The sequence below is a fragment of the Cornus florida genome, unplaced genomic scaffold (genome assembly GCF_030987335.1).
Source record: "Cornus florida cultivar Cherokee Brave unplaced genomic scaffold, ASM3098733v1 CherokeeBrave_3.0.0_Hap2_Chr02, whole genome shotgun sequence".
Lineage (NCBI taxonomy): Eukaryota > Viridiplantae > Streptophyta > Magnoliopsida > Cornales > Cornaceae > Cornus > Cornus florida.
The window spans coordinates 107,929,807-108,001,895 of NW_026775572.1; the positions used below are offsets into that span (position 1 = coordinate 107,929,807).

At 35.1% G+C, this 72,089-nt stretch overlaps 1 protein-coding gene and 1 long non-coding RNA gene across 3 annotated transcripts; both read right to left on the reverse strand.

Moving 5' to 3' along the window:
* Window positions 1–33,803: 33,803 nt before the first annotated feature.
* On the reverse strand, window positions 33,804–38,669 carry LOC132295539 (protein indeterminate-domain 5, chloroplastic-like). 2 transcript variants are annotated; one of them, XM_059793837.1, is made up of 4 exons: window positions 38,373–38,669; window positions 37,690–37,918; window positions 36,995–37,391; window positions 33,804–35,192 (listed from the first exon to the last, which is right to left on the reverse strand). In XM_059793837.1, the coding sequence occupies exons 2-4, from the start codon at window positions 37,850–37,852 to the stop codon at window positions 33,977–33,979; spliced, it is 1,776 nt and encodes a 591-aa protein (XP_059649820.1). In that variant the 5' UTR covers window positions 37,853–37,918; window positions 38,373–38,669; the 3' UTR covers window positions 33,804–33,976. The 2 variants fall into 2 exon arrangements, with proteins under 2 accessions (XP_059649820.1, XP_059649819.1); XM_059793836.1 differs by having other exon boundaries at window positions 37,690–38,669.
* Window positions 38,670–49,187: 10,518 nt separating this feature from the next.
* On the reverse strand, window positions 49,188–52,080 carry LOC132288421 (uncharacterized). The gene is made up of 3 exons (XR_009473765.1): window positions 51,892–52,080; window positions 51,028–51,113; window positions 49,188–49,413 (listed from the first exon to the last, which is right to left on the reverse strand). It is a non-coding gene; the product is annotated as an uncharacterized LOC132288421 (long non-coding RNA).
* Window positions 52,081–72,089: the final 20,009 nt, after the last annotated feature.

Sequence of the window (72,089 nt, forward strand, 5' to 3'; positions counted from 1 at the left end):
TCCTAACCCTTTTCCCAATCCAAGTCAACTTTAAAAAAATATATATTAAAATATTAAAAAGGTAAGTAAAATATGTTACGTATATAATTTATGTATATGTTTATTAAATAAATAAATTATACACATCCTATTATTTATTAATGGATTATCCAATAATACTTAAGTTACCATAATATTATAAAGTAACTTAAAACATAACACGTATCAAATCTATGTATATTTTTATTATTTAAATATAAAACATATACATCAGATCAAATATTACTACCCAAGTTACCATAAAAGTAATTAATAAATTACTTTCCTTTTTTATATATGTATATAATATATATATCTATATATATACATACACAACTATCTATGGGTAATAATTCATACACATCCAACCTCCTATCCAAGTAGTCCATGGGACCCAATTGGTTGGCACATTACTACTAACCATAACCATAAAAGAAAAATAAAATAAAATAATAAAAGAAAAGAAAACATTTAATTTACAATTAATCAAAACACCATTTAAGCACATAATCTAATTAAACAATTAACACATAGACAAATACAAATAATACATAGACACATAATCAAATAATCAAGTAATACCTAATTCAATTAAACACATAAGCAATTAGTCAAATAATCAATTAAATAATTAACAATACAATTAAAACAAATAAATAAATACCGAAACTATTCTTTTAAAATTAGGGTTATTACATTCTTCCCCCCTAACAAAAGGAATTCCGTCCTCGGAATTCGCCCTTACTTTATTCCATTATGCTTGGAAACTGTGAGCGAAAAACATCCTCCTATTCCCAAGTAAACGCAACCTTACTATAAGGGCTCCACTTAACTCCAATATACCGAGTGGTATACAGGGTTCCTATATTTTAAGAAACACAATAATCATACGATGCGTAGGTTGTATCAAATAACAACGTAATCCTCCCATGTCGACAAAGGAATGATCTACATACCTCCAAGTGCCATAGAATATACACACAAACTCCTATGCACCCAGCGCTAATAATTTGGTAACGCTAATTCAGAGGCGACTGCCTCAATTATGAAACACAATCTTCTAAAAGTCAATGTAATAAGTAAAATTGACCTTTCTCCAAAAATCACCTTTCTTCCTACATAGAAAACAGAACGAGCAAACTACTCCCTGATAGAAAAACTCTAATATACGAGTTCAACGATTTACAACATCCTACTGTTGCCTCCCAACCGCGTGCAGTTCAATACAAAGGGAAGTATCTCTTTCCCACATATTTTTAAATGAAGTCGAGGTCTGATTGTACGACTCTTACTTCCATTTCCAACCAACAAATGAGAGGTATGCATTGTGAAAGATACAAAACCTCTAAAGTTGTCACATTAACCTCCTTGTGCCAACAATATCACAGACAAAATTCTAACAAGTGAAGTAAACACTTCCAACTATCCATGAAAATCTATGATATACGCCTCAAACATATCCTTTATGGTCTAATTTAATCTCTCGATTAATTCCTCCGTCTATAGATATGAAGTAGAGTTGCTGCTCCAAAATCTTCATAAAAATCCTTCGAAATAGCACTTTGCATCCACTAATATGGACATCCACATGCTATAACACCACTATCACTGAATTATAGAACTACTATGAAGTTATAAAATAAGCATCACTCAAATTTATGTCCTCAAGCGATCTTTCTCAATCCACCACTCGGATTCCATATGGAAAATTAAAATTCCAAATCAATGTCGATCCTTCCTACTGACCGTCACTCATGTTTAGTTCAACTTCCATATTTGTTATAGGAAGTGGCTAAAGATTCCTACGATATCCGATGATCAACTTTCCACCTTTGTACCAGGTTTTACACTTAGAGCAATTATATATGCATCCTTATCCGTATCTGTTCACCAAAATCGACATTTGATGTCATGATGTACCTTCTAACCGTCTGAGCACACCGAGAAAAATTATAAACTTTCCAGCTCAGTCGCCCGATCGTCATATCACTGTTTACAGAAATTACTAAATCCTCCTCGAGTACTTTAAACTCCATCTGAGTAAGGTAATACCGTCTCCAAGGTCAGCTCCAATATTCAAAGTTGACATTCTCAACTACCTTAGTAATAACAAGTGTTATTATTACACTTGCTATAAATGCATCTGATAACTCAACAATTAACCGAAATATTTAAATATTCTATCGTTTGTTGAGAGCATCCATTTACATCATTCCTTCCACCAGACGGAACTTGATATGAAGTGTGAATCACCACTGTAATCTATCTAAACCGTCTAGTGATACATTATATTTGTATGAACTGAAGTCCTACCAGTTCGAAATAGACAAGAATCAAGCTGATCTAATGTATCAGTCAACCAATATCCTATCCAGAATCCTGACCCTTGTGTAAAATCAGAAATCCCACAACTAAATCGGTAAAATGCTCTCTCATTTCCACTTTAGTATAGGAAATGGCTACAAAGGATCTAGTGATCTTTGATGGTCCATCTTTACTATCTAATAAATATTAGGCTTGGAGATAAATCACTATGTCCCTTCTCCTGCCTATCATGAAGCATCATGTTTCCACTAGGATGAAGAACTAAAAGTTGTGAAACTCAGTCCGTGCATCCTCCATCCAATTTGTCTATAGAAAGTACCGTTAGTCTGGTACCACTAGCTTTCGTCTGTACCCAACGTTTAAATTGGAGCATCTTTAAAAGCGAATTCTGTAACTAAATCTATCCACCACTAATCCGTGATAAACTTGCTGATATTGAAAATCAATTGGTAATTCCATTTATCAATAGTCAACTATGACTTTAACTCAACAAAAGTCAACAAACTACGACCTTTCCATACATACCATGCACCTCATCTTTATATAAGTATTTGGTCTCACCATCTTGTCTTTGACACACCCTGCTTCTTTAAGACAAGTTAATGACAATCCGACTTCTTTGTCTAACTTCAAAAGAATATGAAATCTTTCCATCCTCTACATAAGTCATCAATTTCCTTGAAACAGCTAATTGTTGCAAATTGTGACAAAAAAAAATAATAATTCCATATTATTTATGGAAATTAAAAGACTTAGTTTTCTCCTCCATGTGCAACACTGGCAAATTCCTCCTAATGACACACCCTCTTGAATAAATTTTTGATTAAGAATTTACTAATGAATATTTATTCAGTCTCCTATCCTCACTCGGTGTCATTCCAATAAGTACTTAATCCAGTACTAAATCCTCCTTCTGACTTGGTAACAACTTCTGAAATTTTCAAGGAGATGTTCAATAAATCCAGCACCTCTGATATATCATCATGACGTTACAGTGATCTTTATTTACCACTACCTCACGCATACCAAAACATTAACAATCACCAATATCATAGCGTTGTAATATGATACGAATCCATACCTAACGTAAAGTATATCAAACAAATCGTTCTAGATTGTTTGACTCGTAGTGATGGTTTAATTATCCCATTCCAAAACACACCATAATGACACATGTCCAGGTCCAATAGATTGGCTAGATTTACGTGTATCTACCAAATCTTACGACCGTATACTCACAAATCTAGCGTAAATGGCGCTATTACACTATGTTATTAAAACAATAATTGGTTGATCACGCACTTATGTCCCCAACTAAACCACATACCAAATCCCGAGTAATTAACAAAAATAAAAATAAAACACATATGATAAACATAATAAAACAAAATATACTCCTACTTAGGACATCGTTCTTTCTAGAAAAGAAAGTCTCATTTGAAATCAACCTTACTAGATTGTTTTAAAATTTCCTTTTATAGTTTCGTAAAAAATCATCCAACCTCGAAACATATCCTTTAAAACATAGTTTAAAAACACAAATGCTTGCCTAAGCAAATACCAAGGGCTTAACCCTCATCCTTCTTATATGTGGAATGTAAACTGTCTAACTTGGCTTTTTAAAGTGAATTAGAACGTCAAAACATAATACCAATGCCCTCTTGTATGTGATTTGAAAATTATGTATTTCATTCTGATAAGAACACCTCCGATCCCCAAACTCCTGAACAATACTTCCTATATACCTCTTTTAGAAATGATAAGAAAGCTTAATTATTTGTATATTGATCAACCTCAATTCTACTAATAACATTCGATATACTACTAGCAATTTAAATCACCTCGCGCGAACATCCATCTTCAAGATTTAGTACCCTCTGTATTGGATGCACATAAATCTCCTCCATTAGGATCCTCTTCGGCTTCTACTCCTCGCTTGTCTCATTTTTTATATCAACTGAATTCGTGTTGGCCCCGATATGCGATGACTTATCATGTACACCTAAATCATTCCTTGGCTTATACTTTTAAAGTAACACCAAACGAACCTAAACCATCGATCCTTAACTCTGCCTTCTGGCAACGAAATCGATAACGTACTCCTTTACTCTTTTTGGTCTTTATCGCTTTCGCCTTGAACCCATCCTTTTCCTAGTGCCAACCATTCTATGACTATAGAATATAATGGACATCAGCTCCTCCTAACAAACCGTAAATAGAGTACAACGAATCCTAATACGGGCTCTAAGTTTTAAGAGATGCAACGCGGAAGTCATATAACGAAAGACACTCCTAAGGACACTTGAACCTGGAGTGCTCTGATACCAACTGTGATACCCCCAGATTTCCGAATGCGGGTTGGCCAAGCCCACGCCCGAATACAAGAGGATATCAAAACAAATTGATAATAAACGAACACAGAGTACAAAAGAATAAAGAAGAATAAATAAAATGTTGACAAGAAACTAAAATGATAATCTAATAATAAACCTCAGAATATATTTCCATTAGTTAATAAACTCTTCTGATACAACTAATCCTCCAAAATACAACTCGAGAATCCATACTGTGTGGACCCCTAGAAAATCCAAACTAAACAAATGACAGCAATAACTGTCTAAATCAAGAAACTGAATCATAAAGGAAGTCCTATGTAGCATCAGAAGAATGAAGTGGCCTGATCCTCGCTCAGCACGAACAACCTCTACACCTAACGAACACTTGAAAAATAATGGTGGGTCAGGCCCACAAACAAGTTTTACTCTACTACAGTCCAAGTAGAGATCCGATATATGTATACATCCTAGTCAATCCAACAGTAACTAGTAATCCGTATATATATATATACACACACACACACTAAAGGAACCTCACTAGACTATAGAGTTGTCTCAACCTGAATAGTAGGCAACATGCAAAACGTACATATAGTGGGAATGAGTACCTAGACCTACCAAGGTACACAACTACACTATATCTAGCTACACATCCCTGGCGATATACGCGCCCTAACCACTGATCATGAGACTCAAGCTCATATCATAGCACCATACTTATATATATAAAATCTAGTAACCATCTTATCCAGTATAAATTAATCCTCCATAAGTCATTCAACTTGTTCAGCTTACCTGACTTGAATATAAGTAGGACTTAACATTTTAGTTAATCCATTCCCTTATATAAAATAAGTAGGACTTAACTGATAAGTTAATCCGTCCCTAGAATGCCACCGTCCGGTGCATTAAACCACACAATCCAACAATTAATGTAACGATTAATGAAATACATCAAACAATCCAGAAATAACTATGATAATATGATATCAAGTTATCACAAAATAGGAATGACTTATTATTTATTTAAGCTTCCTATATCATATGTCCTACACAAACTGAATCTCATATATGATGATATTTTATTATACCGTCAAATAAGCATTCTCCATATCCAATTCATCCTACACATTTAATCTTAATTGTTAAAACATTTTAAAAGATTAAATCCATTCGTTTGTTTAAAACATTCAAATAGCAAGTATCATTATGATTGAGTCTATTTAAATTTATTTAAACTCAAATCTAGTTCCTATTTAATGTTCAGGAATCCTAGGCATGTTTCTACGTTCCATCATTCCACAGATATGAAAAATACACAATTTAAACATATAAAAATTCACAACAGAAATCAAATCAAAATCATGCATTTATCAATTCATAACACAAGAACAGATATGAACCAATTTCATAAAACTTATGTTCTAATCTAACTAAACATGTATAATTATTTAATTTTATGTGTTTAATAAATTCTGGAATTTCCTAGGCATGTACAGAAATACAAATTAAAGAGAAAGAGATAGAAGAAGAACTTGCCTTAAACTTTCGGATCGAAAGTTAAATTTCTTCTTCCTTGATCTTCTCTCTACAGGGTTTTTTTCCTCATTCCTTCATTTTCCTCCTTCCTTCTCTAACTCTCTCTCTCTAGAATATATCATGTGAATATTTCTAGCCCCCTTTTACAACCTATAGCTATATATTTATAAGCTAAATAAAATACCCTAACTATTTTCCCAATCCAAGTCAACTTTAAAAAAATAAATATTAAAATATTAAAAAGGTAAGTAAAATATGTTACGTATATAATTTATGTATATGTTTATTAAATAAATAAATTAAACACATCCTATTATTTATTAATGGATTATCCAATAATACTTAAGTTACCATAATATTATAATGTAACTTAAAACATAACACGTATCAAATCTATGTATATTTTTATTATTTAAATATAAAACATATACATCAGATTAAATATTACTACCCAAGTTACCATAAAAATAATTAATAAATTACTTTCCTTTTTTATATATGTATATAATATATATCTATATATATACATAAACAACTATCTATAGGTAATAATCCATACACATCCAACCTCCTATCCAAGTAGTCCATGGGACCCAATTGGTTGGCACATTACTATTAACCATAACCATAAAAGAAAAATAAAATAAAATAATAAAAGAAAAGAAAACATTTAATTTACAATTAATCAAAACACCATTTAAGCACATAATCTAATTAAACAATTAACACATAGACAAATACAAATAATACATAAACACATAATCAAATAATCAAGTAATACCTAATTCAATGAAACACATAAGCAATTAGTCAAATAATCAATTAAATAGTTAACAATACAATTAAAACAAATAAATAAATACCAAAACTATCCTTTTAAAATTAGGGGTATTACAGCTTTTCACATGTTGATTAGACAATGTATGCTTAATTGGTCACTCTTACTAATTGAATCAACCGAACACACACACAAAAATATTGCAACATGCTTTACCCTCATTAGTCACTAGTTAGAAGTGTAGAAAAGCATTGCTTGGTGGTGACCTCTAAACCCTAAGATTTCTCTCTTTCTTGCTTACTCTTTGTTACACTCAATTACTTAGTTTAATTTAGTTACTCTCTAGTTTAATTAACCAACCAACCATTTGTTTGATCACTCGACTTACTAACCCTAGTTGCATTTTCACATTCAAGTACGACTCCAATCCCTTGGGATGATCCCTACTCACTCTTGCTACTTTAGTAGTAGTGTTGATAGTGGCTTTTTATAAATTTAAATTTGACCCAAAAGGCTTTTCTTGAACCGCACATTCACTACATCAATTTGGCGTGTAGGAACGGCCATAATCGTCATTGCTACGGACTTTCGTGAGCTTCCTTGAATTTCTTTTACTATAATTGTTCAATTCTTTACATGCTTGCGAGATAGTCCTTGTCGAGGCTATCACATTGTTTAAATTCTTATCCAAGCATAGAAAGCATTGGCCCGTATGGAGGCAATTTAATTTTTTGAATTGATATAACATAAGAGTATGGGAACATCGTGTGTGGAGGTGGTGAATTGTTGTTGATTGTTGTTGTGGTTTATTGTTTCTAGGAGAATTCTTCCCATTCTTGACTATCCCACACTTAATGGGAAACCATTTCTAGGATATAGGGCATATGGATAATCTAGGTATGTATCATCCTCTTAGTGGGTATCCACCTCAAGGTGTGCATCTACCCTTGGGAATTCCTCATCATAATGTGTTTCCACAACCTAATCAAGTGCAACAACCTCTAATAATATAAATCCATCCACAAGATCATGTAGTGAATCCCCCAAATCCTCAATTATCTCTTCGGGATCACTACACTCCCAATGGATACAATGCATCAACATGCATCCAGTTACTAAACTTCCGGGCACAACAATATGAAATCAAGCCCGCAACCATCCAAATGTGCCCCCTTTTCTATGGGTTGAGCAATGAAGAGCCACATAAACATGTGGATGAGTTTTTGAAAGTTTGTTCAACCGTGAAAATCACGGATCTTCTGGAAGAAGTCTTAAAAATGAAGTTTTTCCCTTTCAGTCTTTGGGAAAAAGGCTAAATATTGGTTCAATAACTTGAGGGCAAATTCAATCACATCTTGGGCTCAACTATAATATGTATTCCTAAAAAAATTTTACCCCGCAAGTAGAACTAATGCTATGAGGGCTTCTATCCGTGAATTCTCCCAAAATGAGGGAGAACCTTTGCATGAAGCATAGGAGCCTTTGAACAATTTGCTACGGAAGTGTCCACATCAAGATATTCTAAAGTGGCAATTAGTTCGCTGCTTCTATGAAAGCTTATCCGATACCCAAAAAGGTATGGTTGATGCTTCATATGGAGGAGCCTATTTGGACAAAAATGAAGATGATGTGTGGCATCTTTTTTATCGCATGAGCGAAAATTCAATGCATCGTTCTTCATCGTCCCGATTTGGCTAAAATTTGAATGAAGGAGGGAAGAAAACCTCCAGTCTTTCTCAAGTGGAGAGTTCCATGGAAATTGCCGCCGAAGTCAAAATCTTACTCAAAGGTTTGATAAATTCCTTTTGAGTCAAAACCCGATAACTCAAACATCCAACTCTTTCCATTCTCAAAGTGTGATGTGCATGACTTGCTCTAGTTATACTCACAATACTTTCAATTGTCCTCTTGGACAAAGTTTTCTGAGTGAGTATCAAGAACAAATCAATGCCGTTTTCATTCATCCAGGAAGTAATCCAAATTCCGACTCCTATAATTCCGGATGGAGCGATCTTAACTTTTCTTGGAGAAATCAAGGAGGAGGTATCATTCCTCCTCTTCTTCAAAATTCCCAAGAAAAGTATGTGTCTCTCTACCTTCAAATTGCAAAGTTTCAATAATACCACTCTCCATCTTATCCTCCTCCAAATGTGAATTAACTCTCCAATTCTCAATCTTCAAATCATCAATCTTACTCTCATCCACCTCAAAAGCCTCCAAGAAATCCCACTTTTGAGGATAAGGTTTTAGAAGCTTTGGGTGATCTTCGAAAGGAAAATTCAGTGTTTCATTCGCATTCTCAATCAATTGCAAAACTTGAAGCCCAAATTAGGCAAATGGTTCAATCAATGAAAGGGAAAGGGCTGTTGGCCTAAGGATTTTATCTAAAGGTCAATCTTATGTTTTGATGATTACAAACCATTAATGATGTTTAAGTACTAATGTTTTAATTGAGTGATATATAGTTGATCAACATTCAATCCTCAATGATGAGCTAGAAGATCCATTCCAAGCATTTCAAAGCATTCCAAACATTCAAGCAATGGATTCAAGGAAGCATCAAAGTTGCAAGAAATCAAAGAAAAACTTGGACTTCAAAGATCACACAAAACATTTCAAAGAAAGAAAGAAAGAAAGTCTCCATCAAGCCTAAATGATCATGGTCAAAGAATGAAGAAAAGGGTAGATAGGATGGTGAGAGCTTAAGATTCAATGTCAAAGTCTTTATGAATTCATTTGAAGCTCATCTCTATTGGACCATGCATATCATACATCATTCATATGCTCCTATGACCATTAGCAATAGACTAGGAACTTCATTTATATATATTGTCATATGAAATCTTTGCTAAGAAATAGTTAGTTCAAGTTTGATAAGCTTTGAAAGAACTCATTGTTTTTTAAGTTAGAAATTCTAGGACCATGCACATTAATCATTATATTTATTTTGGTCTCTAAAAAGAAAAGGAAAAGGCATTGAATTAATTTTTCATTTTTAAAGCCTTTGTTGCCAAAATTTGGTAAATGACTCTAGGACACAATGCACTTGAAATTTATCATCTTCATATGTCCCTAGACTCTTAGAAACAGGCCTTGAACTTAATTGAATCATTCATCAAAGTCCTAGATGCTAGAAAGATGGATATCTCAAAAGAAGCTATTTTCAGCCTAGAAAATTTCAGACCAGCTTGCACTAAAACTGTTATAACTATTTGTGTAGTTGGAATTTTTACACAAGGCCAGTGGCATTGGAAAGCTGACTTCAAGACCTTGAGTTTAGACTCAAATTTCACCTAAATTGGATTAAAAATGACTGAGATATGAGCTTCACAAAATACCTGATTCTGCTCTGCAAAAATTCTGACCAGGTTGCACTTAAATAGCCATAACTTTTTCTATGGTTGGAATTTTTGAGCAAGGCTGGTGGTTTTAGATAGCTGACTTCAAGACAATAAATTTAGACTCAAATTTCACCTCATTTGGAGTTTCATGGACTGAGTTATGTCCATTTGAAGTCATGCACTTTTTTCTGTCCAATTTAGCAGCAGCCTTCATGAAGCAAAAGCTGCCTCTATAAGAAATAGAGCCAGCTCTCTCAAAGACTAGAGAAGGCTCTACAAAATTAGAGATAGCTCAGGAAAGTAGAGAAGGCTCAATGAAAAACTAGAGAGGGCTCTACCAAAATTAGAGAAGGCTCAGGAAAGTAGAGAAGGCTCTACAAAACTAGAGAATGCTCCATTTTTCTATTAAGCCGTCTCCATTTCAGAAAAAGAGCTTGCTCCACTTTTTTAATGGAGCCACCTCCATTTGAAATTGAGCCGCCTCCACTTTTGCAAAGAGCCGGCTCCTTTGAGGGTTTTGAATTACAGCGGCAATTTTTCTGCATTTATTTCCTCTAACCACTTCTAACAGCTATATTGAGCTATGAATTTCTTTATATATACAGAGGGCTTGTCTGAAAAGAATACACGATTTTAAGAGACATCATATCACATTGCAAAGAGAGCTTTTGTTCTCATATATTCTCCTCATCTCTCTCATTCACTCATATACTACTTGAGAGAGCATTCAAGAACATTCATTCAAGTGCATCAAAGAAAGCTTTTGGCTCTACCATTATACAGAGCTTTTGTTCTGGTTATACTCACTCATAGAGCCTCTATTCAGACATCGATCTTTGTCTCATATACAAGCTTCCATAGTTGAATCAGAGTGAACTTCAGAGAGCATTTAGTGAGCCTTTACTGAACTTTTGTTCTAGTATTTAATCAGAGCTTTTGTTCTGTATTTTCCTCATCATCTCTTATACATTTCATACTTAGAGTTTGAGCTTCACTTGATTTCATATATACTCTATTGTGAGGTTTGATTTGTATCAGTTCTTAAGAGGATTTCTTGTACTACAAATTCTATCTACAAATCTGCTGTAAGCCTAGGAGGAAGAGTTTCTCTTAGCAAAGAAATTGTAAGGGCTGGTGTGGCCTATGTAAAACTAAGAGAGGTGGTCTCTTAGCAAGAATACTGTAAAGGGTTGGTGTGACCCAAAAGGAAGCCTAGGAGAAGGGTGTTCTCCTAGCAAGAAAGAGAAGCAAGGTCTTGCTTCAATTGAAGGTTTGCTCTCCACCATTAAAGAGAAGCTCTAATGAATTTGGGAAGTCTCAAGAGGGATCTTGAGCCGAGGAGTAGGAGTTTCCGAACCTCGCAAAAATCGCCGTGTTATTGTTTGCAATTTCTCTTCCCTTATCTCTTTTACAGTTATGCTAAATTGATTACTTTCATATCTTGTTTATTGCATAATTGGTTATACTATTGATTAGAAATTGTACTTCTATAATTTGCGAAAATTGGCCATTGACTCTATTCACCCCCCCCCCCCCCCCTCTAGAGTCAATTCTTGGGTAACAAGGGCCTATGCAACCCAAGCTTAATCAAAAGGCAAACTCTATTTCCACCTTAAGGAGTGGGAGAAAATTTGATAACAAAGTTGAGATACCTAGTGAAGTTAGTGTTCCGGTGCAACCAAGTGTTAGCCCATTTACCATTCCCAATTCCATTCCTACTTCACTAGAGTCAAATGGTCACATTAAGGAACCAATTCCATCATCATCATCTTCCTCCCATGTAGAGAAGCCTTATGAGCCAAAAGCTCCATTTCCTCAAGCTTTAAACTCCACTCCATTTTCGAGGCAAGAAGGAAAAATCCATGACATGATGGAAGTTTTTAAACAAGTTAAAATCAACCTTCCTCTTCTTGATGTTATTTGACAAATTCCACCATATGCCAAGTTCTTGAAGGACTTGTGTACTCAAAAGAGGAAGAACAAGGGTCTAAGCCCAAAGAAAGTGCTTCTCACGGAGCAAGTGAGCTCCATCATTAAGCTTAACACCCCACCTAAATTTAAAGACCCTGGTGCTCCAACCATCTCTTGTACCATAGGGAACCATAAGGTCCATAGGGCTCTTCTTGACTTAGGGGTTAGTGTTAACGTTATTCCTTACTCCATGTATCTTCAATTAGGTTTGGGAAACCTTAAGCCAACTTCGGTAGTTATTCAACTCGCCGATAGGTTTACAAAACAACCAAGGGGAATTGTCGAGGACATCCTCATCAAAGTTGACAAATTCTATTTCTTGGTTGATTTTGTTATGCTTGACACTAAGCCGGTTCCCAATCCTACCACTTACATTCCAATAATCTTAGGAAGACCATTCCTTGCCACTGCTAATGCGACAATCAATTGTAGGTCTGGCATTATGGACATATCTTTTGGCAATATAATGATTAAGCTTGATGTGTTCAACACGAGCCAACATCCTATCGATGAAGGCGAGTGTTTCATGGTGAATGTCTTGGATGAAATTGTTGAAGAAGCCATTCATTCTATTCCTTCTGAAGATCCTCTTGAGGCATGCCTCTCTCACTTCAATATGGACGCATTTGACATTGAAAGCTCCATATATGAAGTGAATTCTCTAATGGACTCTGTGGCCATCTTAGACTTCCCGCCATGGAAAAACTCAAAAGAAACTTTTCCTCCAATCGCAAGTACTCTTCATATCAAGAAGAGGAAGAAGTGGAAATTCCGCCAATGGCCAATCCAATTTATGAGGACATTCTTTGTAATATTGAGCATAAAGTCATTGAGGCGACCTTAGTAAATAAAGAGAAAATGATCAATGTGGAAGTTGACAAAAAGGATGAAGAGATTGAGTTTCCTAATAATCTAACCGAGTCTTTGAAAGACATTACCTTGTCAAGTGCAAGGCCGGTCATTATGGACTTTATTTTCAAGACCGTGGATGAAAGGAAACAAATTGCATCTTCCATCATTTCTTTCCAAATCATTCTTTTGAGAGATGTATTCATTGTTGTCATAGAAGATCCATTGGAGAAAATAGATAAACGGATCAATGAGGATGTCTTATATCCGATTTTTTATTCTTTCGACTAATGAGTCGCCCCAACGTCTTGCTAGAGACGTTAAATACTAACTTTTCGTAGAGTTTTCAAAAAAAAAAAAAAATTTATATTTTATTATTATTTTCTTTTTTTTCCTTTTGTACATTTATGTGTTTTTGAATTCAAAAAGAAAAAAAAAATAATAAATACCAAAATAAATTTTTTTGCAATAAGTAGTGTAGGTTGGTGTTTGATTTTATATCCATTTTTATTTTTATTTTTATTTTTATTATTATTGTTATTATTTTTATTATTTATATATATAAATATTTCATTTTAGGATAAATATTTCGTTTTAGTTTTGCTTTATTCAATAACATAAAAAATTAATTAAAAAACAAGTTAAAAAAAAAATAATACTAGTTCGTATAAGTTGTTTTGTGATTTTATTTCAATTTTATTTATTGTTATTATTATTATTTTATATTTTATATTTATTTTTATCTATTTTATATTTTATTTTAGTGTATATATTCATCTCAGTTTTGTTTTAAAAAAAAAATCGATCCGGGAGATCAATCCCATACTTTGGCGGAGACCAACAAAATAAAGGTCTATATGGATCAATCCGCCAACCATAGGGATCAATCCCCTTCCTTTCCTTTCTCACACTACACAGTTAAGGGGAAATTTTTTGCCCAAAATTATCGATCCCCCCACTCTAAAGATCGAGCCCATCCATTCACTGCCTACCTTCCATCCGTTCCTCACTGTCTTCTCTTCCCCCAACTCTCTCAACCTTCAACCTCCACTCCCAAGTTTCCGGCGATTTTGATTTAATTGCCGTTTCCTTCCGGCGATTTTGATTGGATCGTTCTTCTCCGGATCGCGTCTGTTGTTCTTCGGCGATTTTGGCTTCGCCGATCTCCTTTGTTTGTTCGGGTTGCAGGTATAAAAATCAAAAAAGGGGCAGCAGCAGCGTCGCGGCTGGGTCGCTGTTATCCGGCGATATCAGCTTGGTCTCGCCGGCGATTTTGGGATGGGTTTTTCTCCAGTCTCGGTTTGAGACTCGGCGTCGCTGTTTTCTTCACCGTTTACTTCGCTTCTGCAGCGGCGCCATTTAAAACGAAGCTTGCGGGTTCTTCCGGCAAGTTGTGATTCGCTGCGCCGGCTGGGTCATTCTTCTCTGATCGCGGCTGGGTCTTTCCGACGTCGCGGCTGTTCGTCTTTCCGGCGTCGCATCTGGGTTCTTCGCTTCGTGATTTCCGGCGCCATGGTTCTGGGTCGCGTTTCCTTCCGGCGAGTTTTTGGGTCGCCGAGTTTGAGGGTCGCCGAGTTTGGTTGCCGAAGTGGTGCGATTGGGGAAGTGGCGTCGTTCCGTGTCCTTCCGTCGAGTTTAGGAATCGCCGTTTTCTCCGGCGATTTTGATTTGGCCGACGGTTTCTGAATCGTCGTCTTCTCCAGCGATTTGACTGGGTTTCGCCGGCGATTTTGGCTTCGCCATTCTTCTTCCAATTGATTAAAAAAAAGAAAAAGAAAAAGAAAAAAAAAAAAAAGAAAAGAAAAAATTAACTAATAAAAAAAAACATAACAAAAAAAAAAAAAAATACATAATAAATAATAAAAAAAAACAAAATTAAATAACAGAAAAATAATAATAATAATAATAAAATTTAATAATAAAAAAAATACATAAAAAAAAAATTAATAATAAAAAAATAAATAATCAATTAAATAAAAAAAAATTTAAATAATAATAAAAATAAATAACAACGAAATAAAAAAAAAATAATTAAAAAAAATAACCAATTCAGTAGATTTTTTTGCAGTAGGGTTTTTATTTATTTATTTTTTTATTTATTTTAAATAAATAACAAAATAAATAAAAAAAAAAATTCAAAATAACATTCTATCTTACTAGAGAAGTTAAACTTTACTCATTTTTCATTTTGTAAATTGTATATACATGTTTTTTTCTTTATTTCTTTAAAAAAATAAAAAAACAAAAACACACACACACACACATATATATATATATATCACAAAAAAATAAAATAAAATAAAAAGAATTAAATAAATAGAATTAAAAAATATATATATATATATGTTACCGATATGCTCTTATGGTTGGTTATGCATGTTTTAATCTTTTATAAAGGGTTTCATCTCATATCTCTTTCCATCGTGTTATATATTGTTTTGGATTGTATGCATTGCTTATCCCATGTAATATTTGATTTGAGTTTGCTAGTATGGTTATACAGCTAGGTTTTTGCATCCAAGTTTGGGGGAGATATCTTTCCTACTGGATAATTGCTGGATTTCATAGTATTTGCCATCACGGTATACTCTTTCCATTATTTTTCATTGTTCTCATTGCACATTGAGGACAATGTACAGTTTAAGTTTGGGGGTAAAGTCATCATGATTCATTCTATTTTAAGTTGTGCTTTAAATACATGATGAGATTTGAGATGTGTTTGGCAATGATTTCAAATTTTTGAAGCATAGCACCTTTGGAAAACAAGTTGTTAGGGTCTAATACTTCTTGTTTGCTCTAGGATACCATTTAGGGGTAAATTTTTAATTTTTGATATCATGTTTGCTCTTGTGGTACACATCATCTTGTTGGTTGAAATGCTTTGAGAGTTGATTTTAGAATTCTACACTTAAACTTGCGCACACTAGCATTCAATTTGTAGGGTGCATGCTTAGTTGATTATTATCTTGGTTTATCCCAATTGAGCTAGTATGTTTTGAAAGCTTTCATTCTTGATAAAATGACGTTGTAAAGAAAAGAAATAAAAGCACTCACCAAAAAAAAAAAAAAAACTGCATTCTTTCAACATTTCAACTGATTAAAAAGGAAGGCAAGGAAAGAATGTAAGATGTATGATTAGTTTGAGTTCATAGCCTAGCCATTCCGAGTCATTACGCCCTTAGGAGTGTCTTTACACTTAACGCCCTAAGACCATCTGGTTTGGGAGTCGTTGGCTCAACGCTTATTAAATGGGGTGATTAGAGAGTTTAAGGAATTTGAACATTGCACATGGTCATACATAAAAAAAAAAAAAATGAAATCAATAAAAAAGAATGTTTGATTAAATAACAAGGTTCATTCAATGTCTTGATGTCTGGTACTATATCTGTATGCTAGTTTGAGGGTAAGGCTATGCCATTACTTTGATTTGCTATGATAGCAACACATTTTGATGCCGGTTTACTCAAAAAGGATGATAAAATTGATTCAATTTGCATGATTAACTTGCTTGATGTGTGAAGGATCATTTTTGCTTACATGATGTTGAAATGTTGAGAATAGCTTAGAAATGGCAAAAAATTGCATACTTGAAGTAGTTTACTTTCAACACTTGTTTGATATGTGTCGTTGCTTCTCAAGTAAGAAAGAGCTGTTGATGTTTGTGGGTACCATTTCTGGAAACCCTCACGAGACTTCACTTGTCCACTAGGGGTAACCTAGGGGTTTAAAAGGCTTGTTGCATATGCTAAATGTAACCGTAATCCCTACGAAAACGGTGTTATCCATTTATTGCTTTATTAGTTTGTAGTTATATAGATGTTTATTTCATTTCATAGTGTAGTTTATTGCTAGGGACTAGCAATATCTAAGTTTGGGGGTGTGATAAGTGCTTAAATGTTGCACATTTCAGCACCTAAGTTAGGGTATTTAAGTCCTTGCATCTATCTTACTTGCATATTTTAGTTCTAATTTATGTTTTTATCATTTTCAGGTCAATAAGGTTCAAACGGACTAATTTCGGTTCATTAAAGCCTTTTTGGAGTCAAGCAAAGATAATAAGAAAAAGTTTAGAAAATGGCAAAAAGAGGCCGCAACCCATTGTTCATATAGTGTGCTTATCCTTCAAAAACGGTCAATTTTACCTTTTTTCGGGCCTTTGATGATGTTCCCAACAATCAAGAAGTAGACCGATTAGCCCGGGACCAATATGGAGTTAAACAGGGTTTAAAAGAGATTTCTAACACTGGGGGATCGATCCCCCAGAATGGGGGATCAATCCCCCACTATTGGCAGAAAGGTGCAAAAAAATACCCCTTGGGGATCGATCCCCAGCCCCTGGCAGCATTACGGGATTTAGCTTCTACTTGGTTACGGGATTTTCTTGTTAGGGCTTATTTGGTGAACTATGGGCCTCTAATAATGTGGGTATTAAAGGAAAAACAAAGAACCATTGTAAGGGAGTTTTTATGATTATTTATTTAGTTTTTAGTTTTGGCTGTAAGATATATCGTTCTCTCTGGAAAAAGGAAAAGAAAAGAAAAAGTTTGGGTTTCAAGAAGTTTTACAGACTTTCTGTCTACAATGGAAAGTAGAAGAAGAAGGAGTCAAAAGATGGAGATGGAGCTTGTTGACACCATAATCATCTCCTCCATGAGCTAGTTCTTCACTCAGGGCTTGGATGAGCCCTAAGTTCATGTAACCTAAACTTTTGTATTTCTTTTCTTGGAGAATTAATATGTTGTAATTAAATATATGGCTTTTTGATTTATTTATATATACATGCTTGATTTGACAAATTAGGGCTTGTGTTGATGAATTCTTCCATTGAAATCTCCAAGTTGATTGTATGTCTATATATGATTAATTAGGGATTTTATTCTTCATTAGATGATTATACATTAATTCTTTCATTAATTCTATATGTAATTTGCATGTCTATATGTGATTACTTTAGAATTATATTCTACACTAAATACTTCTTGTAGTTGTGTTTAGTGATGGCCATAGCATGATACTTAGTTGATACAATTGTCAATTAATTTGATGGATAAAGGCTCAATCTTGATGGGTTGTTCTACAAATTAGCTTACTTGTCATTAATTAATTGTAGTAAAGTAGGCAATTTGTGCTTGAATATGTTAATCCATACTTCTAATTACAATTAGTATTATCCTCTTGATTGATGTGTACTCTTATCGGATATATTTGTGAATGTGTATGGTGGGTTATGACGTAGTCTTGAATGCGTTCTACACTTTAGTTTAATTGTCATTAGGTAGACAATTCATTCTTGATGTTGATAATCTATGCTTACAATTGTGATTTGTGATGATAATGTGACCACATCTATGATTACACTAATAAATTCCCCATTAATTGAAAGCATATGGTTAATTACATGAGCTTAGTAGTGAATCCTAACCCTAAGACTCTCTTCATATCTCTTTAATTCTTAGTTTAATTTACTTGCATTGTCATTTCTATTTCCATGCTTTTAATTGAACTCTAGTTTAATCACTTCACCAAAAACCCTTTTTTTTTTTTTTTTTTTTCTCTCTCTCTCTCGTGCAATCTTAGTACCACTAAAATCAAGTTTAATCCCAACACGCGTTCAATCCCTTAGGAACGATCCGTTCTCATTTCATACTTGACGGTATAAGTGTCAAGCGGCTTTTATATAAATTTAAAGTATGATGCCCGTTTGATACCATTTCCAAAACCAAAGTGTTGTGCATTATTTTGTGCACACGCTCGAGTCGCATCAACATTCATTTTCCCTGGATGGTACTATATAGAGAAATGATAGTTTTTCACAAACTCTAACCATCGGCGCTGTCTCATATTCAACTCCCATTGGGTAAACAAATACTGCAAACTCTTGTGATCACTAAATAATCTGAAGGATTCTCCCAATAGATAATGCCTCCAAATACGTAAGGCGAAGACCACACTGCCAACTCCAAATCGTTCATCAGATAATTAAGCTCATGAGGCTTAAGCTTACAAGATCCATACGAAATTGGTCTTTCTTCCTACATCAAAACATACCCAAGACCTTGCAAAGAAGCATATGTGTAAACAAGATACTTTATCCCGTTCTGTGGCGTAAACAGAACTGGTGCAGAATTCAACTTGTTTTTTAGCTCATCAAAAGCTTTCTGCCAGTGTTCATCCCATAAGAACCATACACCTTTCTTAATCAGATGAGTTAGTGGTCCTGCTATCTTCGAGAACCCCTGTATGAACCTACGATAGTATCCTGCTATTCCAAGCAAACTCAGAATCTTCATAGGTGAAGTAGGCTATCCCCACTCTACCACTACAGAAACCTTGGCTGGATCTACTGCTATTCCTCTTTCTGACACCACATGACCTAGAAACTTCACTTCTCGCTACCAAAATTAACATTTCTCAAACTTGACATATAACTGGTGTTCACAAAGCGTCTGTAATACTGTGCGAAGATGTCTAACATGATCATCCTCTATCTTAGAATAGATCAAAATATCATCTATAAAGACAATGACAAACTGATCTAAGTAAGCCCTGAAGACTTTGTTCATTAAATCCATGAAGACTGCTGGTGCGTTAGTCAATCCGAAAGGCATAACATGGAACTCATAAGAACCGTATCTAGTGAGAAATGCTGTCCTAGGAACATCCTACTCCTTAACCCAAAGTTGATGATATCTAGAACATAAATCAATCTTAGAGAAATAAGTAGCTCCCTTCAATTGATCAAAAAGATCATCAATTCTGACCGAAGGGTACTTATTCCGAATAGTAACCTTATTAAACTCCTTGTAATCTATACACAGGCGAAGTGAACCATCCTTCTTCTCTACAAACAAAACTGGTGCTCCCCAGGGCAAAGTACTCATAGGAATAAAACCCTGACTGAACAATTGCTGAATCTAATCCCTCAGCTCTCGCATCTCCACTGGTGTCATCCTGTATGGTTCCTTAGCAATAGGCGTAGTGCCTGGAGCTAAATTAATAACAAAGTCTATCTCTCGACTAGGTGGTAACCCTGGAATCTCTTGAAAAACATTTAGAAATTCCTGTACAATTGGTATGCTATCTAGTGATACTGTAATCTCCTCCTCGGTCGTCTCCTCCTCGGTCGTCTCCTCCACATAGAACAAATAGGTGCTAGAAGCCCCGTTAGAACGTGGCATAGCTACAACATATATATCCTGACCAGGTATAATTAAAATAATAGACCTATCATACCAATTAACTTGGGCATGGTAGTAAGATAACCAATCCATCCCAAGTATCATATCATAAGTGTGCATGTCCAAGACTAGTAGATTGGCTAGAAATCTGAGTCTACCAATATCTAGTGTCACTGGCCCATCACTGTTATGTAAAATGGCAGTATCACCTAAAGGTGTAGAAATACCATGTGGTCTATCGGATACACGCGTCATCATCCCAGATAATGCAACAAATAATTTAGACACGAATGAATGTGTAGCACCCGTATCAAATAAAACACGACCATGTGTATCATGAATAGGAAACATACCCTTAACAGCCTGTGGCACCTAAACATCCTATGGCCTAGGGTGATACACCCTGCCATAATACAACTGCTGCAGTGCCTATCCCTGTGGCTGCGGCGGTGTTGGTAAAGTCGGGAAGGTCTGTCCCTGAATGCGCAGAATCTGTGGAGCGGGTAAAGGTAATGGTGCCCTCTGTCCCTGCTGCACATGCTGACCCTGTCCTACTCTAGAACACTACCTGGAAGTGTGTCTAAGCTCTTCACAAGTATAACAAGTACCCTTAAAAGTACCAAATGGCCTCCTCTACTGGTTAGCCTATGGCTGATCCCATTCTGCCTGTGGTCCCCCATTCTACTGCCTCTTAATAGGTGCCCCATCTCTGTGAGCATCTGAACCACCCTTGTGCTTCTTCCAAGACTACTGTCCCTGGAATCTGCCCTTATCATTAGGTCGGTGCCCATTGCCATTTCCTTTCTCAACTGACTGATTAACAGAGTCTCTGCCACCCCGCTTCTCACCCCTAGCCCGTTTGAAGTCTACGGTCAACTGATACTGTTGTAGAGCAACGTTTACCACCTGAGCATAAGTAGTGTAAGCTGGAGTGCCTGTAATAGATCGCTTAATAGACCACATAAGCCCTTTAATGAAGCTATTACGTTTCTTCTCCTTAGTATCCACCTCATCTGGAGCAAATAGAGATAAGCGTGTGAACTGCTACTCATACTCTGCCACTGTCACGTTCCCCTGCTCTAGATTAAGGAACTTTGTCTTCATAGCTGCCTGACTGCATATGGAAAGTATTTCTCATCGAAGCGAGCACTGAACTGATCATAGGTCAATGAAATCCTCTCATCTGCGGTGGTAACGGACTCCCACCAATAGAGTGCATCTCCGACAAGCATGAAGGTAGCAAGCATCTACTTTTGAACCTCTATGCATTTAACCATGTGAAGATGTCGCTCGATGTCCGTCTTCTACTGGTGAGCTACTTTCGCATTGGTGGAGCCTGAGATTCAGGTGGGCTCCCCTTTGTGAAAGAACTCCTAGCCTTTTCCCAAGAATCAATCTGAACTATTGGTGCTGGTATAGGTGCCTGCTGAACCTGTGTTTGATTACGAAGTGCAGCTGCGATACCCGCTTCTATAGCCCAAGCAATGAGTTCATTGAGATGAGGAGGATATTCTGGATCTCTTCCTTGATCCTGAGTGTGCTGAACTTCCTCCTACTCTACATGCAACTGACCACCATTGTCCTAAAACCCAGGCAATTGCTGTTCTTCCTCCATTAGCTGATGCTGTAGGAGATCTTGCTGCCTACATGCCGTTTCCCTGCGCTGCCTATTTCTCTGATTGTTCTATCTGGTTCTAATGTTAACCATTCTGTTAACATAGAAAGACAGACATCAGTACGATTTTAAACGAACCGTAAAGGAATACAACGAATACTAAACTTAAGCTCTAAATAAGAGAATACGCTACGCGGAAGTCTTATTACGAGATAACCATAGAGTCACTAAACCTGGAGTACTCTGATACCAACTGTGATACCCCTCAATTCTAGAGCCATAGGTGATCAAGTCCGAGCACAGAATACAAGGGATATCAAACAATTAATATTTAAACAAGCATTTGAATACAAAAATAATAAAGAAATAAATAAATACTAAGCTGAAGGGAACTAAATAATAAATTCGTATTTAAAAATTCTCAAATAAATAATAATTTAAATCCCATAACAAAATCCTCCAATCATCTGATACCAGTAATTACCTAAACTATAACTAGGGAATCCATACTGTGGACCCCTAATAATATCCTAACTAAAATAACTGAACTGAAATAAATCCAATAACTAAAACATGAAGAAGAGTCCTACGTAGAGTAGAAAGAGTGAATGACTATCTCTGCTTGGCACGAACAATCTCTAAGACTGGAACTGACGAACACCTGAAAAATAAAGGTGAATCAGGCCCACAAACTAGTTATAATCTACTACATCCCAAATAGAGACCCGATACACATACACATCATAATTAATTCAACAATAATTAAATAATCCATATATAGATATATACACACTAAAGGAACCTCATTAGACTATAGAGTTGTCTCAACCTGAATAGTAGGCAACATGCAAAATGCCATATAGTGGGCATGAGTACCTAGACCTACCTGGGTACACAACTACACTATATCTAACTACACATCCCTGGCAATATATGCACCCTAACCACTGATCCTAAGACTCAAGCTCATATCATAGCGTATAATTATATATGTAAAATCCGTCCTATCCAACCATCAAAATAAACTATCCAAATATTATTTTAATAATATGTCATCCAACTATTCCATTGACCTGACAGGAAAATAAGTAGGACTTAACTTTATTAGTTAATCAATTCCCTTATATACCTATATCCCATAATGGTGCATTAATCCACAATGTAACCACATAAAGGTTTCCATATCTATATAAAGATGCAAACAACATCTACATCTAATAATCCACACAAATGTGATATAAAACATATATACATTATTTACATTTAATTGAGCAAAAAACAATTCTAGGTATCATGCAATTAATTTACCTTATAAGAAATTAATATGCATCTCAATTAATTATACTCCTCCACAGCTTGATTAAATTCATTTAAATCCAAATAATTGATTTAAATAATTTAACCCAACCCTATTTAATTAATTTAACCTTTTAAATTAAATTTCATACTTAGCAAGAGTGCTTTAAATCATGCAACCCAATTCTTAATGAATCTATTTAAATTAAATAAATATTTAATACAGATCTATCAATTAAAAACAACAAATATCAGTTTAATATCACAGCATTAATCAAACTAACATTTAAAAATATTTAATGCATAACCAATTATTATTATTATTATTATTATTATTATTATTATTATTATTATGTAGACCGGATTCATTCCTACCTACCTAACCATAACAGTTTGTTATATGTTTACCTTTTCCTTCCCCGTGTGGCGTGTATGCCTTAGGAATAAAACAAAATTTAAATTAGAAATAACAAACTGATGCATGAAATAAGGCCTTTGACTTTTTTTTCTTCTTCCTTCCTCGTTCGGCATGTCTTTATGAAGAAACAAAAAATCTTGATTTCATATACTTTAGGCACAAAACTGATATGCATGAGTCAGTTTATGCTTTATGCATAAAACTGATTCATTACTCTTCCTCGTTTCGTATGCATTCCTTAAGCATAAAAAATTTTGATTTCATATTTATATATACACAATACTGACACATGGGAGCATTAATTCAAGTAAAAATAAAAAAAAATAAATTAAAAACCAAGGCCACCAACAATGGCTATTTCGGCATAAAAGAATAATTAAAATTCATTATTAAAACATGAACTGAAATTTCTAAATTAATTCATGTAATTTGATCTAATTAATTTATTCAAAGAACCTATAATTAATCTAGCATGCATAAGGTACGAATCAAAGGAGAAGAGAAGAATTAAAATTTGCCTTTATGGATTTGATAAAACCCTAAACTCCTTCTTCTTCTTTCTCTTCCTTCTTCTTCCTTCTTTTTCTCTCTAAAATATACTACGTGATTATTTTCTAACCCCTTTTACAACCCTATGGTTATATATTTATAGGCAAATAAAATAACCCTAATCCTTTTCCCAATCCAAGTATAATTAAAAGAAAAAGAAAAAGAAAATATAAAAGTTAACTAAATATAAAATATTTAAAAGGTAACTAAAATATGTTACCATAATATTAACTAATAAATTACTTTCCTTATATATATATATATATATATCTATATATACATATGTACAACTATCCGTGGGTAACTATCTGTACCCATTTAACCTCCTATCAAACTAGTCTATGGGACCTAATTAGTTGATCTACTACTACTATCCATATCCAATTCTTTTAAAAATAAAAAATATATAAAAATAAAAATAAAATAAAAATAAAATAATTAAATTCTTAAACAAACACACATCATCACCAACAATTTAATTTAAACAAAGAAATCAAATACACATAATTTTAGCACACAATTTAATTTAAACAAATAATTCAATTAACACATAAACAATTAAATCAATTAAACAAGTAAATAATTAGTCAATAAATCAAATAAACAATCAAAAATGCAATTAAAGCAATTAACTAATTACCGAGACTATCCTTTTAAAATTAAGGATATTACAATCACCCTTCCACTTCTCAAAGTAGTCACCACATTAACTTGCTCAAGTGAAGGATCTTTCATTTGGGAAGTTGTCTCCACTGCGAATTGTTGCTTAGGTGCAGGATTAAGAGGCATTTTTCCTTTTTCCCTTGCATTTAATTTGCTAGCTATTTGCCCTATTTAGGTTTCTAGCTTGGCAATTGATTGTGAGTGAGAATGAAGCAATTGAGTATTAGCCTCCAATGTACCTAAAGCCATTAGAACTTTTTCCTCAAAAGCGAGACTTCTAGGTTTACTTTGAGAATAAGATGATTGGTTGGGACCTTGAGAATTTGAAAATTGATTCACATTGGTAGCTTGATAAGACGGACAATAGCTTTGAGAATTTTGGCCTTACAAGTGGGGTGGAATGTACTTTCCTTGAAAACTACCTTGAGGAGGATTTGAACCTTCCCCTTGGCTTTTCCAAGAGAAATTGGGGTGATTTCTCCACATTGGATTATAATGATTGCCATAAGGATTATTCCCTTGATTAACAAATGCGGCATTGGCTTGTTCATGATTCTCATTATGCACATGTCTATGAGGACAATTGGAAGTAATATGTTGCACACTTGAACATGTCATGCAACACTCATTAGAATGATGATGATGGGGGGAAGAAGACACTTAATAAGCTGAATTTTGATTGATCAAAAATGGATTAAACCTTTGAGTTAAAGACTTTACCTCAACAACTATGTCACTAGAATTCTCCACTTGATATAAGCTAGAAATTTTCTTCCCTCATACATTTGCATTCCTACCATTTCTAGAGGATAATGAACGATGCATTGAATTTTCACTCATGCTTTAATACAATTTCCACATATCATCCTTATGTTTATCCAAATAAGACCCTCTTATTGAAGCATCAACCATGCATTTATGGGTATCCGACAAACTTTCATAATAATGTTGGACAATTTGACACTTAGGAATGTTGTGATGTGGACATTTCCTAAGTAAGTCATTCAATCGTTTATATGCCTCATGTAACATCTCCCCACCCCCTTATGAAAACTCACGAATAGAAGTGCGCATGACACTGGTTTTGGAAACGGGATAGTACTTCCTCAAAAACTCTTGTAGCATTTTCGCCCAAGAAGTTATGGAAAGAGGTCCCAAATTATTAAGCCAATATTTTGCTTTGTCTTTTAGGGTAAATGGGGAGAGTTTAAGTCTTAATACCTCTTCCGGCATGTCCGTGTAACATATAGTGGAACAAACTTTTAAAAAGTCATCCAAATGCTTATATGGTTCCTTATTAGTTAGCCCAAAATAGTTTGGGAGCATTTGGATAGTTTGTGGCTTAATTTCATAGTGATGTGCTCTAAATGGAGGAAGACAAATGCATGTGGGTGCATTATATTCATTAGTTACATAGTGATCTTTTAAAGCAATGGGAAGATTTGCAATTGGTTGCCCTACGTGAGCTCCATTATTAGCTTGGACAATGGGTGATAGAGGTGGCACAAAAAGTGGTATTGGAATTCCTAATGGAACACTGCCCTGAGGTTGAGGAGCAAGAAGTCTAAGTATACCTAGAGGAATGTGCATATTATCATATTGTTGCACATTGGGATGGAACATGCCTTGTTGGCCTACATGACCAAAGTCTTCAACATGGTCGTCCATTGATACAATGGATTCACTCGAATTACCCCTACCCCTTGGATTATGCATAATTGACTCGAGATTAAGATTCAAAGGAAGAAGAAGAGGATTTAAAGACTTACGACCATGCATGCACAATGCAAGTCAACACAAACAATAAACACAACACTTCTCCTCCACAACACAAATCAATTAACAATACTCCTCCACATACATTGTTCCTATACTCCCATGCTTTTCAACAATGCAAAAATTAAATTAGCCTCCACACGAGCCAATGATTAATTGAGCAAGAGGAGTTTAGAAACACTCACAAAGGTCCTTAAGCAACTTTAAGAATTTTTAAGCATTTTTGCTTGCTTTTGTGCCTTGTTTTTTTTTTACTTTTTTTTTTTTTTTTTTTTTTATGCTTGCTTTGAGGCTCCCTTGCTTGCTTCTCTTTGCTCCAAGTACCTAATCAGTTAAAAGTAACAAAGTGAGAAACAAAATAAAAATCAAATAAAAACAAGTATCAAAAGAGTACTAATTCCTATTCAATTCCTAATACGGTGTTGCTAATCCCCGGTAAATGCGCCAAAATTTGACAAGGTGTCGCTTGCATATGCCAAAATATGTGAGTGTGAGAGTGCTTCAAGAAACATTTGAGGTCAAGTTTAAATTTATAAAAACCACTACTACTTACACTACTAACGTAGCACAAAATGAGTAGGGATCGTCCCAAGGGATTTACAAGGTATTACGGAATTGAATTCAAGTTAGTAGGTCGAATGATCAAAGAGAGGTTTAGTTAGTTGAATTAAGCTAATGATTCAATTAAAAACATGTAAATTAAAGTTGAACTAAAATATTAGGGTATAGAGAATGAGAGAGAAGTCTTGGGGCATAGCGTTCATCACTAAGTTTCACCTCACTAAACATTTAGCATTTGTCAATTTAGGGGGATTCCATGTTGTAAAACAAATGTGTGCGCTATTAATTGAAATACTAAGTATGGATGACAAAATAAGCATACATTGTTTAATCAAGCTAGTGAGTAGTACAACCTATCAAATTAAGTCATTGACCATTTAACAAACCCACAATTAATGTACACAAAAATCTAGAGAAATGTACTACTTGCACTCATAAGCATGGATTATCAAACAGCAAGTATGGCTTGTCTACCTATCTAGGAATTTAAAACAACTACACTACAATTATACTAATGACAAGGAAGTTAAACTAATTAAGCTAAGGAGGTAGCACAATCCATCAAGAAATAAGTATAATCCATCAAATTAACCACAAGAGTAGCCAATTAAGCACCATGCCTTGACCATCACTAGATCTACAATTCCAACACACATAGACATGCATTAAACTTATAATATCTAGTGTAAGCACATAACCATTCATTCTAACATATATAGACATATGAATCGAATTAAAAGATCAATTGGAAGAATTAATCCATACAAATCAAGTAGAAACTCAAGATTTATATATAATCATAAGTCAAAACATCAATTACAACTAAAATCCCTAAAAATTACAAGATACTAAAGTTTATGAGGCAAGCCTAGGGGCTATCTCTAGCCCCAAGAGAAGGATCTAGCCACTCATGGTTGTTGTCATCCAACCCTCAAGGGCTTTCTTTAATGTAGGCATCATCTTCTTCCTCTTATTTTGGTCTCCAAAAACCTTAATCTAGAGAGAGAAAATTATCTAAGAATTATACTATTTTTAGCTAAAGTTGGGAACAAAAGTTAGAACCCTAACAAAATGGTCCAATTTCATTTAAATACAAGCCTCTTTGAGTAGGCAACAAGTCAGAAAATAGGCATTTCATTGGTTTAATCCCGTAGCTACAAAAGTTGGTGGAGTTTGGGCATGCTCGAGAATAAAATAGCTCACTACCAGCAGGTCTTCGATCGATCGAAGATGGCTTCGATGGATCGAAGTTGACTTGGCATGAAAAATATCTTTTTGGCCTTATTTGGATTGCCGAGCTGGCACCGTCTTCACTTCGATCGATTGAAAGATCTTGTCGATCGATCGAAGACTGTCCAGTGCAGTTTTTCTAACTTTTTTTGGATTTTCTTCTTGACTCCAAAAAGGAGCTAATAGGCTCTTTTTAGCCTGTTTGAATCTTATTAACTTGAAATAGACAGAAACACAAATTAAAACTAAAATGGAATAGTAAAATAGATGAATGGACTACAATACCCTAGCTTAGGTGCTAAAATGTGCAATATTTGAGCACTTATCAGTTCTCCTTTGATTTATATGGTTTAACTTTTCCTATTGATTCTCTATGTTGGTTGCATGTCTATGTATGATTAATTGACGATTATGCTCTACACTAGATACTCTTTGTAATTGTATTTAGTGATGGCTATGTATGATTTTCATTGGATGGATTTGTCAATTAATTTGATGGATTATGCTTAGACTTAATGAGTTGTTCTACACATTATTTTACTTGTTGGGTAGGTAGACAATTCATGCTTGAATTTGATATCCATGGCTTATTATTGCAAATTCCATTATTCTCTTGATTGATGTGTGATACAATTGTCAATTAATTTGGCAGGTTATGGTTTAGTCTTGGTACGTTGTTCTACACCTTAATTCATGCTTGTAGTTAGGTAGACAATTTATAGTACTTGATTTGACAATCCATGCTTATTATTTAAATTAGTATTATCATCTTGTTAATATGTGCTCTTATTAGATACACTTGGTTAATTAGTTTGATGGGTTATGCCTCTATTTTGATTGGTTGCACTACACCCTAGTTTACTTGTTATTAGGTAGACAATTCATACTTGAATTGGATAGTCCCATGCTCATAATTGCAAGTTGTACTAATGACTGTAGCTACATTTTGTTCACAAGAATATTTCCCTTAATTAGTTGAAAGAATATGGTTTGGTGAATGAGCTTAGTGGTGATTCCAACACCCTAAGACCTCTCTTCCTATCATTCAAACCCTAGCTCACTTAGTTTAACTTATTTGCATTTTCATTCAATTACACTTTAGACTAAATCAATCAAACCAAACCCTCTCTTTGCAATCTTGTGAAACACTAGAGTCGAAGTTAGATTCTAACTACGTGTTTAATCCCTGCGGACGATTCCTTACTCGTTATACTTCAATAGTAGAAGTAGTGGTTTTATAAATGTAAATTTCACTTTTTAAAGCTTCCAAAATCACATTCATATTTTGACCTTGTAAAATGACCTCTCACAAAAGTGGTACTGCAAAAGGGCCTGTCAGTGGGGCCTATTTTTGAACTACTCGACCGCTACCCCAGATAAGCTTTTAGGAAAAGCCTTGCACATGAGACGGTCGTTATGGGTATGTATTTCTATCTTCTAGGCGTAATGGGCAAGGTGATGGGTTGGGTCCCCGAATCTATCAAATGGGGTGAAAGTTGGTATCCTGAATTTTTTTGGGATATCCATTCGCTCGATATCGTTAGTGAATGGAGTCTTGACAATCGAAGTGATGAATTCTTTCGCCATCTCCTCTAGGGTCTGAACTCTGAAACCCTTAAACAACTTTCCTACTGCGTCGAGAATCATGGTGGGACTGGGCTCCAACTCGTATATATTCCTCCGGCTTGATTTGGCCTGATCTTCCGTTTGCCTACTCTGGTGTTGTTGTAAAATTTTCAGGATAGAGGCCTTCACCCGAGGATGGATCCCCTCCTGGCAGAGGCTTTCCTCGGGGTCCTCGGGATGCTGCTGATCTATTTGCGGCTTGGTATTCGGGCGAGGTCAACCAGGTTGCCATCAAACAGGCGACATCTGCCTGAAGGACTTGATTCTACTGCCGAAGAAGTTGAAACTATGCTGTACTATCCTAATTGGCCTTTCGTAACGTCTTGAACTTCTAGGTGAAATCTTCTCTCATCTCTTCAGCATAAGTTCCGCATACTGCCGCTGGACTGCGTCAGTTCGGTTGTCATCCCAGAACGGTGTCACATCTATCTGATTATGAAAAGTTATGAGAAGTTTTTTTTCACTTCCCACTAACGATGCCAAAGTGTATATGCAAAAACTCGCTTAACTTGGAAAAGTCAACGTGTTATCGCATAACACTCAAGAACATAAGATTAACAAAGATAAGGAACAAATAATTCAAAGCTGATATTTATGAAGAAAAGCTTGTATCTCTATATCCGATCGAGGTCTTGGTCTCAATTTATAAGAAATTCTGAGTGGTTGAGTCCTTTTAGAACTCGCATTGCTTGCCCCTCAAGAATTTTAATTGCAATACACTTTCCTTATGATAAAGATATACATGATTTAGTTACCTTGGATGGTAATCCTTCTCCTAATAAAATTATTACCAAAGTGGGTTTAGTACCTGTATTCTAGCATGAAATCATTATATTTGGGCCCTCTTAACGGGTCCAGCCCACCAAGCTCTCTAAACCTGCACCAATCTTCATATTGAGGCCCAAGTTGGGAGTTGAATAGTCTTCACATTTCTTAGTGGTCCATCCGTATGCTGATGTGTCAACTTATTATTGGTGTTGAATTATTTTCCCTTCACAGTATTGTATTTGTTGCATTGTCCTGTTATATTTTTGTTTTTCCCCAACATATGTGAACCGTTTCATGCACCCATGTCTAATTTCGATACAGAATTACAATAGTTCTTTCAAGAAATATTAATAATCGAGCTATTTTGTAACTTGAATCCAAAATTAAACTCCAGATCCATTGAAATGAACTTTGGATCAATGCAAATGGAGTCTTGAGGCAAATAAGTAGTCTAGATGATGATGTTGAGGAGCGGAGGAGTCTAGATTACATCAGCTTCTGTTGGGTTGTCCACGAAAGACAACCCAACAGAAGCTGATTTAATCTCCAACAGTGATTAGTCAATGGAGGTGAACTGCTCCAACCAAGTCGGTGCCATATTATATGCAATTTGAGCAATAATGTTGCTCTATGGATGAACGTTGCCTCATGAAGTACATTTTTATATATACAATTAGGAGTATTTCCTTGCATATTAAGCCAAACACAAGAAGACAATACTAGAAACAAGAGTCTTCAATGTCATTAGAATATTAGTCACCAGGTTAACAAATTAGTTTCTTCTACTGAAGCACTGAGCACTGTCTTTAACCAAAGATCTAGTTGATTTGGTTTTTAAAATGCAATATATATATATATATTGGTTGGAATGTTGTCATGTTAATAAAATTTGTCTCATTTCATTGCGGATCATATTCTAATGGTTTTTTTTCATCAATATATTTTTACCCTTTACCCACAACAATATATTATTTAATTTCAATCTGAAAAAGAATAGAAAAAGAAAGTCTGAATCAAGTGACCTATAAATATTTATAAGATAACATTAAGTGAAATTCAAGGGAATATGTCTATTGTCTAGTAAGTTTACTTTATCTATTTGTATAGAATTACTCTCTTAATAAATAAAAAGAAAAGATGTATAATTTAAAGTACTTATTTAAATTGTCGGTGGTAAATTATGTGTTAATTATTATTATGTTTGATTCATGTTAATTGAATCCTCTGGAATTCATCCATAAATTTGTTGTCAATTTCTCATTTCGGAAGGAAGAGATATGTGGGCTCCATGAGAGAGTTTTTCTCTTCCCTCCTTTTCCTCTGCAAAGGAAAAAAACAAGAGACTGCACCTCGATCTCTATATAGAAGGAAAAAGATGCCTCTGATATTCCATCTAGGAAACGAGGGCAACCCTTTCTTTGACAGTCCCACAATGAACCATAAGATATTTTACTTCCCAGATCAGAAAAAATAAAAAATTATATATATATATATATATATAATTTTTTATTTTTTATTTTTTCTGATATATATATAATACTAAGAAAATAAAACTTACCAATGAACATTAGATCAGATGATATGATTTTTGTTCATTGAGTATTCAAGTTTGGATAGGAATAATATTATTAGTGTGGGATAGGAATAATATTGTTAGTGTGGGTTGTTTGTTTGATTTTTCAATAACTAAATAAACTTATATCATTTTTATTAATAAATAATTTAATACAACTTTCGATTCATTTGTTAAAATGAAAAGCTCAAATGGAGAAAGATCTCTTGAGAGAGTTACTCTAATTAGTGTTGCTTAGCATCTTTTAGTCGATTTATTCTGCGTAACATTTTTGCTCAATTTATAAAGAAGGTCAATGTGGTGAATTTCAAAGGGAAAAGTTTGAAAAGAATGTCAACAACTGACCCTGAAATTAAGGTTTTTTACTCTCTTGATAATACATTATATTTAGGGGTTAGGTATTAGGTGGGCAAACAACTTCTTTGGAAATCATAAACTAATCAGAGAATAAATTCTGTCTCTCTCTCTCTAACAGATCGAGTTTAGTACAATATTACATTAATGGAATATAGAAAAGAAAAAAATAAATAAATATGACCCCTGGACAAATAATATATATTAATATGGCTTGTCGAGTTTGTTGAAGACTAATTAACATGTGAAGATTCTTACAGTCGCTAGAAGTCCTTTTCCACATTCTGCTTCTTCTTTGACATGACTTCGACTCCTTTTGTTAATTTTATATCCACACACACAAAAACAACATTAGAGAGAGAGATTTGCGTATCATTTTTTTGAGAGGATATGAGAAGTTGAGCTGATCTCTGCTCTTACCTTCTTTTCTTTTTTTTTTTTTTTTTCTTTTTTTTGCATATTCAGGTATATATCAAATACTATAGAGACAAATGGGAGGATTAATGGTCTAACACGATCACGTCCGCTAAACAATCGAATTTAGTAAAAAATGACAGGAGTAAGATGCAAAGTTAGTGATTATTGATGGTTGGGTCATTTTTAATCGAGATGAATCTTCAAGTATAAAAAAATCTAGTCCAATTATACCAGAAAAAATAACTAAAACTGTATAACATCACTAAATATATGGAGAAAAAAAAATCATAATTCTAATTATAATTCAACATTATTTTCCACAAATAATTCCAAGAACTATTCTTATACAAAAAAGAGAGGGAAGATTTTCCTAAGGTAAAATTTCAGCAATTTCGGATAAATTTGATTTATATGGGTCACACGCAATAAAAAGAAAGAATGGTTTACCAAGCTGTTAGTCAAAGGTGACAACATAATTGACTATAGAGAAAGAAGAGTAATAAACAAATAATAGTTCTCTTTGTTTGGAAGCCATCTTGATCTTCTCCAAGAAGAACAACTACTTCTATATTAAAAATAAAAATAAATAAATAAATTAAAAAACAGAAGGAGGAGAAAATAATTAAGCAAAAGTGAAACTCAAAGAAAGCTCTGAGCAAGTCACATTGACAAAATGAAACTCTAATAAACTAGTAAACCATTAGAACATTATTTGGTGGGTTCACCATACATGTTTGCCTTACACACATGCATATCTTCCCTTTGTGTTTTTTTCTTACCTTAATTGCTTCATGTTTAGGACAATTCTTGACCACCAAAGACATGACTGCTTGTCTGAGCTGACTTCATTTTAGGGTCCAAAGAGCTTATATCAATCCCATTTTGCTGCTCTCTTTGTGCAAACCCACCACCCATTTTTCTCACCATCCCTCCTCCAACACCCAAAAAGTCCAGTGTCAATCTGTCAGAGCCTCCCATACCAACCTTAAAATTTTGATGCAACTTATTGGACTCTCCTGACGACATCGTGCTCTCATTGAATCCACCAAAGCTGTTATGGTCTTGCTCATTCCCACTGCCAAATATGGAAGAGCTCCCATTTGCAAGAGAATTCATTAGTCCTTGGAATTGATTTTCATTTTCCACTTGTGATCTTAGGTTCGAATTCTCTTCGCCACCACCTCCTCCACTGCCAAAACTTCTGCCAAAGTTAGTAGACATAAATTGCCAATCAGATTTAGCACCACTTGATGAAGAGCTGCCCAATCCTTTTAGTAACGAGGCATTGCTGTTGCTTGTGGTTGAACCAATTTGAGCAGCCTTTTGAAGCAATGCGGTAGCAGACATGTGCGTGGGGACGATGCTTTCACGTTGCACTGAATTGCCATAGAGAGAAGACAGGCTTGGTCCAACATTATCGCCCATGTTAACTGAGAATATCGTTGTTCCTTGACCACCTCCATTTCCATTATTGAACTGATCAGGAATTAAGAAACCTGCAGGCGATAGGTTGGCGCTATTTTGGTTGCCATTTTCTCCATTGTTCATGCTGCTACCGGAACTATTACTTGGAAAGAAGCCACGGTTGAAGAGATTGGTAGCAGAAGGAGAGTTGTTAGTGGTGGCAGCTTGAAGATCAGGAAGCTGCATCAAACCGTGAAATGGCTTGTTTGGTATTAATTCGTGCTGGTGGCTTTGTTGTTCTTGATTATAGCTTTGGTTTGAATCCGACATGAAGAATGCAGGTGAAGGCATCGATTGTAGAGGCTGACTCAAAGGAGAAGGATTTGATGGGGAAATGAGGTGCTCGTATTTCGCTCCCCCGACACTGCCAAGCCTTAACATGTTGCTGGAAGGGTGGTTCTGATCTTGTAATGGAGGAAGACCCAAGCTCATGTGGTTGGTTCCACCATATAGATGGCTACTGATGGTGTTGAGGCTTGAAGGGTGTCTAGCACTTTCCTGAGCCAATGCATCACAGAAGGCCCTGTGGGTAATGAAACTGTCCCTCCTGTGACAATCAATTATTGTGAAAAAGAAAGCCTTTAGACACCTTTTATTAAGATAGTAATATGGACATAAAGAGCACAAGTTCATGAAATATTTTATGTATGTCAATTGTCATTGTAAAAGTTGAACCAGTCAAGGGAAAAGGAAGTTGCTATCATAAGGAGAAAGAAGTGGGAAAAGAATAACACATGAAACAAAAGACTTTTTCTTATGCACCAAGGAGAATGACTGAGCTGCTATCTGACAAATTTGAAAAATACTAATAACTATAGAAATTTTAAGTGCGGAAGTTTTATAAAATAATTGTAAATTGGGATTTTTTTATTTTTTATTTTTGTTTAAATTTTAAGCATTTAACATTTAGACTCCTTTTCTTTGGATGTAAAATATTTTTCAGAAAATATTTTTTTATATTTTGGTGTTTGGTTATTATAAAACATTTACGAAAAAAAAATATATTAAAATCTAACAAAAATAATTTATCTATAAAATTTTAAATTAATGTAATGGAAAAGAAATAACATAGAAGCATTTCAAATGTGTATAAAACAATTCAAATGGAGTTGATATTCATGACACATCAAAATGACTCATTTTAATCGGTCTAAGAGGAAATGCTGGAGAAGGTAATTTCATGTACCAGGAGATTGAAAGGGTTTATGCTGAAAAAGAATTAATTGATTGATTAACTATTCAAAGAAGGATAATTAAAATGTTAGCAAGCAAAAAATTTGAATCAGAATGCACTTATCTTCAGTAGCAGATAATGGAGACAAAAATGAAAAAGCAAATGTGAAAGAGAACAAAGAATATAGGGGGAAAAAGGAAAACTACAAGAAGAAATTAATCCATTTGCAGGATTGACTCCTCAATAAATGAACAAGAGAATCATATGCAAATGGGAGAAAAGACCATTTCTAGGCTCATCCTCTTTCAGTGCAAACTACTTTTATATATCAATGTGAGATTTATTCCATTCACAACCACAGAAAAATTACTGTTAATTGAATGATTAAATGACTGCAAATTAAGCTTGAAAATTGTTGGTGTTCCAAATAATTTTTACTTATTTACTGTTTAGAGAGAGAGAGAGAGAGGGAAGGAGAGAACATCCTGGTCCCATAACCCTAAAGCTATCATGGGAGAGGAACCTGCAAGAGCACAGCTCTGAGTACAGCTATCCAGTAACAACATCCAACCCACATGAGAACAAACCAAGAAACAACATGGTTCATTTCATTGTATAAGTGTCACGTGAATGGCTAGCTAAAGATCCAAGGGCGTTGTTTCCAAGGAAAAAAAAAGGATCATTTTATTTTGTTTTTCAATTTTCCCTCCTCTCTCTCTCTCTCTCTCCTAATTCTATTCATGTGCACAAGTGTGTATTTTAAGCTAGCCTTTAGACCATTGCAATCTCGTAGATTACTCACGACCATTGCAATCTCGTAGATTACTCACGTGGAACTAGTCTCTCTGCCATTAGCAACACACACACACCTCAATTCTATGAGTACGCTTTTTTATTTATTTATCATGCGATTAGTTTCAGAAACCATTGCTAGCTTATAAAACTTTGCTATAACTAATGAAAGGGATGAACAGACATTATTCTCTGGTCTGTCCTCTTCTACTCACAGTCTCTATATCTATAGAAACCCTTTTTCCTATATCTAACATCTATCTTTGTCATGCAACTTATATAATGAACGAGTGATTATATATATATATATATATATATATATATATATAAAATTCATTATATGCATATGATTGATGTAAGAAAAAATGGGGTGGCTTAATTACCTTGAAAAAAGAGTGCCACAGTCACATCTGTATTCTCTGGTGCCACATGTTTTAGAATGGGCTTTCCAGTCAGATTGAACCGCGTATCTCTTTGAACACTTCTCACACTTGTACTTCTTCTCGCCATGCTTTCTTGAGTAGTGCTTCTTGATGCCGGTGAGGTCGCCGAGGGCTCTGGAAGGGTCGTGGTGGACGCAGGTTGGCTCGGGACACAGATACACCTTCCTCTTCACTTCTTTTGTAGTTTTCTGCTTTAACTTCCAAGGCAGGTTGTGTCCTCTTCTGTGGAGCTGGAGGTTTTGCTCCCTTTGGAACCCTTTGTTGCATACCTCACAAATGAACCTGTTTGTTGCCATTAGGGTCTTGGGAGATAGTGCAATTACCTCCGCATCTGGATCTGTTATGTAGGAGAAAACCCAAACACAAAAACAGAAAAAGTCATAAACTAGAAGACCTAATAAGAATTAAATTAAAGTTTACAAAAGTACCTAACTCACAAATCTAGAAAGTCCATGGATGTCCAAGGGGGAAAAACAAAAAAAGAAAAATGAATGATGTATCAAGAATTAGGGTTTTTAGAGGATCCAATGCTATCAAATTGAGAAACATGGGATTGGACTTGTGTATCTAAGTTTTTGTTTATCAAAAATCACACACACATACACACATGTATGTGAATGGGTATATGTACTTGCCTGGTGTTCCCGGAAGATTTCTCCTTTTCTTCTGAGGTGCTGTGGTTGGAGCTGTTGAAGAAGTGGGTATGGAAAGTTGCTGCTGCTGCTGCTGCTGCTTCATCTGGTTTTGATCATCTTCTCTTAGACCGAAGAACGGCGTTGATGAGGGAGTGACCGCCATGTCTAGAGCTTTGTATATGCAGCTTTTGTTGGTGGTTTCTCTTTGTTGTCTTCACCAGAAACCAATCTACAATTCCAAATCAACGAAAATGACCACTACCCACCAAGAGATTACTTTGAACTCGTTAACTAGTACATCTTAACAGAAAATTCTGGCTCTTGGCTAATAAATTGATTGAAATCTACCCAGTTAATTTGGTCACATATATGAAGAACTCTAACTACAACCAACAAAGAAATTAAAGAACCAGGAGTATCAGTAGCCAACTCCAATCCAAAATCAACCAAGATGACCGCTACCCACTAACAGATTTGAGCTCTCATGATCAGAAACATGCAAAATAGAGAAGAATTTGAAAATCGTGGCTCTTGGGTATGGTTGATCTACAGTACTTCTACATAGAAAGGCAGAAAAAAAAAAAGCAAGAGGAAACTATCCAAGGAGACAGCTACAATCCGGGGATGGGGAGGGAGGGAGAGAGAGAGGGAGAGAGATGGAAACAATGAATCCGTAAAACCACCTTTGCTAGCTTCTTTCTCCCTCTATTGCAGTACTTGTTCTTCTTCTTCCTTTTATACATACAATATATTAAAAATGAATGATGTTGTTGCTGTTACACTATTCTTCAATCATCTAATGTCATGGACATACATGAACACAGATAAATAAATATTCGCCCATCTATATAACACATACTTATCCCTATCTCTCTCACTCACTCAAAAACTCTCTGTATATATATATATATTTCTCTCTAGAGTGTGCCTTATTTTCGTCACTATTTCACATTACAAATAGTGATTCGCAAAAAAGTGAGAATTAATTGAGGAGGGGGGGCTGGTGTTGCTGTTCTTGCAGCTCACACGCAGCAGACCACCGTGTCGTTACTCGGCGATGGTTTTGGGCCACACTAACCTGTGGGCCTCACCTTGCCTCCTTCCCCTCCCCCTCTCTCTCTCTAATATCGTATCTTCTTGCAAACATCAGGACAAGCCCCTCTTTCGTCACTACCCCAGTTGTCATGATCTACTTGTATGTTTACTTCTTTTCATATATTTATCCCACAAATTACCTGACATACCCTCCCTTTCTTTATTCCCCTTATAAATACTTAACTGATTTTTGGTAATAAAAAATAGGAATAATTACACTTACCTTCTTCGAGGTTAGACCTAATTACAAGCACTACCCTTAACGTTTTAATAATTACACCAACCTTCCTCAAAGTTAGCTCTAGAGTAATACTTTGACCCGTCCGGTGACGGTCAATGCCAGTCAATAATGATGTCAGCAATTTTTTAGCATTAAATACCAAATTTGCCCTTATTATAATTACAAAGACATTCTCACCCTTACTTTTTAATTAAAATTACTCATATACCCTCAACACAATTATGTATGCACATCTTACATTTCACTCTAAAACCAATTTAGAAGCACGGCTCTCTGTATATAATATATATACTGGTCTATATATATATATATATATATATATATATATATATATATATGCACATATACATATATAAACTAGTCCATCCTATATATATATATTGGTTTATATACATAGTTGCAAATCATCGCACCGCCGGAATCGATGGAGCATCTCGCCGCCAGAATTTATGGAAACCACTTACTGCCGATAGAGCAGCTCTCCTCCTCAGCTCCACCGTCCGTGGCTACACCCTAATCCAAAAACCCCCATAGATCGAGACCTATTTCTTCATCGATCTAAACTCCGCAATCAGCCTAATTGACAATAACATGATCTTCTGCGGAAACATCATCCCTGCGGCGATGATCGAGATAAACTAAACGAGTACAAGAAGAGTGACTACTTCACTATTGTCAAATCGCTGTCGTTTCACAAGTTTTGCAGCTCTCAATTGATCAGCGATTCGAACCGCTTCACCGATTAAGCTCACTACAGTTTCTGAATTCGGATTCGCATTTCACTGGTGAATATTACGGCGACCATGTCCATGTCGACGAAATTGAGGTGGCGGATGTTCTTGAAGAAACCAGGTCATGAAAGCCTGGACACAACATGGACTTCCCTAAGAATACCAATGTTGCCGTCGCCGACAATGATATGAAAGCTCTTAAGGAACGCCATCGGAGCTCACCGCCGCATCGCTATAGCTGCTCGGAAACTGAAAGATATGGGTTTTAATTTTTTGAACAATCTAAAATGATAACTTTTCATTTTTGCCGATAGATGCTGCTGATGCGGAATTGGTGAAATCCGATGAGGAATTGGCTCGGATGTTGCAGGTTCTTAGAAGAATTTTGATTTTTTTTTTTTTTTTGGATTTGATTTGGTAATGTGTTGTTTGAATTTTTTTTTTGTTTTTGTCAAATTATGAATTCATTGATTTTAGGCAGAAGAAGCCTTAAATCACACCACGACATCAAGCTAGCAGTTGCAGAGAGAGAGGGGGGCAAGCTGAGAGTTGAGAGACAGCAGCTGAAGCTTGCGAACAACGAACCATAACTGGAACAGCGGATAATGGAAACTGAAAGATATGGGTTTTGATTTTTTAAACAATCTGAAATGATATGTAATAGGTTTTGAACTTTTGATTGCTGCCGACATATAGATTAACTGAAATATATGGGTTTTGAACTTCTGATTCTTGTAGATTTTATAGTTTGCAGTTGCACAGAGAGAGGGCAAGTTCAGAGTTGGGAACGAGAATAGAGATGGAGGCGATAGGGCAGGCTGAAATAATATGCCCAAAAATTTTATATATATATATATATATATATATATATATATGACCTTGATTAGTTGATTCAGAAAAAATAATTTAATGTGATATTAATAAAATACTAGGGACAATATGGTAATTTTTTAAAAAAAATTCTTTATGTGATATTAATAAAATACTAGAGGGTGTTTTATTCATTTAACATGGTTAATGGCCGGAATAAAATGCTGATCAGTTTGGAGGGAGGTCAGTGTAATTTTTGAAACGTAAGGGGTACCGCCTATAATTACGTCTAACCTCAGGGGAGGTAAGTATAATTATCCCTAATATATATATATATATATATATATATATATATATATTTGAGAATGAAATGGGTAAAATTTTATTGAATGATCATTTGTGTTTGCCAGTACTTCTTAGTCTTAACAGTTCATTGGGGTTGTATAATATGATTCATACTCTTTGTACCAAAATTCTTGTCTCTCTTAGATGTTCAAAGCATTTTGTCCTAATTCAATAGTTTAAAAGGATAATTACTTACTAAAATATTCTTAACTTTTTAAATACATAGTCTTTACAATTTTGGAAAAGAGGAATTTATATTTTAAAAAAGAAAATCATTTATCGTTTGACTCCCCAACATTCTATCATCGTTGTTTTTAAAATTAAATCATTTAATTTTGAATCAAGCCTACTTAATTCAAAATGACATTTTTTAAAATCACAATGGGCATGTGCTATATTGAGTATCGCATTTAATTCTTAGTTATATTTATTATTCATTGATAATTTGTATTAAATTTCTATTTTTTCTAACATTTCTTTATCCTTGTTACGATTAGGGTTAGAATAGAAGAGAATAAGGTGGCATATTGAGAAATTGAGTCAATCACCTTCTCATTATGATACTATGTGTATGTATACAAGTGTACAAACAACGAAAGGACTAAAATACTCTTGTGGGGTAGGTAAATTATAAGAATGCCCTAATTCAATTATTCTAACGCTCCCCCTCAAGTTGGAGAATATATATTATATAATCAGCTAGTTTGGAACAAATAGTCTTCAATCGATTATGACTGAAAGCCTCAGTGAACATATCTGTCAATTGATCTTCAGACTTCACAAATGGAGTAGAGATGTTTCCACTCAATTTTTTTTATCTCGAATAAAGTGGCAGACAACTTCAATATGCTTTGTCCTCTCATGAAACACTGGGTTAGAGGCCATATGAATAGCTACTCTATTATTACAGAACAATGGAAGAGCAGTTTGAACTTCTAGATCAAGTTCTTCAATAAAATGCTGTAACCATGTCAACTAGCTCACTCGATGTATGAGTTATTGCCATGTCCTCAGCTTCAACGCTAGATTGTTCTACCACAGTTTGCTTCTTACTCTTCCACGTAACTAGGTTGCCTTCGAATAAGGTGCAGTATCATGTAGTGGATTTTCTATCTGAAGGAAAACTAGCCAATCAATATATGTAAAACCTTCCACCCTAAGGTGTCCATTGGATTAGGGTTCGCTTGAGATATTGTATAGTCCGGACAACAACATTCCATTGTGACACCTTATTTAACTCACTACACTAACCGCATATGAGTTATCAGGCCCAGTAATAGTGAGATAAATCAGTTTCCCAATTAGTCATCAATATCTTCTAGGGTCATCAAACAAATTACCTTTATCAGCCAAAAGTTTTGTGTTAGGATCCATGGGAACATCAATTACACGATGACCTAACATACCTATTTCTTCTAATAAGTCCAGCACATATTTTTTCTTAAACAAATTGATACCCTTCTTTGATCTAGTAACTTCAATTCCCAAGAAATATTGAAGTTTACCCAAGTCTTTTTAGGTTAAAACTGATGTTGTAGAAACTCCTTTAACTTAGCAATGCCCATAGATTCGTTACTTGTGATAACAATTTCATCCACGTATAGTATAAGAAAAATGAAACCAGCTCTAGTATATTGATGAAACACTTAATGATTTGTCTGGCATATAAAAGACCAAATTCAAAGGTTGCATCAGAAAATTTTCCAAACCAAGCTCTCAGTGATTATTTCAGAGTATAAAGGGCCTTCTTCAAGCGACAAACATTATGTCGATACTCCCCTTGAGTAACAAAGCTAGTTGGTTACTCCATGAAGACCTCTTCAACTAAATCCCCATGTAAGAAAGCATTCTTGATATCCAACTGAAATAAGGGCCAATAATGATTAGCAGCAAGAGAAATATTGAAAACACGAATAGATGAAATCTTGGCAACAGGAGAGAATATCTCATCATAATCAACACCATAAGTCTGATTATATCCTTTAGCAACAAAGTGATCCTTTAAACGCTCAATAGAGCCATCATTAAGGTATTTGATAGTATAAACCCACTTACAACCAACAAGTTTAGTACCAGGAGGCAAAGAAATAAGATATCACGTCCCACTATGATGTAGGGAATCCATTTCATCTTCCATTGCTTTTTTCCAGCCTAGATCAAACAGGGCATCCTGCACAGTCTTAGGAACAAGGGTGACTGAAAACTGGGACGAAAAACATAAGAAAGAAGGTGAGAGGGAATTATATGATACATAATTAGCAATGGGATGGTGAGTAACATAAGACCGAGTACCTTTACGTAGAGCAATAGGTAAAAAGTTAGAAACAACAAACGATGTTAGATGCAAAGACTTCGAAGAAGATGGCACAGTAGGCAGCTTGGGTCTTCGAGTGTAAACCTACAATGGTGTAACATATTGGGGAGGATTAGGATTAAGAGACAGAGTAGGAAGAGGTGGCAAAGATGAATTGGGAGTAATTTTGATAAGATGACTACAATCCAAAAAATAAGGGATAAACTTAGAAAATAAGACATCAGCACAAGTGAAATGTGACGTTTCTCAATTTTTCATTTTTGGGCATTTTTTTGAATTTTCGGATTATTTTATTTTCTTGCCTCGTTTTGTGTGTCACGCACCGGTTAGCTTATCATGAGGGTTTCGAGAGCGATTTAGGACATTTCTTAGAGTTTAGAACTTTTAGAAATGCATTTTGAGCCATTTAGGCTTTTTCAAATTTTTAGGTCGGGAGGTCCCAAGTAGGTTCCACACCTGGATTTTTCGTACTCAGGATTATTTTTTGGGGTCATTGTATTTCATTTTTTTTTATTATTGGACCATATCTATGTGGTGTATGTTTAATTGAATATTTGTGGCATATTAATTGTGTGAATAAGCATTACGGGGCTAATTGGCCATTTTAGAGGTCAACAGGACCTATACACCCTTAACCAAACACTTTATATGGACCACATATGCTGATTTTTAGCCCATCTTCTTCCCCATTTCTGCTGAGGCTTTCTCTCTCTCTCTCTAGAATTCACTTCATCTATCTAAATTGTAACTACAAGCTTTGATTTCTCCATCTCCCCTTTAGATTTGGCCTTTGCCATTGAAGGCAAAGTTAAAAAGCTCGACGAAAGCTTCATTTTGATATAGAGCTGATTTCCATTTGGGCCACTTTGGAATTTAAAAAATTTGGGAATTTTTGAGGCTTTTACTCAAATTTTAAGGTAGGGGTTTCTAAATTCCACGTTCTTTGAATTTTTTGAATAAATTCTTTGTATTGTGTTCATAGCATACGAAACTATGAATATGAAGCATGACCATTAGGGTTTATAAATGTAAAGCATGTTAATTATGTTCTTATGTGATATATATGTTGAATTATATGCTTATGTGAGACAATGTGAGATTATGTGATTGATTAATGTTGCTATATGATTTGTATGTCAAGAGTGCAATAGTCATGCTATGAATTATGTGGGATATATTGTATTAACTTGTTGCAAGGCATGTGAGCTTGATTATGTTTGAATTGTGAGCTTTATATTGATATGATGATATAATGCTTGATACATTCATATCATTAGCATTGGGTGAGTGTGGGAATTATTTTTTTGATAAGAGAAAGTGGTTTGAAAAAGTTTTAAAAGAAAGTTTGTGAAAATCGGACAACAAGGAGTCACCTTGTGTCCATGGTGTTAATGGGACCTAGAGGGAACATAGGGAGACTGCATTATGCGTGGTTGAGCTACCTAGGCCCCAAATGACGCTAACGAGTAACCTTAGGTCAGGGATAGCTAGCCAATCCTTCTCTCGTGGTGTCGGGGGGAAGCCTCAGGTAGGGTTACATTAACGATTTGACGATTGTTGCATTGTGTCAAGGTTTTTAAAAAAGTGTTGGACATTGCATAGTATTGGCATTGCATAGCATTGTATTGATTATACTTGGATTGTATGGGATGAACAAGTTGATTATTTTTCCCAAAATTGAGCATGACCCCTTTTTCTTATGTTTCGTTCCTTGTATGGGTTGGACATTATATGGGTTGATGGATGCATTTTTAAAACTTTTGTATTCAATGCTTAGTCTTAGTTATTTTTGTTGTAAATCATTGTATATGAGGCGTCAAAAGCCAAAACTTGTAATATTATTCTTTTGGGAATCCTTTTGATGTATATTGAATCATGCAATAACAATTGAATGTAAGTATTAGCCATGTTATTAATTTTGAAATGACTTAGATATAAAATAATTCATATGGTGTATAATGAGGTTTAAGGTAAATAAATGGCCATTTGTACATGTTGTGAGTTGGGACAGGGTATTGAAGGTCAAAATGACCAAAAGGAGCTACAAGAATAGGTTTCGAGGCTAAGCAAGGGCAAAAGCCCCATTGTTTGGGCAGCCTCGAGTTCTCAAAGTGGGCGTTCAAGTGCTCGTCTGACACTAGGGCGCGCCACAGTGCATGCAAGGGGGGCACCGGGATACCCCGCGAGCGCTCAATGGGGGAGGACGAGCGCTCGTTATTGGACCAAGCCAACTATTTTTTTTTTTTACTTCTTTCGATCCTTCCAATCTTCACTATGTGGGTTCTACATGGCCCATGGGATGTATGGGACACCATGGCCGCATCCGAATGCGAGTAGGATGACCCAAAAGGTTAATTCTACCTGTTTTAGCCCTAAAACGTGTGACCCTGAACCAAATTGTTTTCTTCCATTTTCAAGTGACCCAAAACATTTATTTATGACTTAGAAGGCAGTTATAAAACCCCCCTAATGCGTTACACGATCCAAAAAGACCGAATTACCCCTTTTACCCTAATTGGACTAGTTTAAGGATTAAGTTGATTCTTTCAACCGCTTGTTAATTGAATTGATTAGAAATGATCATTATGACTTTATTATGGTTTATAGTACACTTAAATGGTCAAAAAAACTATTTTACCCTTAGGTGTTTCCGGGTTGGGCCATGACCCGGTTAGTGATTCAGAACACCTCCCCCCCCTGAGTTTGGGTCCTTCCATAAAATATTATCGTAAGATAGGACTATAACAACGATAACCCTTCTGAGTGCTAGAATACCTAAGAAACACACACTTAGTGGCATCAGAGTCAAGTTTGTTAAGACCATGTCCAATGTTATGAACATAACAAACACACCCAAAAACCCAAAGATTAAGAGTGAACTGGACTTAATCAGAAAATAGAATGGAATGGGGAGAATTCCCTTGTAACGCAGATGATGTTATACGATTAATGAGATAACAAACAGTAAGAACAACATCACTCCAAAACTGTTTGGAAACATGCATCTGGAATAAGAGGGCATGCGTCACTTCCAATAGATAATGATTTCTACGTTCAAATACCCTATTTTGTTGAGAAGTATAAGTACATGATGTTTGATGAATAATGCCTTTACCACAAAACTAAATATCAAAAGGATCAGAGAAATATTCTTTGGCATTATCGGAACGTAAGATTTTAATGGGACTTCCAAACTAAGTTTTTATTTCTTTACGAAAAATTTAAAATGTGGAGAATAACTTAGAGTCATTTTTAATTAAAAATAACCAAGTCATATGAGAATGATCATCCACATATATCACGAAATAACAAAATCCATTAATAGAAATATGTTTTTTTGGTCCCTATACATTTGAATGAATTAATTGAAAAGAACTAGACACACGATTATTAACTCAAGATTTGAAAGACACACAACAATACTTACTAAGCTGACAAGTTTCACAAAACATAGACAAAACACTACTAAGATTGGGGACATGACACTACAAAACTGATAGTGATGGGTGGCCAAGACGACAATGCCACTGAAACAGAGACAAAGAGGACTGGAGAGTTCTGGGATGATGTTCAAAATCAAAGTAATACAAGCCATCTACTTCATACCTCGTACCAATCTTCTTTTTTTGTCTTGAGATCCTGAAAAACACAACATATAGGATAAAATATAACTGAGCAATTAAGAGTTTTAGTGATTCATTAGCAAGGGTAACACTTTGAGACAAAGTAACATAGTGAAAATCAGAAAAAAGATGAGAACTACCAGTTATATGATTGGATGCTCCAGAGTAAATAATCCAAGAACTGTGAAGGGAAAATAAGAGGCATGCAGACGCACTACTTGATTGGGCGAAGGAAGCCATGGAAGATAAGATGGGTGCTAGCTATTGAGACATAAGTTGAGCATGCCCATCGCATGGGATAGTGATCATATCAGACTCAATAACCTGGTGAGAACCTGTAGGTGTTACAAGTGAACTAGAATCATCCCCTTTAGTGGACACCTGATGTGCATAGGTAAAAGATTTTGGTTTCCCATATATATCCCAACAATAATTGATAGTGTGATTAGTAAGACCGTAGTGAGTACATTTTTTCGATTCTTTACCTCGGCCACGACCCCTTATTGAATCACGACCACAACGTGTAGAATGACCACCACGGCCTCCGTGAGAATTATTAAGTCCACCCTGGGAAATAACCAATGCTGAATGTTCACTGCTATTATCAGCATGTACACCACTTGAAACAATCCCAGAAGCACCACTAGATAGAGTAGCTCGCTAAATGATGCGCATAAATGTGTACCACTTAAAAAGTACCACTTATAACAATAACATATATATATATATATATATATCAATATAGAATAAGGCTATTATAAGGGTTTGTCGAACCACAAGGAATGCTAGCTTATAGCAATCAAGATTGTAAGATTAATTCCCGGTTTGATTTGTGACATATAGTTGATGGATTATTTTGTTTGTCACATACATAAACTGAATTTAACTAAAACTACTAAAACATAATTTGAATATAAGTAAATGAGATAATAAAGATAAGGGCTAGGGAAATAACTTCACCACAAGCCTTGTAATCATGCCTAATTACAATTAACTTGGGGAACAACTTATACATGTAACCGTGATATGTAGAAATACAAGACAACTACAGTATCTTCAAGAAAATCATACATTTCAAGACTAAGTATAACCCATCTGTGGTTGGCATGGCTCATCCACCTAAACTAGGTTGTGGTATGAACCATCTTCTCCAGGCATGGCCTATCAAGGTCCTTCAATGGTATGTTGTAGCACATGAAATTAGTTAAATATCATAGATTATCTTCAGTTGGTATGGACCATCTTTCTTAGGTATAATCTATATAAATACTTAATTACATGCTAATATAACCATTGCATAATCTCATCCTTATTGTCACTCTAAGAATGTAAGTAACATAATCATGAAGAAATAATGTGTAAGACAAGATAAGAGTCTTAACAAGATTATATATAGAATGAAGCACAAATACATCAAAGTGTAATCTCTAAATTATACAACTTGTCACAAATATGCAAAGTTCCCCAAATTTAGATACAATCAAGATATCATTACTTGTCAAGGGCTACATCAAATCCCTAGGAAGGGAGTTAGCCTCTCATGTGCAAGGTGTAAGCCTCCATTGATGATGAAAACTTCCTTTCCATGAGCTCAGAATTCTGCCTCCTTCTTCTTCCTCTCCTTTCTAATCTTTCTCCCTCTATCTTTCACCCCTATTCCAACTTAGAGATAGATAATGATGGGTGGGTGATATATAAACTCACCCCTCTAAAGAGATCATATTTCGTAGCCTTTGAATCACAAAACAGTTGGAGACATCCCTTAAATTAAGGAAACAAACTTTGACTAAATCAAAGTGTGACAACTCAGCATGTTGGCAGAATTAACATGTTATTCTTCTATATTTTCAACCTATCAATTGTCCAAATTAGCCTTTCCTCTCAACATAGAAAAAATAGTGCTATGAGTCAGATTTCCTGTAACGACTCGGATTTCTTAACCCGGTGCGTTAGTGATGAACCGAAAGTTGACCCGATAACGAACCCGAAATGCGGAAGCGAAAGAAGCCAAATGACCTCAAGAGATGTACGTCATCCCTAAGGCCCCAAAATGACTCTCCATAAAGCCACGGAACTCAAATGAGCCAAGCAAATGAGCAAGAATGCCTAACCCGAAAAGAGATGAACTAGGGCAAAATGGTCATTTCTCACTGAAAAGGGTGCCATCGTGCACACCATTGGAAGGACAACGAAAAATGAACAAAATTAAACTCAAGAATCATCTGATTCTGAGTCCGGGCAGAAAAGATATGAAATTCCAACACCCGATGTGAAAGTTATGAAGCAATGACTTAACATTTTCCAATATTTTCATAATAAACTTTGAAAACAAAAGTGCATAGAAAATGAGATACATGTCATTGGCCTCTGGCCTCATCTCATACATGTTAAATACATTGAAAAGAGTGCACTTACGTACACTTTACATAGACGAATCAACGAATACAAGTTTAAACAAATAGGGCTACAAAGAGGCATCTTATGCTAACACTTACATAAAATAGAAACTTAGAAACTGTAAGCCATCCAAGGAGCAATGGAATCTTCAAATCCTGAGTCCTGTACCTGAAATATGCCTCAGTATCATAGGGGTGAGTAACATAAAGCTACTCATAGGAGATGAGCATGCATCGACCTAGCATTTTACAATTTTATCACCTTATGGTGAAACATGTTAAAGGGGCTCATGCCACCTAACATCTATGTCAAGATGAGACCTAGGGAGCATCCTAAGCTACCTAGATCATTTATATCATAATCACATTGTTCATGCAATTCAAACAATATGGAAACATGTTATACAAGGCAACAAGATATAGATTCTCAAAGTCTTCAACTTGAAATCCAAAATACGAAAACAACAAGTGTGGGTCATGCCACCTAACATCTATGTTCAAAATGAATCTATAAGGTCATTCCTCAACTACATTTGAACATCAAAACACAAATTATGATATCGATGCAATTTAACCAACAATGGAACTTCCAATACAACGCATGAAGCATGCTTTCACAAAGCTACATATTAAGCTCAAAATAGGAAATCAAATAAAGAACAACAAGTTACGATATCATCTAGTTATCAACTTGAAATGAAATACGAAATCAAACAAAGTGGATACTCGGACGTCACGCCGGATTAAACCGACAACATAGTTACTTTAGGGTTACTAGCCCATGGGTAACCTCGCTATGTGCGCACTAGACTATATAGATGGATAATCCCCCGTACTAGAACCAAGTCCTAGCCGTAGCCAAACAACGACATCCCCAAGTTTCCAAAATCAATAAATTGTGCAACAACGTATATATATCAATATGTATATACAAGATATCAATTATTTACAAAGCACAATCCAAATTTTGGAAACTTATACAATACATGCTCAAAATTCACAACTACTATGGCATGTAAGATGTCAAATACAAAGTGTGCAATTCCTTATACATAGCAACAATATATTCAATAAGGAAAAACATATTCTCATGAATATAAAAGTAATAACTATGTTATCTAATACTCAAAAGTAATCAAGTGAACATACATCAAATCAAAATCCATGATTTAAATATAGAAACAACTTCCAAAATGCAATTAAATCCATGAAGTAATAAAGTAGAATTTAATTAAACATAAATAGTTAAATTCTCTAAATTCCAAGTTAATCCAAATAACCTCAATTTAATAAATATTGAAATACATGTCATGGTCATCATATATATAACATCAAATGACAAGTTAAGTGATTAAAACACTTAAAATAAAATTAATCAAGCTAATTAATTAATTTCCTCTAGATTTTTAAACAATTCCAAATGCCATCAATTTAAGCTATGTTAGAGAACATGCCAAGGCCTATTTAAATACCACATTACAACTTGATTTAATGCTTGATACAACCATGTGAATTAAACTTTCACTAAAGATAAATATTAAATAAAAGTTGTAATTCTTAATCAAATGATCCAAATTTAATATATGTTAACCAACATATCTAAGCATAATTTTCTAGTATGTTACAATTCAAATCAAAGTTATACATCATCATAAATTTTAAATCTTATACAAAGAAATAAAAATTACTAACTTTCTAGATTTGATACAAGGCATACATATATGTTGTATAATCATGGCAAACACACAATACAACACACAAATAATCCTAAAACATTCCCTACCTCAATTGGAATGAAAATCCCAATTACCACCGAAATGAAATCGCCCCAAATTTTCGGTTCGCAAAACAGATTTTTCAGCTTGCTACCTTCAACTTGTAAAATTCATAAAAAATTCAATTCTAACCCAAATTGAATGAATCCAAAGCCCAATGAAAGCTTAAACACTGTAATTTGATAATATCAATTTATTTTAACAAAATATTTTTCCAATTGAAACAGTTTTGCCCCACAACTTTGAAACAAATTCTACCCATAAAACACATTTTCAGCCTGTAGCTTCCAACTTTGAAAATTCATGAAAAATTCATTTGACATTCAAATTGGGCAAGCCTAATTTATTTTGGAAGTAAACATATGAGAGTATAAAACTGAAAATTTAAGCCATGATCCAATGTCAAAAGGGTTGTGAAATAAATCATTTAAAAATATGTTTTCCAGCTGCAAGAAAAACATGGACAACAGATAGTTTTGGATTTTTAAAAAAATTTAGAAATCCTCTAAAATTGTGAAAAAATTCTGAATAGTGTAAAACCCATGGGGGAAGTTCCAGTAAAAATTTTAAGGCAATTAAAGTACCGAAGCTCCATATAAAAAATTCATTTCCGGACTGAAAAGGAAAAACTTCAAATTTCCAGCAACTAGCTTGCAACTTCAAAAATTCATAACTAATTCATTTTAAATCTAAATTACATAAAACCAAAACTAAATGAAAGCTAATTGTGTATATTTTCATATTCTATATTTAATTTGATAAGATTAATTTTAAGTTAAAATAGTTTAAGGGCAAAATACAAGTCCTTCTCTTCCATGCATGTAAAACACTCAATAATGATATAAAAATACTTCAAAATAATAGATCAATACCTCACTAGAGAATTGAATCTCTAGATACCAAAGCAAAACTAGGAGTTAGGCTAGATCCTTTAAGGGTTTTGAAGAGGAGGATGAGGGGAACAAAAAGTATTCCAAGCTTTATGGTCTAAAGTAAGTGAAAGGGCCTCAAAGATCAAGGTCAATGCCTACGGCTTCAAGCTCCATCCATGGAGGCTAGGGTTTTCTTGTAAGGAAGAGAATGAAATAATGTGGTTAAGTGTGAGTGGAGGAAATAGAAATCCTCCACTCACTATGTGCTCTTACACCATGGTCAACACACACATCTATGGTCAATTGCACAAAAACCCTCCTTTAAAACCATAATCCCAAAGTAGCCCAAAAATATTTGCAAGACTAAAGTGTGAACCTACACTTGTCACCAATCCATGGCTCCTTCCTAGGCGTAATCCCACACCTACACTTGTCAACCATCCAAGCCAACAAGTGCACCAATCCTAGGCCAACAAGTGGGTGAATCCTCACCCTCCAAATGTCATCATCCAATGCATTAAAGTGTTTCCACACAAATGTCAACAAGTGGATCAATGAGAGTGTGACACTTGTCACACTTTTCAAAAATTGCAAAAAGGTCCTTTTTGAAAATATCTTCCAAATTTAATTGCAAAATGGTCCCTAAGATGAAAAATAATTACTTTATTTAATTACACTAAAACCCCACAAGTTAAGAATAATTACACTAAAGTATGCATTAATGCCCCTTTATGAAAGAAGTAAGCAATCAACATGCTTTTCTAGAAAAGTAAAAATACCACTATCATGGAAATCAAATATTATGAATGCATGCAAAACTGGAATCAAATCCGAGCACAAAAAGTGAGGTTGTGCACGGAAAAAGGATAAACGAGAAAAAGACAAAATGTGAATAGTGTTCTGAAAAACAAAATATGGAAATGACACAATCCCCAAAGGAAGTTGTCAATCCAAGGAAAAGAGTCTCAAAAATCATTCCAGAGCACTCGAGACGACATCAAGTGATGAAAAACCGAACCCAAAAAGGAAAAGACAACGGAAAAAAATATCCGTTAAAAATCTAAGAAAAAGAAAAGGAAGAAAAATGACCGGGTCATTACATTTCCAATTCATTAAACCACTTAGCAATTGGATTTATGACCAGAGAGATATGGTCAAAATACCAAAGGAGTGCAAAGCTGGGTTCTGCCACCTGGCAGCACATTGGGGTCCTCTTGCTCTCTATTTTTGACCTCTGAAACGTGGGAATTAGACTTCCATTAAAACATACCAAACATAGAGCTCTGAGTCCTCTTTCCATATAATCAAATGGTTCATCGTTTGGAGTTTGGAGCAGAGTTATGGCCTTTTTACCGAAGGTGCGCAGAGCTAATGACAACTCGTGTCGAGACGCCAAAACTCGCGTCAGGACGCGAAGTGCTGATGCTTGGCTTCCGGACGCGAGGTCCTACATCTGGACACCAGGCACTGGTGCTTGACTTCTTCTTTTCTTTTGTAATGCTGACTGTATCCATTGCCTATATGGGCCATTTCTTCTTGAAAATCACTTGATGTTTAGGCCCGATATGCCTTGTGCTCCAAAAGTCCTTAAAACCTTATTTTTATTCCTTTTTCGCAATTAGACTTGCTAAAACACAAAAATTAAGTTAATCTATATACACAGATCAAATAATGGGCTTAACTAATGCAATTGAGGGTGCTTAAATATGCAATATTTGACGCTTATCACTAAAGTCTAGAAAATATATCAGGGAGAGAAGGATGTGTAGGATTTCCCAAAATTTGTGCCTAAACTGGTTTATACTCTTGCGATGAGAACATGAATAACATTAAAATCATCTCGTTGTTATTGCATACGCTTCACATTAGATGTGATGGGATAATACAAGTTCATTTCTTCACAAATTCCCATCACCTTCAAAAAATGTTCTTCTAGACTTTGAGTACCCTACTCAAGGCTAAAGTACTATTTGCACACCTCGAAGATACATGTGATATTTCCAGTACCTGAATATAATTGTTTGAGACGATTCCATATAACCTTGGCAGTGTCCAGATACAGTAAGTTGGAGCTAATATTTGGTTTAATACAATTCAACATTAAAGAAATAATCTGAGCATCCCTCTGTTCCCATGAACTAAAATTAGCATCATTATCTTTGGGTTTATCCTTAACTAAATGAGTGAAAAGGCCTTTAGCTTTCAGGATCATTTCTACTGACTTGGCCCACAAGACGTAATTCTTGCCATTAAGCTTCACTGAAGTCATTTTAGGGTTAAAGGAAGTTATGGAAGAAAATAAGTTAGAACTTGTCACCATATCGAATCAATAAAACACAAAAAAAAAAAAAATATAATAAAAAAATAAAAACAATTTGCCTCGAACTAGCCGGAATAGATCTATGATTGGAATCTGGTCAACCGGATATTAACTGACCAGAATTGAGAGTTTATTAGTCTTGATCAAAACTGGAGTTAAAGCTAATGATTCCCACCGAGGAGAGAAGAAAAGAAGTTTAGAAGAAGAGAAAAAAATTTATTGAACCTGGAAATCAATTTTATTCAGCTGGATTAGGTCAACATAATGGGTTGGGCTTCAGTTGGGTCAAAACTAGTTGCTAGTGTTGGATTAACTTGACACTTTATTTAGACTTGGGACAACCAATATTCAAAACCAAACCTACCCTTTCTCCTTCAAAGCCCTATTTGATTTTTATAAACATACACTATATATATATATGTCGTCGACAAATACGGATGAGAAGCAGCGGCGACGACAATAACTATTGACAACGATGACTGAGAATGGCGGTTAGAACTATGACAACAACTGAGAATGATAGCAACAATGATGATGAACTATGATACGACTACGATAATGGCTATAGCGGTGATGAAGGTGATAAGTGCTCAAATGTTGCACATTTTAGCACCTAAGTTATGGTATTTTGGTCCCTTTATCTATCTTTATTTTTCCGTTTTAGTTCTAATTGGTGTTTTTGGCGATTTCAGGTCAATAAGGTTCAAATGGGACTAAAAATAGGCTTTTAAGGCCTTTTTGGAGTCAATCAAATGCATTGAGAAAATCTAGAAAAAGTCAGAAAAATGCCAAAGTAGGAGGTTGCGATCGATTGTAGAATTCCACGATCGATCGCAAGCCATGTCCTAGGTCGTAGCCACGTCAACAAGGGATAAGGCGCCACATCTTTGTTCATTCAATCCACGATCGATCGCAGAAAAGTGCGATCGTTCGTAAGTCCACGTTAGCGCCACGTCACCAGATAAGGCCGCCAGTTGTCAAAATAAAGCTATCACGTCAGCTACGATCGATCGCAGAATTCACGATCGATCGTGAATTTCTGCGATTGATCGCAGGTTGCTTAGCAGTGAGCAGTTTATTCCTGGTTATCGTGAATTTCTGTGATCGATTGCAGGTTGCTTGGCAGTGAGTAGTTTATTCCTGGCTTCACTCGAACTTCACATACCAAATGGCAGTGAGATTAATTCATTTTGGGGCTCAATTATGACTTATTTTGCACTCCAAGGAGCTTGTTTAAAAGGGGATTAAACCATTTTATAAAGTATCTTTCATTTTATTTTTAATTTTTTTACATTGTAATTGTTAGTTTTTCTCTTTAGAGACAAGTTAGAGATTAGGGTTAGAAGAAAAGAGGAGAGGGGAGGCACCAAGAACACATCTTAAGATTTACACACACTTTCTCTAGAATTCAACAAAGAAAAAGAAGAAGAAGATGGAGCCATGTTTGGGGATTGCCCTTGAGGGTTCTATGACCACATCCACCTACTCCATGATTGGCTAGACTTTTTATTGGAGCTTGGATAAGCCCCAAGCTTGTAATCTAAACCCTTATCTTTCATCTTTTTGGGGAATTTATCTTGTGATTAGTGTTATAGCCTTGTGTATAAAATAAATCTTGGGTTCTCCTTTGATTTCTATGGTTAAATTCTTCCTTTTAATTTTCTATGTGATTACAGGTTGTCTTATGTGTGATTAGTCGGGAATTGATCACTAGATTCTCTATTTCATTTGCATGTCTATGCATGATTAATTGAGGATTTAGTGATGGCTATACATGGTTTTCATTGAATGGATTTGTCAATTAATTTAATGGATTATGCTTAGGCTTGATAGGTTGTGCTACACATTAGTTTAGTTGTTGTTAAGTAGATAATCCATGCTTGAATTTGATATTCCATTGCTTATTATTACAAATTCCATGATTCTCTAGATTGATGTGTGCTACAATTGTGACTAATTTGATAGGTTATGCTTAAATTTGATTGGTTGTACTACACTTAGTTTACTTGTTAGTTAGGTAGACAATTCATGCTTATATTTGATGGTTCATTCTTAATGTTGCAATTGGTAGTCGCATTTTGTTCACAAAAATGTTTTCCCCAATTAGTTGAAAGTATGTGGTTTAGTGAATGAGTTTGGTGGTGATTCCAATGCCTTAAGCTCTTTCTTCTAATCTCTTAAACCCCTAACTCACTTAGTTTAATTTTGCTTGCATTTTATGTTAATTGAACTTTAGTATAGTCAAACAAACCCTCTCTTTGCAATCTTGTGATTTACTAGAGTCGAAGTTAGATTCCAACTATGTGTTTAATCCCTGTGGACGATCCCTACTCGCTATGCTTCATTAGTTGTAGTAGTGGTTTTATAAATGTAAATGTGACTAAAAAGGCTTCCTAAACCACATTCATATTTTCACCTTGTGAAGCGACCTCTCACATTAAAAGTTTTTGTTCTTATCTCGCATAGAAGAAGACTCATTAGAAGGCGGCGATGGAACCAACAACAATGATACCAAAAAACACAACTGCAATAACAATCTCACACACTAGAGACTTTGATCATAGCCAGCTCTAATACCATGTTACAATTAGGGTTAGAATAGAAGAGAAGGAGGTGGTATGTTGAGACATTCAGTCGATCACCTTCTCATTCTAATACTATATGTATATATATACAAGTGTACAAACAATGAAAGGACTAAAATACCCCGGGTAGGTAAATTACAAGAGTTCCCTAATTCAATTATTGTAACAATCCTTTACAAGAAATTCTCAAACATTCATTTGTCCCTACGAGAATTTAAAACCCGACCTTTTACTTTGAGAGGTAGAGGAAATATCACTAAGTTCTAACCCTTATTTTTTAACACTTTCTTTCCTAGCAATGTTATTTGACCATCCTTCGGAGTTTTTACCATTGGATTCTGGGGTGTAGCTAGATTATAGCCCCTGAATTTTTTTTTAAACCCCTATTTGTGTTACCATAAATTATTTTAGGTAAATTTCACTAACGTACCTCCCCCGACGCTTGTTAATATCCTACATAGATGCCATCTACGTTTCATAATTTCACTTACCTTCCTTTTAATTAATTTTACCCTTCCAATGTATGAAATGATGTGAAACATTTCATGAGCAAAATGGTAAAATAACACACTACAGGGGAAGCAAGTGATAAAATGAAACATAGAGGAGCCTATGTGGAATATTGACAAACCTCAAGGGCAGTAAGTGGAATTTACCCAATTATTATTTATCAATAAGTTGGCAAAAGAGAATTAAATGTGGTCTTTTGACGCAATAAATTTTTTTTTTTCAAAACCCTTATTATTTGTATTCAAAGTCAGTCGAATCTTTTAGTATTGGTTTTAAAAATTCAAATCTAGTGAAAATATTACCCGTTATTATACATATATCATTAATATAATATATATAGTTATATAGATTATTTTTTATATATAGGGATTCTTTATTGGGTCACTAAATGATTTGTAAAAAATAGAGATCAAACGCTAATGAGAGGGACCTAGAGTGATGATCTGGAAGAAAGAGGAGAAGTAGAGTAGTTAATGGGATTTATTGTAAAGATAGGGATATTTGTATCTATGATAGGTCCCTATTGCCGTAGGGATTAATGCGTGAGTTCACTTCGCCTTTTATGCTTACCATGGTACCAGTATTTGTAGTCCTTATTTTCCTTAGTAATACCCAAAAATCCTCTATGAGGTTGGTCCTTACCTGACACCTAGGTAATATTCCCTTATACGCGTAAGGACTCAAGACTTGTCCTAGCCATGCCTTTGAGTGGCATGACGTATTAAATTATAAATGCAAACATTAAATGCATTTGGCTGGGAAAACACGGTGGTGGTTAAAATATTAATGGCTATAAGATGAGCATTAATGGCGATTGTAAAGGTCTCTTTCACATTATATGGTTCACCATCCCTTTGGCTAGACCTCTTACTTGTCTTTAGGCATGTTTTGACTTCTCACCCACCAATCCAAAATCATTATATGTTTTACATATGGTAGGTAAACGAGAAAGCCCTACCTTTGTCTCGTTTTATACCTTACAATCTTGGCTTGAGATTATGAGATGCCACGTGCTGGGTCTCAAAGTTTGGTGGCTTGGTGCATCGTTGGGGGTTTCTTTAGGATTCGAGAGTCCCACTCTCAAGGGTTGATAACCTGTCAGGGTTTTCTTTGAACTCGAGAGTCGCAATCTCGAGGTTTGATGACCTGGCATGACGTCAAGATTTTATTTGGATTTAAAAGTCACTCTCAAGGTTTGATGACTGGACATGACATCATGATTTTCTTTGGACTTGAGAATTACACTTCATGAGGTTTGATGACCTGGCGTGACATCAGGATTCTTTAGACTCGAAAGTATGACTCTCGAGGTATTTATGATGACCTAGCGTGACGTCAGGATTTTCTTTCGACCATTAGCATCTTATAAATTTTGTTTTAAAAAATTATTTATCGTTAGTTATTAATTGTTATTAAAAGTAAGTTTTCATAATAAATTTACATGCTGTCCCTTCAAAGTCCTTCAAATCTTTTAGCATTGGTTTTAAAATTCAAATATAGTGAAAAAGACGTTTGTATCCGTTATTGTCAATATAAAATTTATATATATACATATATGTATATTATTTGTTATTTTTGTGAATTCAAGAGAGAAGAAAAGGAATGTTTGACAATCAATGGTCTCAATATTTATGACTGCATGTTAGTATGTTATCTTCTCTATTATTATTATTTTTTTCTCATATTAGTTTTTCGTCTCTATTTGTCTAAATTTTATTATCTTTCTTCTTTTTAAGATTTTGCCTTCTTCATTTTTTAGATTATATTAACAATAAGAAAAACTATCATGAGTTCACTCTTATGAACTATATAACCTTACAATCAAAAGGTTACAAAGATGGAAGTTGGTGAGAATATATATCCTCATGATAGGTTCTTAAGAATATGGATTAACATAAAATTTATTGTAAATAAAATTATTACAATATATTATTTTGTAAAATTTTGCTTTCATATTATTAGTTTGTCCATCATGTTAATCACCAACTGCTCTAAAAGTTTAAAATATTATAGAAAGTATATTTAATATTTAAATTTCTCTAACATGCCCTTATAAATACTCCATTTTGCCCCTCCCCCAATTTTAGGTCAATCGATCACACTTAGAAAATTCTAATCGTTGGATTGAAGATTTGACTTCTTCATGATGTTCAAAATATCCCAAAACCATGGGATACATGTGACGGCCCAAGTTTTTCAACCCGGTGCGTTAGTGATGACCCGAAAGTTAACCCGATAACGGATTCGAAATGCGGAAGCAAAAGATGAAACCATAGTCCTTTGGGATATAAATCATCTCTAAGACACCAACGTGACATTCCATGAAGTCACGGAAGTCAAAGAAAACGAAAGCGCTAACGAGACTCAAAACGGGCTAAATCCGTCAATTAAGGGCAAAAAGGTTAATTCACTAATAAAAGGAGAAAATTGACTCTATACAAGTCAAACAAGGTGAATACAACCTAATTTAATCATTTCACAACATTCCAAGAGGTTCTAAGAACTTTGGACAAGAATCCCATAAAATTGCCCTTTTCCAGTTTAAGCAAAAACTGACACTACCTCACTAAAACATGAATAACTCCCACTGTGTAATGATCTGGTCATTTCCTTCCTTTCCTTTTTTTCCTCAGAATTTCACGGATGAATTTTTTTCGTTGAAATTTCTTTTCTGAGTTTAGTTTCTCGTCACTTAGTGTCGTCTCGAGTGCTCAGAAATGGTTTTTGAGACTCTTTTATTTGAATTGACAACTTCTTTTAAGGGCCAAGTCATTTCCACATTTTTCATTTTTCGACACTATTCACTTCTCGTCTTTTTCCAGTTTATCACTTTGTTGGCACAACATCACTTTTCGTGTTCGGATTTGATTCTGGTTTTTGCATGCGTCCACGATATTTAAATTCCATACCATGTGTATTTTTACTTTCTTAGAAAAGCATGCTAAGTGCTTACTTTTCTTGTAAAGGGTATGGATGCATAACTTTTTTGTAATATTCTTAACTTGTGGGGTTTTAGTGTAATTACAAAAAGTAATTATTTTTCGTCATAGGGGCCATTTTGTAATTTAATTTATGGAAAAGGACCTTTTTGCAATTTTTGGAAAGTGTGACAAATGTTACATTTCATTGGTCCACTTGTTGGCATTTGGGTGGGGACACTTTGATGCCTTGGATGGTGACATTTGGAGGGTGGAGATTCACCCACTTGTTGGCCTAGGATTGGTGCACTTGTTGGCTTAGATGGTTGACAAGTGTAGGTTTAAGATAAAGCCTAGGAAGGAACCTTGGATTTGTGACAAGTGTATGTTCACAATTAAGTCTTGCAATTATTTTTGGGCCACTTTGGAATTATGGTTTTAAAGGAGGGTTTCTTGTGCAATTGACCAAACTTGTGTGTGTTGACCATGGTGTAAGATCACATAGTGAGTGAAGGATTTCTATTTCCTCCACTCACACTTCATTTCATTGTTTCATTATCTTCCTCACCAAAAACCCTAGCCTCCATGGATGAAGCTTAAAGCCTTAAGCTTTGACCTTGATTTTTGAGAGCCTTCCATTGATTTCCAAGCTTAACCTTGGGAACACTTTTTGTTCCCCTCCTCCTCCTCTACATAACCCTTGAAAGGTTGGCCATTTTGTGTTGATTTGCCTTGGATTCAAGAGGAAAAATCCTCTTGTGAGGTAGGGGGTGTTATAGTTTATTTTTCAAGTCATTTTGATTGCTTTTGTAATGGAATACAAGTGATATGCATGTTTTAATGTCAATTTAAGAAATTAATGATTGTTGTAACTTGCATATAATTCACTTTTGACTTAGTATGTGGCATGGCCTTCACTTGATCCTTGTTATATAATTAATTGGAGTCATTTGAATGAGTTTTCAAATCTAGAGATTTAAATGAATTTAATTTGATTTAAATTCTTTTTAATTATACCTTGCTTGTTTTTCATTTTTGACTTGATATATGCATGACCATGACTTAGTCCTTGTTATATATTTATTTGGGATCATTTGAACAAATTTTGAAAAGTTAGAAATTTAATTAATATAAATTAATTAAATTTTACATGATGATGTCTTGCTTATTTTGTTCTTTTGATTTGATATATGTAATGAGCATGCTATGTTGTTTAACATATATTAATTTGAGGTTATTTGGAGTTGATTTGAAATCTAGTGACTTTCCATGATTAGGTTGGAAATCTCTTAAAATGTAGTATATTTAATTACATTGTGAGCATGCTACTAACTTGATGTAGAATTATTACTTGTGGCTCCTTAAAATTGTAATTGGACTTAGCATGATATAGAATATTATTGAGTTGTAAAACTTGTTTAAATATATCTTATGTAGGTATATAGTTTGTTAGAATATTACAATTGTTTACCTTAAAAGCTAGTTACTAAATTGAAACTTATTTAGTACTTGTGGCTTAGGATGGTAATGTAACTCAATTGTTATAAAATATTCTTACTTTATGTATAAATTGCATATTGAGGACATGGCTTGTCATATGCTATTTAGACTTGAATTCTACGACATGGATTGTGTGGACTTAACCTTACTTGTGCATGGAATATGGTAACTTGCATTTGATTTTGTATAAGTTTTGAACTTATTGGTTTTGGAAAGCTTGTGAGGACATAATTTATTTGATGGCTAGGGTTTGGCTCTAGTACAAAGACAAGAGTCTTCTAAGTCATAAGTGTGCACTAAGTGGTACCTTGTGAGTCGTAATTACCCAAAAATACTTGCTTGGTCTAGCGACCGAATGTCCTAGTCTTTCCATTATTTGTTTTCGCATTTAATTTCAAGTTGTTAGTCATGGATTACTTGTAGCTTGAGAATTGATGCTTACTTTGGGTATTTGAATCCTATTTAGTATACTTGAACTTGTATACTTGCTCTATGAGTTTAGATTGCATTTAGTATACTTGTGCCATGTATACTTGTCTTATGCGTATCTTGTTTGGCTTAGTATACTTGTGTTTGTGTACTTGATTTACCAGTTTTCCATATTAAATGTATACTTGAGTAGATACGCTTGGACGTTGCATAATTTGTTTTAATATGGTTTAGTATACTTGAAATGTATGCTTGAATGTCGTATAACATTTTTTGACATTGTTTTGTATACTGGAGCATGTATACTTGTACGAGGTAGTTCATTTTAATTGCATGAGTAGCTTAGGATAATCCTTGAGTCACACTTTGACATAGACGTTAGGTGGCATGAACCTTTTGAATTGTTACAAGTTCATGTAAAAATCTCTAAAGAAATAGAGTCGATGCATGCTCATTCTCTACGAGTAAACTTTTTTAGTCACCCCAAAGTTACTAGGGGGCTGTTTCAGGTACGAAGACTTGGTTCGTGATGTTCATCATTGCTTAGATGACTGTAGATTTGAAGGTCTTAGTTCTTGTAAAGGTTGGCTTGAAATGCCACTTATAGCCTTTTGTGTCAAAATGTGTATAGTTGATTCCATAAATGTAATGTTTACATAAGTACACTCTTTACAATGTATTTGACATGCATGAGATGAGGTCGGAGGCCAATGACATGTAATTTGTATCCTATGTAATTTTTAACTTCATGGAATATTATGAAAATGTGGAAAAATATTGAGTTATTGCTTCACCATGTTTGCATCGGGTGTGGGAATTCCATTTTGATTCTTCCATAGGGTCTCACTAATCATGTATGAAGTATGGCCAAGGGCCAAATGGTATTTTGAAACCATTTCATAATTTTGAATCCCGAGTTTTCATTCCAAGTTCCATTTTTGTCATTTTGGCCGTTAGGGGGTCGGATTTTGCATCGGTGATATTTTTAAGCTGAGGATCATTGTAGCACATCCTAATAGGTAAGTTACGTCTACGTGCATGATCGTTTCCGGAAAAAACTCTTTTGTTGGTGAAATGAGCCTCTTATGGACTCACTTTGCATCTTTATTGCACAATCTGATCTTGGGGCATTCTAGACTTTTAACTATAGTTTTATTTTCTTCTTTCAATATGATTGAATAGAAAACGTGATTTTAAGGGGGGTTTCTTCTTCATGTTTTTCCAGAAAATGTCGTCTTGGTACCGGAAATTGTTCACGAAATTCAGCTTTCAGTTTTGCATTTAGCAGCTTTTTAGACCCTCATGACCTGATTTCATGGAGGGGCATTTTGGGCATCTTAAATTGAGTATTTTTTGATTCCTTCCACTATGTCACGTAGAAATCTCAATTTTGAGGCGTGTTTGTGTTTTTCCAAAAAATGCCATCTTGGCACTCAAAAATCCAATTTTTGACGGAAAACCCCTGTTGCCAGGTCTCCTTGTTGACCCTTTTAAATTTTTTTTGCTTTGTAATTGGTTAGAAGGGGTCTCCTAACCGGTTAGATGTGCTTAGTCAGTGTGGTGGTCATGATTTTTGGCCTCCTAACCGGTTAGGAAGGGTTGGTAACCGGTTAGATGTTCTAAGGTTGGCTCCTTTTGACATTTTTGCCACTTCTTCTTCCGTTAGCCATATCTTCTTCATCCGGACTCCAAATCAAGTGAAATTTTTTTTGAACTTGATTAATTTTTCATTGTCTTTCCAATGGTGTGCTCGGTAGCACCCACTTTGATGTTTAAAATGACCATTTTTCCCCTAGGTTCATTATTGTCCGTTTTTGAAATGCTGCTTCCGCATTTGTTTCCTTTGGGTTCTGTGACCTTATTGAGTGTCACATTGGTGTCTTAGAGATGCATTATATATCTAAAGACTATTTTTTCATCTTTTGCTTTTGCATTTTGGATCCGTATCGGGTCATCACAGGACACATTGGGTTGTAAAATCCAAGGTCGTCCCAGGTGGTATCAGAGCTCCTAGGTTCAAAAACCTTAGGACGATGGGTTTTGGGTGCATATCATGCTTGTGTTGCCATGCTCTATGTTTTTATTTACTTCTTGATAACATGTTGAATGTGATCATATGTTTACGTGCTTATGTGGACGTATGTTTAGAAGTTTACTTTAACTATCTTAACATGATATATATGGTTGTTGCTTTAGTATATTGTATGTGCTAGTTTGTCTGAGTACATTGTTTATACTTGTAGGTCTTAACATATTGTACGTGCTTGTCTGCCTTAGCATACTGTATATGCTTGTCGGCTTCAGTTCATTGTATATGCTTATCTGCTTTAGCATATTGATTTACGCTTGTTTGCTTAGCATGTTGGTTATGCTTGTCTACTTTAGTGTATTATATATGCTTGTTATCCTTAGCATGACTGTATGTTGCGTGTATCGACATGCCTTATGTGATCCTTTGCTACTTGTGTGGGTATGTAGTCTATGGCTATGTTATGTGTCAACTGCTTACTTTTATATCTTGTTTAGGCATTGTGGGTTGTTCCAGCTTGGTTGGTTGAGATTGATGCGAGGGCATCATCTATTGGGGTTTCGTGGTGACCTTGATGTGGTGACATACTTGGTCTCTTGTTTCTAGCATCGTGGGACGATAGGTCAGATTGACTCGAGTCCTTCTTTGGGGATTAGAAGTTTTATTTTCATGAGCCTCAATGGCGAGGTCCTCACGTTTCTTCTTCTTAGAGTGATGGTTGGAGATTTGATAGGTGCGTTGACCTAGGATTCTTCTTATCTTGCCTTGGATAACTCTTACAAGCTAAGGTTGGGGTGTGAGTGGTTTCGTGTAATTAATTTCATTGGTGCAATTAATTACTCTCCCTCATCCTTGGAGACTTGGGATTTAGGGTTCCGATAGGATCCTATAGAGTTCTCATCGAACTCATTGGCATCTTGGGTTGAGTTCTCTTGTTGGTGTCTTGTAATGGTTAGTATTGGGACTATCCATTACATCGTTGTTTGTTTTGTGTGGCGTTAGGATTCCACCTTATGTTTGAGCCAGTCTTGGGAAAGATTTGTAGACTCTTTGTTTCAGGGACTTTAGTGTTCATTCTGGGAGATGATTCATTTCCTTACGGTGAGAGATCAGACTCGTCTGGGTTTTTGAGATTCCTTTTTGTGAGTTTGTCCTTCTGAGAGGCATTTCATCCCTTCTTGCTCTTGATTTTATGGGATTGGTATTTTGCACAGTCATTCTTACATGTTTATATGCCTTGCTGTTTTTAGCATGCCTTAGAGACATGTTGGGGGGTGTGACTATTTGGTGGTTATGTGATGATATGGATGATGTGTCTTCCATTTACTATATCTTTTTGTCATGCTAGTGTCATAGGTGATGTGTAGCGTGTCTCTGATGCTTGACCCCTATGTGATAGGTAGCATATTTGATTGCCCCTGTACACTATGTGTTTAGTTGTTTGGTGCGTGAATTTTCGCTTACGTTTAGTATACTTGTACCTAGTGTGCTGCACGTTGTATACTTCATTTCGTTTTAGTTTAGTATACTTGAGCCTATATACTTGTCTACCATGGATTTAGTACTGCTTAGTATACTTATGGATGTATACTTGTACATAAATATATATATTGCGTTTCTATTTTGATTTTGCTTAGTATCCTTGTGTATACTTGCATATGTATATATGTTTCATGACTAATTGCTTTATTACTTCATTCCTTTTTATCATTCCGTACTATGCTTGGGGTTGTATGACCCTGGTTGTTAGGATTGTACGTGTGAGCTTGATCCGATGTCATGATTCCTAGGCGTAGCCTTGTAGTAGGTCAGCTTTAGCATGACATGGAGGATTTTGGGTGCATTATCTTGTTGGGAGACATTGTGACTAAGGCGATGATGATGTTGTTTGATTTATAAAGTCTGATCCATTGGCTTGAAGGCATAGACTTGTCAAGCTTTGGATTCATGACTGGGGTGGTTGACAACAGTGTTTTGAGACTTGTGGTTGTCAATTTTTCCAGTATTGAGGATTTAAGGCCTTATGTGTAGCAGTGCCTATGACATTGTAGTCAGAGTTTTGGATTGGCCAGAATGGTCTGGCCAGACATTTTGGACCATATCGCAACTCTCACAAAATGCCTGGTTTCCGTGGTGCTTTTGGTAATGTTCATTTTGATATTGATGTCATTTGTATTGATTGGTTTCACGGGTAAGCTTGTTGGGGGCAGGTGATGAATTAGGGCTTTATACTGTCATGCTACCGTACAGGTTGTGTGTGGGCGAGTACTAGTTGCCGTCGATGCTACCTTGCATTACTTAGCTAGTAATGTGAGTGTGGGTGGGCACTTGACACTGTGGATGCTACCACCCCTTGGGTACGTTGTGGGTTGGTTCTAGTCAGTATTCGTGCTGCTATGTTGCTTCTGGTTGTGTTCCTTGTTTAGTTATATAGTTGCCTTGATTTCCTTTGGCTGGTTGACATTGGGTTAGTATGTTAATTCGTTGGAAAGGTATCTCACGGTTCGTGGTTTCATGTCTTTTCGTTGATTTTGAGACCTTTGGAGTTGTCCTTGGTTACTTTATGATCTATTCCTTGGTGTGACCTTGTGTACGGTCCTTCTTTGGTTCTTCTGGGAATGTTCCTGATTTCGGGGACGAAATCTCTTTAAGGAGGGTAGGTTGTAATGACCTGGTCATTTCCATCTTTTCCTTTTTTTCCTTAGAATTTCACGGATGAATTTTTTTTGTTGAAATTTCTTTTTTGAGTTCAGTTTCTCATCACTTAGTGTCGTCTCGAGTGCTCAGAAATGGTTTCTGAGACTCTTTTCTTTGGATTGACAACTTCCTTTAAGGGCCGAGTCATTTCCACAATTTTCGTTTTTCGACACTATTCACTTCTCGTCTTTTTCCAGTTTATCACTTTGTTGGCACAACCTCACTTTTCGTGTTTGGATTCGATTTTGGTTTTTGCATGCATCCACGATATTTAAATTCCATGCCATGTGTATTTTTACTTTCTTAGAAAAGCATGTTAAGTGTTTACTTTTCTTGTAAATGGTATGAATGCATAACTTTTTTGTAATATTCTTAACTTGTGGGGTTTTAGTGTAATTACATAAAGTAATTATTTTTCATCTAAGTGACCATTTTGTAATTTAATTTAGTAGATATTTTGGAAAAGGACCTTTTGTAATTTTAAAAAGTGTGACAAGTGTCACATTCTCATTGGTCCACTTGTTGGCATTTGTGTAGGGACACTTTGATGCCTTGGATGGTGACATTTGGAGGGTGGAAATTCACCCACTTGTTAGCCTAGGATTGGTGCACTTGTTGGCTTAGATGGTTGACAAGTGTAGGCTTGAGATTAAGCCTAGGAAGGAACCTTAGATTTGTGACAAGTGTAGGTTTGCAATTAAGTCTTGCAATTATTTTTAGGCCACTTTGGAATTATGGTTTTAAAGGAGGGTTTCTTGTGTAATTGACCAAAATTATGTGTGTTGACCATGGTGTAAGATCACATAGTGAGTGGAGGATTTCTATTTCCTCCACTCACACTTCAGTTCATTGTTTCATTATCTTCCTCACTAAAAACCCTAGCCTCCATGGATGAAGCTTAAAGCCTTAAGCTTTGACCTTGATTTTTGAGAGCCTTCCATTGATTTCCAAGCTTAACCTTGGGAATACTTTTTGTTCCCCTCATCCTCCTCTACATAACACTTGAAAGGTTAGCCATTTTGTGTTGATTTGCCTTGGATTCAAGAGGAACAATCCTCTTATGAGGTAGGGGGTGTTATAGTTTATTTTCCAAGTTAGTTTGATTGCTTTTGTAATAGAATACAAGTGATATGCATGTTTTAATGTTAATTTGAGAAATTAATGATTGTTGTAACTTGCATATAATTCACTTTTGACTTGGTATGTGGCATGGTCTTCACTTGATCATTGTTATATAATTAATTGGAGCCATTTGAATGAGTTTTCAAATCTAGAGATTTAAATGAATTTAATTTGATTTAAATTCTATTTAATTGTACCTTGCTTGTTTTCCATTTTTGACTTAACATACGGCATGACCATGACTTAGTCATTGTTATATATTTATTTGGGATTATTTGAACAACTTTTAAAAAATTAGAGATTTAATTAATATAAATTAATTAAATTCTACATGATGATGTCTTGCTCATTTTGTTCTTTTGATTTGATATATGTAATGAGCATGCTATGTTGTTTAACATATATTAATTTAAGGTTATTTGGAGTTGATTTGAAATCTAGAGACTTTCCATGATTAGGTTGAAAATCTCTTAAAATGTAGTATATTTAATTATCTTGCGAGTATGCTACTAACTTGATGTAGAATTAGTACTTGTGGCTCCTTAAAATTGTAATTGGACTTAGCATGATATAGAATATCATTGACTTGTAAAGCTTGTTTAAATATATCTTATGTAGGTATATAGCTTGTTAGTATATTACAATTATTTACCTTGGAAGTTAGTTACTAAATTGAAGCTTATTTAGTACTTGTGGCTTAGGATGGTAATGTGGCTAAATTGTTGTAAAATATTCTTATTTTGTGTATAAATTGCATATTGAGGACATGACTTCTCATATGCTATTTAGACTTGAATTCTAGGACATGGATTGTGTGGACTTAACCATACTTGTGCATGGAATATGGTAACTTGCATTTAATTTTGTATAAGTTTTGAACTTATTGGTTTTGGAAAGCTTGTGAGGACATAATTTATTTGATGGCTAGGGTTTGGCTCTAGTATGGAGATAAGAGTTTTCTAAGTCATAAATGCGCACTAGTTGGTACCTTGTGGGTCGTAATTACCCGAAAATACTTGCTTGGTCTAGCGAATGAATGTCCTAGTCTTTCCACTATTTCTTTTCGCATTTAATTTCAAGTTGTTAATCATGGATTACTTATAGCTTGAGAATTGATGCTTACTTTGGTATTTGAATCCCTTAGTATTCTTGAACTTGTATACTTGCTCTGTGAGTTTAGATTGAATTTAGTATACTTGTGCCATGTATACTTGTCTTATGCGTATCTTGTTTGGCTTAGTATACTTGTGTACTTGATTTACCAATTTTCCATATTAAATGTATACTTGAGTAGATATGCTTGGACGTTGCATAATTTGTTTTAATATGGTTTAGTATACTTGAAATGTATGCTTGAATGTCGTATAACATGTTTTGACATTGTTTTGTATACTGAAGCATGTATACTTGCATGAGGTAGTTTATTTCAATTGCATGAGTAGCTTAGGATGATCCCTGAGTCACACTTTGACATAGACGTTAGGTGGCATGACCCTTTTGAATTGTTACAAGTTAATGTAAAAATCTCTAAAGAAATCGAGTCGATGCATGCTCATTCTCTACGAGTAAACTTGTTTAGTTACCCCGAAGTTACTCGGGGGCTATTTTAGGTACGAAGACTTGGTTCGTGATGTTCATCATTGCTTGGATGACTGTAGATTTGAAGGTCTTAGTTCTTCTAAAGGTTGGCTTGAAATGCCACTTATAGCCTTTTGTGTCAAAATGTGTGAGTTGATTCCATATATGTAATGTGTACATGAGTACACTCTTTACAATGTATTTGACATGTATGAGATGAGGCCGGAAGCCAATGACATATAATTTGTATCCTATGTAATTTTTGACTTCATGGAATATTATAAAAATGTTGAAAAATATTGAGTTATTGCTTCACCATGTTTGCATCGGGTGTGGGAATTCTATTTTGATTGTTCTATAGGGTCTCACTAATCATGTATGAAGTGTGGCCAAGGGCCAAATGGTATTTTGAAACCATTTCATAATTTTGAATCCCGAGTTTTCATTCAAAGTTCCATTTTTGTCATTTTGGCCGTTGGGGGGTTGAATTTTGCATCGGCGATATTTTTAAGCCGTGGATCATTGTAGTACATCCTAATAGGTAAGTTACGTCTATGTGCATGATCTTTCCAGGAAAAACTCTTTTGTTGGTGAAATGAGCCTCTTATGGACTCACTATGCATCTTTATTGCACAATTTGATCTAGGGGCATTCTAGACTTTTCACTATAGTTTTATTTTCTTCTTTCAACATGGTTGAATAGAAAACGTGATTTTAGGGGAGGTTTTTTCTTCGTGTTTTTCCAGAAAATGTCGTCTTGGTACCGGAAATTGTTCACGAAGTTCAGCTTTCAGTTTTGCATTTTGCTGCTTTTTGGACCCCATGACCTGATTTCATGGAGGGGCATTTTGGGCATCTTAAATTGAGTATTTTTCGATTCCTTTATGATGTCACGCAGAAAACTCAATTTTGAGGGGTGTTTCTTCTTTGTGTTTTTCCAAAAAAATGCCATCTTGGCCCTCAAAAATCCAATTTTTAACGGAAAACCCCTGCTGCCAGGTCTCCTTGTTGACCCTTCTATTTTTTTGCTTCGTAACCGGTTAGATGGGGTCTCCTAACCGGTTAGATGTGCTTGGGTAGTGTGGTGGTCGTGATTTTTGGCCTCCTAACTGGTTAGGAAGGGTTGGTAACCGGTTAGATGTTCTTAAGGTTGGCTTATTTTGACTTTTTTGGTCTCCTCTTCTTCCGTTAGCCATATCTTATTCATCCGGACTCCAAATCAAGTGAACTTTTTTTTGAACTTGATTAATTTTTTGTTGTCTTTCCAATGGTGTGATTGTTAGCACCCACTTTGATGTTGGAAATGACCATTTTGCCCCTAGGTTCATTTTTGTCCTTTTTTGAAATGCCGCTTCCGCATTTGTTTCCTTTGGGTTCCGTAACCTCATTGAGTGTCACATTGGTGTCTTAGAGACGCGTTGTATCTCTAGAGACCATTGTTTCATCTTTTGCTTTCACATTCTGGATCCGTATCGGGTCATCACAGGACATACTGGGTTCTAAAATTTAGGGTCGTCACACACTGTGAATGGAATCTAAGAATGGCATAGGTACCATTGGAAATCTGACTTAAAATTCTTGAGTTTAGGCTGAAGAATCACCCCATTTGGACTAGGAATGAAGGAGTTATAACCCTTTGAAGTTGGAACTTCAGTGCTGAAACAAATCCTGGAAGGTAAATGCATGAGGGCTATTTCAGTCGACTGAAACTCACAGAAACTTTGCTGAAGTTTTGATTTTAAGGTGAGTTTGGTTCGGTCGACCGAAATGGTCCTGAACAGTGAAAAAGCCTACTGGAATTGAAGATTTACTGTACAATGAAGTTTCCAAAAGCCATCGGTCGACCGAAATGGAGTTTCGGTCGATCGAAACACCTTGAAAACCTGTTGAAAGGCCTGTTATATGCCCAATGTGTTGAGGTTTAAGCCATGCTTCAAATCCCCTCATGAATTGGTTCAAAAATGAAGTTTAAAATTGATTTTTCAATAAGATTTGAGTATGTGAGCATGTTAACAACCTATAAATGAATAAATAAATGCATTACAACAACCTATGGCCTTATGCATGTTAATTATAGAGATTTCACATGTCAAATCCCTAAAGTTGGATAAAATACATTTTTGTAGCAAAAGTTGGTACTAAATGAACACAAGTGCTAAAATAAACATGTTTGCCCCTTGGCCTCATTGCTTACATGCGTATAATGCCAAAAGTAAATACTTAAGTATCGTTACATATCAAAGTAGCTACATTAGCTTCTAAAATACCATACATCCATGGTATACAAAATATGTTATCCAAAAATAAAGCATGCTAAACAAGTGCATGTCCATATACAAAAATGCTTCAAATGGCTCATGAGCCTCTAAGGATGATGAGCATCCAAGAATATAGTCTCCTTACCTGTAAAACAACCCAAACCACTAGGGTGAGTAATCAAGTTACTCGGAGGAAGAAGCATATGCGTATACCCTAAAGTTTCAATATCATTGCAAGATTAATATAGACGA

What these genes read in the sequence shown, in the direction of transcription:
- LOC132295539 (XM_059793837.1), bottom strand. Translation starts at nt 37,852, where the DNA reads ATGGCGGTCACTCCCTCATCAACGCCGTTCTTCGGTCTAAGAGAAGAT. An exon ending in AAATCTTCCGGGAACACCAG is followed by an intron (nt 37,392 to 37,689) that starts GCAAGTACATAT and finishes CCTACATAACAG; the next exon opens with ATCCAGATGCGGAGGTAATT. An exon ending in TGTGGCACTCTTTTTTCAAG is followed by an intron (nt 35,193 to 36,994) that starts GTAATTAAGCCA and finishes TGATTGTCACAG; the next exon opens with GAGGGACAGTTTCATTACCC.